Source organism: Helianthus annuus, chromosome 5, assembly GCF_002127325.2.
Source record: "Helianthus annuus cultivar XRQ/B chromosome 5, HanXRQr2.0-SUNRISE, whole genome shotgun sequence".
NCBI lineage: Eukaryota > Viridiplantae > Streptophyta > Magnoliopsida > Asterales > Asteraceae > Helianthus > Helianthus annuus.
In genome coordinates this window covers 168,188,064-168,260,152 of record NC_035437.2, presented here as the reverse complement: position 1 = coordinate 168,260,152, position 72,089 = coordinate 168,188,064, and the positions used below count along the sequence as shown (strand labels likewise).

General features: G+C 40.9%; 1 protein-coding gene across 3 annotated transcripts; it reads right to left on the bottom strand.

Moving 5' to 3' along the window:
- Window positions 1-43,496: 43,496 nt before the first annotated feature.
- On the bottom strand, window positions 43,497-48,752 carry LOC110928953. Of its 3 annotated transcripts, none has more exons than XM_022172027.2 (6): window positions 48,167-48,750; window positions 46,687-46,787; window positions 45,569-45,666; window positions 45,270-45,481; window positions 44,718-44,774; window positions 43,497-43,843 (listed from the first exon to the last, which is right to left on the bottom strand). In XM_022172027.2, exons 1-5 carry the CDS (start codon window positions 48,615-48,617, stop codon window positions 44,722-44,724), a joined length of 915 nt encoding a protein of 304 aa, XP_022027719.1. In that variant the 5' UTR covers window positions 48,618-48,750; the 3' UTR covers window positions 43,497-43,843; window positions 44,718-44,721. The 3 variants fall into 3 exon arrangements, with proteins under 3 accessions (XP_022027719.1, XP_022027718.1, XP_022027720.1); XM_022172026.2 differs by having other exon boundaries at window positions 43,497-43,809; XM_022172028.2 differs by lacking the exons at window positions 43,497-43,843; window positions 44,718-44,774; window positions 45,270-45,481 and having other exon boundaries at window positions 45,565-45,666; window positions 48,167-48,752.
- Between the last annotated feature and the right edge of the window lie 23,337 nt (window positions 48,753-72,089).

The following is a 72,089-nucleotide window of genomic DNA, read 5'->3' as shown; positions in this document are numbered from 1 at the left end:
GTCTTGGGAACGTTAAAGGGTCACTCAGAGGTATAATTAAACATGTTGACACAGTTAACCCCTGTTGTTCGTAATCTCTCACTTTCTTCCGCGTTTCGCTTCCGTACGATTTATGATTTATTCGTTTGAAGGTACAAGCATTTATTTAGGGTTACTATACAGTATATTTACCCTTGTTGACATCTATAACCCTCGAATATATATACTTTCAAGGTTTGTCAAAATTAGTCCTTTATTTAATATCAATGCCACGTGTAAACAAATGACACGTGTTAACACATTATTGGACACAAAAATTCGAGGTGTTACATCCTCACCCCCTTAAAATAAATCTCGACCCGAGATTTACTCAAATAAATAGGGGTACTTTTCTTTCATTGTAGCTTCGACTTCCCACGTATATTCAGGACCTCTACGAGCATCCCATTTGACTTTTACAATCGGTACGTGCTTTCTGCGAAGCTTCTTCACCTGTCGATCTTCAATCGACAAAGGTTTTTCTATAAATTTTAAGCTCTCATCTATATGCACATCTGTGTGTGGAATCACCAATGATTCATCGGCGAAGCACTTTTTGAGATTGCAGATGTGGAACACATTGTGAATTCCATTGAGCTCTTCAGGCAAGTTCAACTTATAGGCAACTGATCCGACCCGTTCAATGACCTCAAAAGGTCCTATGTATCTCGGACTCAGTTTGCCTTTCTTGCCGAAACGCATCACCCCCTTCCAGGGTGATACCTTAAGTAATACTTTTTCACCCACTTCGAAGTGAAAGTCCTTACGCTTTGGATCAGCGTAGCTCTTCTGCCTATCGCGGGCAGCCTTGAGACGTTCCCGGATCTGGACAATCTTGTCCGTTGTCTGGAAAACAATCTCTGGTCCTGATAATTGGACCTCTCCTACTTCCGCCCAACAAACAGGCGATCTGCATTTCCTACCATATAATGCCTCGAAAGGCGCAGCCTTTATGCTGGTGTGGTAGCTATTATTGTAGGAGAATTCGATCAGGGGTAGGTTCTTATCCCAGTTACCACCTAAATTGATCGCACATGCACGAAGCATGTCTTCTAGCGTTTGGATAGTACGCTCACTTTGACCGTCCGTCTGTGGATGGTAAGCCGTACTAAAGTTTAAACGCGTGCCCAAAGATTGCTGGAAACTCTTCCAGAAGTGAGATGTGTATCTAGTATCCCTGTCGGAGATAATAGACACAGGTATGCCGTGTAAGGCTACAATCTTATCAACATAAAGTTGGGCTAACATATCGGAGCTATACGTCTCCTTGATGGGTAGAAAGTGAGCTGATTTAGTCAGCCTATTGACTATGACCCATATTGTATCGTTTCCTTTCCTGGTTTTGGGTAACTTGGTTATGAAGTCCATAGTTACGCATTCCCACTTCCACTCGGGAAGCTCAGGCTGTTGTAGCAAGCCAGACGGCTTTTGGTGCTCGGCTTTGACTTGAGCACAAGTCAAGCACTTTGCTACATGGGCGGCTACAGACTTTTTCAAGCCTATCCACCAATAATTTGCCTTTAAGTCTTGGTACATTTTATCAGCACCAGGATGAACTGAGTATTTGGAACTATGGGCTTCCTGGAGAACAACATCTCGTAGTCCTCCATAAATAGGAACCCATATACGTCCGTTCAGCCTCAAGATTCCATCCTTGCTAAGAGTCAACTGCTCCTCAGTTACTCCCAGCTTTTCATTAGGATAATTAGCTTCTAACACAGCCTCTCGTTGTGCAGCTAATATCCTTTCAATTAGATTGTTCTTGACTTCAATGCTCTTGGCATTGATTCGAATGGGTTTTACCCTTTCCTTTCTGCTCAAGGCATCGGCGACAACATTCGCCTTGCCGGGATGGTACCTGATCTCGCAGTCATAATCATTCAGAGTTTCCATCCAACGGCGCTGCCTCATGTTCAACTCTTTCTGGTTGAACAGGTGCTGGAGGCTTTTGTGATCAGAATAAATCACAAATTTAATACCATAAAGGTAATGCCTCCACAACTTCAGTGCAAATACAACGGCACCCAGCTCCAAATCGTGGGTGGTGTAATTCTTTTCGTGCACCTTTAATTGCCTTGAAGCATAGGCAATCACCTTGCCCTTCTGCATAAGCACACATCCCATGCCTGTGTGTGATGCATCGCAGTAAACTACGAATTCATCTGTACCTTCCGGTAATGTCAACACAGGTGCGTTGCTTAGCTTTTGCTTCAGTATTTCGAAGGACTCTTGCTGCTTTGGGCCCCAAATGTACTTTTCTCTCTTCTTGGTCAAGGAAGTCAAGGGCGCAGCAATCCTCGAGAAATTTTCAATAAATCTCCGGTAGTATCCTGCTAACCCCAGGAAACTACGGATTTCGGTAGGCGTCTTTGGCTCTTGCCAGTTCATGACTGCCTCTACCTTAGCGGGATCTACTTGGATACCACGCTCACTTACAACGTGCCCTAAAAACTGGACCTCTCGTAGCCAGAATTCACATTTCGAGAATTTGGCGTAGAGTTTCTCACGCTGTAATAATTCGAGAATGCAACGGAGGTGCTTCTCGTGGTCAGCTTGATTCTTGGAATATATAAGGATATCATCGATGAAGACTATGACAAATTTGTCCAAATACGGCTTGCAGACGCGATTCATGAGATCCATGAACGCAGCCGGTGCATTTGTGAGCCCAAAAGGCATCACTAGGAACTCGTAATGACCATAGCGAGTCCTAAATGCAGTTTTGTGTACATCTTCATCTCTGACCCTTAGCTGATGATAACCCGACCTCAAGTCGATCTTGGAGAAGTAGCTTGCTCCTTGCAGCTGGTCAAACAGATCATCGATCCTTGGTAAAGGATATCTATTCTTTATGGTAACTTTATTTAGCTCACGGTAATCAATGCACAATCGCATTGATCCGTCCTTCTTCTTTACAAAAAGGACGGGAGCTCCCCAGGGAGATGAACTAGGTCTGATAAAACCTTTCGCCAGCAGTTCATCCAACTGGGTCCTCAGTTCTTTCATTTCCGTCGGAGCTAATCGGTAAGGTGCTCTTGCTATCGGAGCTGCTCCAGGAATGATGTCAATTCTGAACTCCACTTGTCTATCTGGTGGCAACCCAGGTAGTTCTTCGGGAAAAACCTCGGGGTATTTAGAAATGACGGGAAGATCCTCGATCTTCGGCTTTGGTTCTTCTATTAACACCTGAGCCATGTAAATTACACAGCCTCTGTTTAAACACCTTGAAGCTTTCAGCATAGATACGTCTTCGGGCAATCCGTACTGCGTATCCCCTCGAATGGTAAGAGATTCACCACTCGGAGTCTTTAAGACTATCTGCCTTTTGCCGCAAATGATTTGGGCCTCGTTATGGGATAACCAGTCCATGCCTAGCACAATGTCAAAACCCGCTAATTTGAAGGGAAGTAGAGATAAAGGAAAAGAATGGTTCTTAATGGACATTTCACATCCTTCTAGAACAGTAGAGACGGTTTCTATCGTGCCGTCTGCTAACTCTACTTCGTATTTCATATCAAGGGTTTTGATAGCCATATTAAGTAGTTGGCAAAATTTCTGGTCTACAAAGGATTTATCGGCGCCAGAATCGAATAGTACTCTTGCAAATATATTATTTACGAGAAAAGTACCTGTAAGCACATTGTCGTCCTTAACCGCTTCCTTTGCATCCATGCGAAAAACTCTCGCATTTGACTTCTTTGTCTCTTCCGCCTTCTTGGCATACTTAGGGCAGTTACTCTTGATATGCCCCTTTTCATTGCAACCATAGCAGGTTGCATCCTTGATCTTCTTGCACTCCACAGTCTTATGATCCTTGGACTTGCATAGTCCACAGGATGGAGTCTTTTGTTGCGACTGTGAACCAGACGCAAACCTACACTTCCCGGAGTGAGGTTTCTTGCAGACCTTGCAGTGAGGTCTTCCATCAGCTTGTCCCTCCTTCTTTGCCTCCGACCCTCTCTTGCCCTCACCGTTTCCACGGTGCTTTTTCCCAGACTTTCGTGAGGTATCATCCTCACGTTTTCGCTTTTCAGCCTCCTTGCTCCTTTGTGCCCTCAGACGGACAGCATCAAGTGTAAGAGACAAGGAGAGGTCAGTCACTGACCTGAAGGTCGTCGGCCTAGAGGCCTTCACACTGGCCTTGATCGCCGGCTCTAAGCCCCCAATGAAGCGGGCAATCCTTCGAGGTTCTGGTGTCACAAGATATGGCACCAAGCGTGACATGGTGTTAAAGCTTGTCAGATATGCTTGACAATCCAGGTTTGTCATCACTAGTGAGACAAAATCCGCCTCAATCTTCTCAACCTCATGTTGAGGGCAGTAGTTTTCTTTTATGAGGGCAATAAACTCCCCCCATGACATTTTGTATAAGGCAGACTTACCTGAAGCCTGCACCAGAGCTCTCCACCACGCCAGGGCCTCGCCCTTGAATGACTGGGACACAAACTTTACCACGTCCCTCTCAGCGCACCCGCTGATGTCCACAATCGTGTCCATCTCGTCTAGCCAGGTGATACAGTCAACCGCACCTTTCTCCCCTGTAAATTCACGGGGCTTACATGATACAAAGTATTTGTAGGTGCAACCCTTAGCACTAGATGCATCAGTATATTCTCTATCGCGATGAACGCTGTGCTCAGTGGACGAGTGTTTGTCGTCCTCTTTCTTGGGTTCAGAGGGTGGTTTGGAGTGTGTCTTTGGTTTAGAGGGTGGTTTTGACACTGTTCTGCCTTGGGACTCAGTATATTGACGATCAATAGCTGCCTGAACAGCATTGTCAATCAGAGCCTTCAGTTGTGCGCCTGTCAGATGCACTGGCGTATTGTCATAGTCATCTTCATTTGTGTGGCTGTTCTCTCCATTGGGATCCGCCATTGTAACTTGAATCTGTTACAGAAGATAACAAAATTTTTATTCAGGAGATTATTATATAATTGTCTTTTATGACAATTTGTCAACCATGGTACAGAGACCATATTTGGTTAACTTATTATTTCATTACATATCAGGATTTGAATATATCCTATTTCAGCTATATAAATAGTATTGGCGGCATAAAGCCTAATCATGATGATGTTTTATAATATTAGCCGAGATTTCAGAGAATCAAAGGCATAGAGAGTTGAACCGTAGTTCTTTTATCTCTTTCTGACAGGGAGTCATAGACCACCACTGCCCTTTGTCATTATAAGACAATTATTACAGCCCATAGGCACTACACCTCTAATGGATGTTTTAATATGGTTGGTCCGTAGGCACTACATCACTAAATGGATGTTTTATGATACTGGCCCGTAGGCACTACATCACTAATGGATGTTTTAATAATATTGGCCCGTAGGCACTACATCACTAATGGATGTTTTTATAACATTGGCCCGTAGGCACTACATCACTAATGGATGTTTTTATAATACTGGCCCGTAGGCACTACATCACTAATGGATGTTTTTATAACATTGGCCCGTAGGCACTACATCACTAATGGATTTTTTAATAATATTGATCACCTTTATTGGTGATTTACCCCACGATTTATAAATCATTTAGTTGGGTTTCGAAATCCTCAAAGGATTATTGTATAAGAATGACGTGCGTGATTTTAACGAATCACATCTGCCATGATTGTTAACATGCGTACAGAGGTTAACAGGGGATCAGAATCTTTTCAATTAGGTCGTACCATCTTGACTGGATCTTTTAAAAGACACCAAGCTAGGTTTCACCTTTTAAGATTCTTTATTTAGGCAGATCAATATAAAAGGAATGGTTTTGATTTATTTTATACATATTAAAACAAAACTCATAGCATACATTCCAAAATCTCAAATACAATTACATATTGCCCTAAACGGGTCTTTTAAATAGTACATACCTCCATAGAGGGTTTTTTTTTTTTTATAAGTGACAAGTCCACGCAGGGACTAATACAAGATAGATGTCCATGCAAGGACTAAAGATAAGTCCACGTAGGGACTGAAATACGATAAGTTGTCCACACAGGGACTTATTTCAAAGTAGAAATTACATTAGTACAACTATTAAGGGCTAGTGGTCACGTTTCTTCTTTTTGCCCTTTAGTAGGTTTGCCAAGCCCTTGAGAAATCCTCGGTGGCTCTTTTTCTCTTCTTCGAACTCTCTCTCCACACGATCTAGTCGATGGAGTATTTCTTCCTGTTCAGGAGGAGAGAAACGTGGTTGCGGCGCTTGATGCGGAACTGGAGGTCTGGGAGGTATTGGATACCCATGAGCTGAGTAGTCCGGTGGTCCCATGTTTCCATGTGCTCCGTCAGGGTAGCGCGCATTATATCTAGCCGACACCACATATGGGTCGCGCTCATAGCCGTAGTTGTATTGTGCTTGTGACGGTTCGAACGGGTTGTAAGCCGTCGGACCCGTGTAAGCTGGTATGGGTTGGTCATACCCAAATGGTGGCGAATTTTGTGCAGCTAGTGCGGAGTTCGCCTCCTGTATAGGACTTGAAGGTCCTTCTTCTTGTAGTGGCGGATAGTGGCTACTACTAGAATGTCGAGGAGTGCTGAAGTGGATACCCCCTCCTCCTCGTGTAGACATACGAGCGTTTGTCCTCCTACGCCTTGGCGGATCAGGTATTACTGGTTGCGCTGGTGGCGGAGGTGGTGGCGTAACTGCCTCAAAGCGTGAATCCTCAGAGGGATCCTGTGGATGTCGCGGTTGTTGTGATGTCTGTTGAGGTGGCGTGTAGTACCACTCATGTCGGTCAAACAACGCTTGGAAACTGTCAGGTCCTTGATAGGGCGTGCCATGGAAGGATGACCCATCAGAAACTTCTATCGGATGCGTGGGCGTACCACGCGCAGGTTCAGTTGGATCAGTATCTTCATCCATATGGTCCTCGGAGAAATGATCTTGTGGCCCTAGTGGAACAAAACCTGAAGGTTCCTGTATGTAGTCAGCTGGATTAAACTGACCTATATAGTAGGGAGTAGGGTCGTCATAATTCCGGGTCGATACTGAACGTTGTAGAGGTATGAAGGAAGGTTGTAGGTTGTTGGGGTCATTTTCTGAGTTTGGTCCAAAGGAGTGCCGGTAGGATGGCGTCGAGCTGTGCGAAGTGGAATGCCTCGCGGGTTCGTAAAGATCTCTTCGTCGTTGTGGCTCTTCGCTCCTTGTCATCGAAGGATGTCTTGTACCAGATGGTCCAGCCTCGTTATCGTGATGTGTCACGATTTCTCCTCTGCCTCTTCTTCCCCTTCCTCTTCCTCGGAATATAACAGGTGGCATTTTCCTGCTCCAAAACTTATTAAAAATTGAATTGAAAATAAAGACAAAAAGGAGTATTAATTCGAATTTGTCCTATGTTATTGTCTAGACTCAAGTATGTGCAATTGTGTCATTGAGATTAAACACAATAGGGTAGTGTTTAATTCACTCAATGTTGGCTCTGATACCAACCTGTCACACCCCGATTTCCACGTGTCTCACCGGTGGGCCCGGTGGGGGATTACCGTGACGATGTTGGCAACAATATAGTCAAACCACACAATTATATAATGCACAGCGGAAGCTTAAAGATAAATATATAAACTTCAACCTCTGGTTGTAATATCAAATGTATTACAGAAGTTGAATATATCCACAACGGATCGTAAATAAACATAAAGTATTGTTCCATCAGATACTGCAATCAAGCTTGCGAGACTTATCACGACGCTAGGGAGCTAATACCAGCCAATTTACGTTTAGGTACCTGCACTTAATCTTTTTGGGGAAAATACGTCAGTTTACACTGGTAAATACATTCAACTGACACATTTGAAAATGTTTATTAAAAATTGATTTGAATGCACAAGGCACAAACTCTTTTATAACTTGGGAAAATTATAATAAAATCTTGTGAACGTTTTACATGTTCTTTTATGCGTTCAGTAGCCCGGATCGTGCCGGGTTAAAGATTTGTAGACACACCACGTTTGCGTAAAACCGTAGTATAAAAACCAACGGCTACGTCTTTTAATTTAATGTCGACACTTTATACCGGGTGTACGCCTACACCGGGATGTCGATGGTCGTGGCCATTTCGTAAAATGATGCCAAGGATATCCGGGACAACGGTCATTAAACCCCCCCAAAGGCTTATAAGCAACAAAACTGTTTAAATGAGCCGATCATATTTAATCAATTAACCACCTAAGCGATGGAATTATATAATGCTCAATCAAGCGGTATTAATATACCGTAACCCAAGCCCATATAGGGGAAATAAGTTAAAGTATTTACCTTTGCAAGTATATTTCCTTATTTTGGATTAAATCACCGATAGCTTTTACTGGGGCTCCTAATCTGGAACGAAGGTTTTAATTAACCTCTTAGAATCCTAACGGGTCGTTATAATGGCCGTAGCCTAGACCGGTTGGTTCCGACATGTATAGATATGGTTTAATCGCGTGAAAGGCGAAAACCGAGAATGGAGTGTGATTCTGACCCAACAAGTTCAGAGACTTGTTTTAGATGGGTTAATGGTTCACACTCTGGATTTTGGGGTTCAAATAATATAATTTGACCCGTATCGGCTAAATTATGAAAACTAGTTTCATAAGCCGAACCGTGCGCACAATAGGCGAAACAGTTAACCATGAGAGTCGTACGCTTATTTCCTAAGTCAATATGCCATAAATGGGTTGTGGTATCAGTAGGATACCTTCCGTGATGCCCGTAACGAGTTTAAGTTAGTATTATGCCCCGTAGGGGCTTTTTGGTCATTTTAAAGACTTTAAAAAGGCTTTTCGAGTTCTACAGGAAATCTGAGTTTTCCGAACAGCTTATAAAGCTTAAAATACTTTATTTATTATTTAAAACCAGTAGCAACTGGAATCGGGTCAAAAGACCTTGTAGAACTCATGTTTTGGCCAAAAAGGGCATATTTGGTATTTACCGAACCGTAGCCGTAACCGCAGGTTATGAGCAAGGTAAAAATTATTAAAAATCTTTAAAATTCCCAAAATATTAATTTATAACAGTGGGTAAAAGATTTGGTGACGAAATCTTGGTTTAGATAGGCGTTATGCTATTTGCGCCGTTAATTACTAAAGTTTATTTAAATTGCGCTAATTAGCATAACTCTCATTCTAGACCTCGGATTGACGTGAAACTTTAAGGACATGCTTATAATTTAATAAGCAAGGTTTTGGGTCAGAACTGAAGTCAAAGCAAAAGTCAAACTTTTGCGACATTCGGCTCCGAACCGGGTCAATATAGCAAATGGTCGATTCAAACGAGCGCAAACAAGTTTATATACTTATTATCATATTTTATAAGTGTCAAAACAGGTTTCATAACATATACATTACAGATTATGCATAAATCGCTAAAATAGCTTTCTGTTGACTTTTTAACCGCACGTTTGACTCGATATTTGACATAGTTAGAGTGGTGATCAGGGGGAACCTTTTTAGAGGTTTATTACCCACATAAATACCATCTCATAACCACTTTTGATTCGTCATAAGACTGAACCATTTGCAAGTTATTGCAATGACAACCGTTAGTTACGACGGTTGTGTTTTTAGGCTATAACTATGGAAATGTGAAACCACAAAGGGTTAGATCACTTACAGAAGTTGTGTTCTTGCTTATAGAGCAGAGAAAAGGACTTGAGAGCTCTTGCAATGATCAGAGATGTGTGTTTTTTGATGTTGTGAATGTTATGTGCATAAGGTGGCTATTTATAGCCAATGCCAAGCAACTATGATCATTGCAAACACTCACAATAGTCCAGAGATGATGGGTAGGTGTCCCCTAAGTGTTATGGGTCGAGCATAGAGTGCCCATGCCCCATTAATTGGTTGTTGGTCGTTCAAAGGGTCCAAAGGTCAAGTAGTTACAATGTTTCTGCATCTGGGCGTCTAATGCGGCCCGCATGGAAGTTCCATGCGTTTATAATGCGGGCCGCCTAAGATTCATATATCAGACGCGTAAAACAGGAGGCTCGCGGCCCGCCTCAACTTAACCAACATGCAATGCGGGTCGCGTGAAGCCTGTTTTTCAGATTTTTAAAATCTTTTGAAATGATTACGAAATCCTGGTAATTAATAACGAAATCTTTCGTAATGATTTACCTGACCTTTCGGGTTTGAAGGGGTAACTTTGCGGTTTGGCCCTCGGTTATTTACCGATAGGGGCCTCGTGTTATTTACCCGCGTTGTTAAGTCCCTGATTAGTTTATTAATTATTCAGAGAGTCTTAACTTTCATTATTGACGCTTTTAACCCTTCTCATAAGAATTCGAGTATAACTCTTTCGTTTTAAAACGGAACTTCGCGGAATTTATACTGTATATTCTAGTGAGCGTATAATACTGTTACGAAGTCTTGGGAACGTTAAAGGGTCACTCAGAGGTATAATTAAACATGTTGACACAGTTAACCCCTGTAGTTCGTAATCTCTCACTTTCTTCCGCGTTTCGCTTCCGTACGATTTATGATTTATTCGTTTGAAGGTACAAGCATTTATTTAGGGTTACTATACAGTATATTTACCCTTGTTGACATCTATAACCCTCGAATATATATACTTTCAAGGTTTGTCAAAATTAGTCCTTTATTTAATATCAATGCCACGTGTAAACAAATGACACGTGTTAACACATTATTGGACACAAAAATTCGAGGTGTTACAGGAAATGCACAAGAGACTGCCTTTCAAACCCTCAAGCATATGCTGTGCAACGCTCCAATTCTTACGCTGCCCGACGGAAGCGACAACTTCATTGTCTACTGTGATGCTTCTAACCTTGGTCTCGGCTGTGTTCTCATGCAGCGAGACAAGGTTATAGCCTACGCATCTCGTCAGCTCAAGATCCACGAGAAGAACTATACAACCCATGACCTCGAGCTAGGCGCGGTTGTCTTTGCATTGAAGATTTGGCGACACTACCTGTATGGCACTAGGTGTACAATCTACACTGATCACAGGAGTTTACAACACATCTTTAATCAGAGAGAGCTTAATATGCGTCAACGCCGATGGGTAGAACTTCTCAACGATTACGACTGTGAGATTCGTTATCACCCAGGCAAGGCGAATGTGGTTGCTGACGCGCTCAGCAGAAAGAGTTACGTGCTCAGTACCCGAAACATCCAAGCCCAACACAAAGCAGGAACCCCAGCAGCAACAACCACAACAGCAGCCTCAGCAACAGCAGCAAGCAGCCCATGCCCGAACCTTCAACATCAATGCCCGTCAGGCTCAGGCGGATAACAACGTGGTTAATGGTACGTTCCTTGTGAATGGTATTTATGCATCATGTTTGTTTGATACTGGAGCCGATAACTGCTTTGTGTCGTTTGAATTCGAGAAGCTCCTTAGATGTAAGCGCTCTTATCTGTCCTCGTCATTCGAAGTCGAAGTCGCTACTGGAAGAACCGTCGCAGTTAACTCTGTTCTTCGTGATTGCACTCTAGAACTCAACAATCACATTTTTCCAATCGACCTTATTCCAATGCAACTCGGAAGCTTCGACGTCATAATAGGCATGGACTTTCTTCGTGAAAACCATGCCGAAGTTGTGTGCTTCGAAAAGATGATTCGATTCTCGCTCGCGAATGGTGATCTATTGTGTGTGTACGGTGAAACGGCATCGAAAGGTCTCGAGCTCATGTCATGTATTCAAGCCAGCAAGTATCTCCGCAAGGAATACCGAGCCTTCTTGGCCAACATTGTAGTAGCGGAGAAGGAAAAGAAAAAGAAAGTTGAAGTCAAAGACGTTCCAGTGGTTCGTGAATTTACTCAGGTGTTCCCGGACGATCTTCCCGGACTACCACCAAGTCGTGATATCGACTTCCGCATCGACCTCATTCCTGGAGCTAACCCCGTTGCCAAAGCCCCTTACCGACTCGCACCATCCGAAATGAGGGAACTCTCGAACCAACTCCAGGAATTACTCGAAAAAGGCTTTATTCGCCCGAGCACCTCTCCTTGGGGCGCGCCAGTCCTTTTCGTCAAAAAGAAGGATGGATCGTTCCGGATGTGCATCGACTATCGGGAATTGAATAAGTTAACCATCAAGAACCGATACCCCTTGCCCCGAATCGACAATTTGTTTGATCAACTACAAGGTGCCTCATGTTTCTCTAAAATCGATTTGCGTTCAGGATATCATCAGCTACGGATTCAAGAAAAAGGCATTCCTAAAACCGCTTTTCGAACCCGTTATGGCCATTACGAATTTGTTGTTATGCCCTTTGGTCTAACCAACGCACCCGCGGTTTTTATGGATCTGATGAATCGCGTGTGTAAGCCTTATCTTGACCGTTTCGTCATCGTGTTCATCGACGATGTCTTGATTTATTCCAAAGCGAAAGCCGAACACGCGCAACATCTACGTTTGGTTCTCGAGTTACTCCAGGGGAACCAACTCTATGCCAAGTTCTCTAAGTGCGAATTCTGGTTGGAGGAGGTTCAGTTTCTGGGTCACATCGTGAATAGTCAGGGTATCCATGTCGATCCTGCGAAGATTGAAGCTGTCAAAAGCTGGATTACGCCTAAGAACCCGTCAGAAGTTCGTTCTTTTCTCGGACTAGCGGGCTATTATCGACGATTCATTGAAGGATTCTCCAAGATCGCTGTGCCGCTTACCGCTCTTACTCATAAGGACAAGCCTTTTGTGTGGGGAAATGCACAAGAGACTGCCTTTCAAACCCTCAAGCATATGCTGTGCAACGCTCCAATTCTTACGCTGCCCGACGGAAGCGACAACTTCATTGTCTACTGTGATGCTTCTAACCTTGGTCTCGGCTGTGTTCTCATGCAGCGAGACAAGGTTATAGCCTACGCATCTCGTCAGCTCAAGATCCACGAGAAGAACTATACAACCCATGACCTCGAGCTAGGCGCGGTTGTCTTTGCATTGAAGATTTGGCGACACTACCTGTATGGCACTAGGTGTACAATCTACACTGATCACAGGAGTTTACAACACATCTTTAATCAGAGAGAGCTTAATATGCGTCAACGCCGATGGGTAGAACTTCTCAACGATTACGACTGTGAGATTCGTTATCACCCAGGCAAGGCGAATGTGGTTGCTGACGCGCTCAGCAGAAAGAGTTACGTGCTCAGTACCCGAAACATCCAAGCCCAGCACAAAGCAGGAACCCCAGCAGCAACAACCACAACAGCAGCCTCAGCAACAGCAGCAAGCAGCCCATGCCCGAACCTTCAACATCAATGCCCGTCAGGCTCAGGCGGATAACAACGTGGTTAATGGTACGTTCCTTGTGAATGGTATTTATGCATCATGTTTGTTTGATACTGGAGCCGATAACTGCTTTGTGTCGTTTGAATTCGAGAAGCTCCTTAGTCGTAAGCGCTCTTATCTGTCCTCGTCATTCGAAGTCGAAGTCGCTACTGGAAGAACCGTCGCAGTTAACTCTGTTCTTCGTGATTGCACTCTAGAACTCAACAATCACATTTTTCCAATCGACCTTATTCCAATGCAACTCGGAAGCTTCGACGTCATAATAGGCATGGACTTTCTTCGTGAAAACCATGCCGAAGTTGTGTGCTTCGAAAAGATGATTCGATTCTCGCTCGCGAATGGTGATCTATTGTGTGTGTACGGTGAAACGGCATCGAAAGGTCTCGAGCTCATGTCATGTATTCAAGCCAGCAAGTATCTCCGCAAGGAATACCGAGCCTTCTTGGCCAACATTGTAGTAGCGGAGAAGGAAAAGAAAAAGAAAGTTGAAGTCAAAGACGTTCCAGTGGTTCGTGAATTTACTCAGGTGTTCCCTGACGATCTTCCCGGACTACCACCAAGTCGTGATATCGACTTCCGCATCGACCTCATTCCTGGAGCTAACCCCGTTGCCAAAGCCCCTTACTGTCACACCCCGATTTCCACGTGTCTCACCGGTGGGCCCGGTGGGGGATTACCGTGACGATGTTGGCAACAATATAGTCAAACCACACAATTATATAATGCACAGCGGAAGCTTAAAGATAAATATATAAACTTCAACCTCTGGTTGTAATATCAAATGTATTACAGAAGTTGAATATATCCACAACGGATCGTAAATAAACATAAAGTATTGTTACATCAGATACTGCAATCAAGCTTGCGAGACTTATCACGACGCTAGGGAGCTAATACCAGCCAATTTACGTTTAGGTGCCTGCACTTAATCTTTTTGGGGAAAATACGTCAGTTTACACTGGTAAATACATTCAACTGACACATTTGAAAATGTTTATTAAAAATTGATTTGAATGCACAAGGCACAAACTCTTTTATAACTTGGGAAAATTATAATAAAATCTTGTGAACGTTTTACATGTTCTTTTATGCGTTCAGTAGCCCGGATCGTGCCGGGTTAAAGATTTGTAGACACACCACGTTTGCGTAAAACCGTAGTATAAAAACCAACGGCTACGTCTTTTAATTTAATGTCGACACTTTATACCGGGTGTACGCCTACACCGGGATGTCGATGGTCGTGGCCATTTCGTAAAATGATGCCAAGGATATCCGGGACAACGGTCATTAAACCCCCCCAAAGGCTTATAAGCAACAAAACTGTTTAAATGAGCCGATCATATTTAATCAATTAACCACCTAAGCGATGGAATTATATAATGCTCAATCAAGCGGTATTAATATACCGTAACCCAAGCCCATATAGGGGAAATAAGTTAAAGTATTTACCTTTGCAAGTATATTTCCTTATTTTGGATTAAATCACCGATAGCTTTTACTGGGGCTCCTAATCTGGAACGAAGGTTTTAATTAACCTCTTAGAATCCTAACGGGTCGTTATAATGGTCGTAGCCTAGACCGGTTGGTTCCGACATGTATAGATATGGTTTAATCGCGTGAAAGGCGAAAACCGAGAATGGAGTGTGATTCTGACCCAACAAGTTCAGAGACTTGTTTTAGATGGGTTAATGGTTCACACTCTGGATTTTGGGGTTCAAATAATATAATTTGACCCGTATCGGCTAAATTATGAAAACTAGTTTCATAAGCCGAACCGTGCGCACAATAGGCGAAACGGTTAACCATGAGAGTCGTACGCTTATTTCCTAAGTCAATATGCCATAAATGGGTTGTGGTATCAGTAGGATACCTTCCGTGATGCCCGTAACGAGTTTAAGTTAGTATTATGCCCCGTAGGGGCTTTTTGGTCATTTTAAAGACTTTAAAAAGGCTTTTCGAGTTCTACAGGAAATCTGAGTTTTCCGAACAGCTTATAAAGCTTAAAATACTTTATTTATTATTTAAAACCAGTAGCAACTGGAATCGGGTCAAAAGACCTTGTAGAACTCATGTTTTGGCCAAAAAGGGCATATTTGGTATTTACCGAACCGTAGCCGTAACCGCAGGTTATGAGCAAGGTAAAAATTATTAAAAATCTTTAAAATTCCCAAAATATTAATTTATAACAGTGGGTAAAAGATTTGGTGACGAAATCTTGGTTTAGATAGGCGTTATGCTATTTGCGCCGTTAATTACTAAAGTTTATTTAAATTGCGCTAATTAGCATAACTCTCATTCTAGACCTCGGATTGACGTGAAACTTTAAGGACATGCTTATAATTTAATAAGCAAGGTTTTGGTCCGTTCACGTTTCCGAAATACTCGTTTTAATTTTAAAAGGCCGTTACGGTCAACTTTTAGGCGAATGACGGAAATGCGCAAAAGACTCGGATAACTCATGAACCGATCACAGAGGTTTATACCGACATGTGACCTGGTCCTAAGAGAGTCCTAAGGTATATTTATACCTCACTAAAACGGGTCAGAACTGAAGTCAAAGCAAAAGTCAAACTTTTGCGACATTCGGCTCCGAACCGGGTCAATATAGCAAATGGTCGATTCAAACGAGCGCAAACAAGTTTATATACTTATTATCATATTTTATAAGTGTCAAAACAGGTTTCATAACATATACATTACAGATTATGCATAAATCGCTAAAATAGCTTTCTGTTGACTTTTTAACCGCACGTTTGACTCGATATTTGACATAGTTAGAGTGGTGATCAGGGGGAACCTTTTTAGAGGTTTATTACCCACATAAATACCATCTCATAACCACTTTTGATTCGTCATAAGACTGAACCATTTGCAAGTTATTGCAATGACAACCGTTAGTTACGACGGTTGTGTTTTTAGGCTATAACTATGGAAATGTGAAACCACAAAGGGTTAGATCACTTACAGAAGTTGTGTTCTTGCTTATAGAGCAGAGAAAAGGACTTGAGAGCTCTTGCAATGATCAGAGATGTGTGTTTTTTGATGTTGTGAATGTTATGTGCATAAGGTGGCTATTTATAGCCAATGCCAAGCAACTATGATCATTGCAAACACTCACAATAGTCCAGAGATGATGGGTAGGTGTCCCCTAAGTGTTATGGGTCGAGCATAGAGTGCCCATGCCCCATTAATTGGTTGTTGGTCGTTCAAAGGGTCCAAAGGTCAAGTAGTTACAATGTTTCTGCATCTGGGCGTCTAATGCGGCCCGCATGGAAGTTCCATGCGTTTATAATGCGGGCCGCCTAAGATTCATATATCAGACGCGTAAAACAGGAGGCTCGCGGCCCGCCTCAACTTAACCAACATGCAATGCGGGTCGCGTGAAGCCTGTTTTTCAGATTTTTAAAATCTTTTGAAATGATTACGAAATCCTGGTAATTAATAACGAAATCTTTCGTAATGATTTACCTGACCTTTCGGGTTTGAAGGGGTAACTTTGCGGTTTGGCCCTCGGTTATTTACCGATAGGGGCCTCGTGTTATTTACCCGCGTTGTTAAGTCCCTGATTAGTTTATTAATTATTCAGAGAGTCTTAACTTTCATTATTGACGCTTTTAACCCTTCTCATACGAATTCGAGTATAACTCTTTCGTTTTAAAACGGAACTTCGCGGAATTTATACTGTATATTCTAGTGAGCGTATAATACTGTTACGAAGTCTTGGGAACGTTAAAGGGTCACTCAGAGGTATAATTAAACATGTTGACACAGTTAACCCCTGTAGTTCGTAATCTCTCACTTTCTTCCGCGTTTCGCTTCCGTACGATTTATGATTTATTCGTTTGAAGGTACAAGCATTTATTTAGGGTTACTATACAGTATATTTACCCTTGTTGACATCTATAACCCTCGAATATATATACTTTCAAGGTTTGTCAAAATTAGTCCTTTATTTAATATCAATGCCACGTGTAAACAAATGACACGTGTTAACACATTATTGGACACAAAAATTCGAGGTGTTACATCCTCACCCCCTTAAAATAAATCTCGACCCGAGATTTACTCAAATAAATAGGGGTACTTTTCTTTCATTGTAGCTTCGACTTCCCACGTATATTCAGGACCTCTACGAGCATCCCATTTGACTTTTACAATCGGTACGTGCTTTCTGCGAAGCTTCTTCACCTGTCGATCTTCAATCGACAAAGGTTTTTCTATAAATTTTAAGCTCTCATCTATATGCACATCTGTGTGTGGAATCACCAATGATTCATCGGCGAAGCACTTTTTGAGATTGCAGATGTGGAACACATTGTGAATTCCATTGAGCTCTTCAGGCAAGTTCAACTTATAGGCAACTGATCCGACCCGTTCAATGACCTCAAAAGGTCCTATGTATCTCGGACTCAGTTTGCCTTTCTTGCCGAAACGCATCACCCCCTTCCAGGGTGATACCTTAAGTAATACTTTTTCACCCACTTCGAAGTGAAAGTCCTTACGCTTTGGATCAGCGTAGCTCTTCTGCCTATCGCGGGCAGCCTTGAGACGTTCCCGGATCTGGACAATCTTGTCCGTTGTCTGGAAAACAATCTCTGGTCCTGATAATTGGACCTCTCCTACTTCCGCCCAACAAACAGGCGATCTGCATTTCCTACCATATAATGCCTCGAAAGGCGCAGCCTTTATGCTGGTGTGGTAGCTATTATTGTAGGAGAATTCGATCAGGGGTAGGTTCTTATCCCAGTTACCACCTAAATCGATCGCACATGCACGAAGCATGTCTTCTAGCGTTTGGATAGTACGCTCACTTTGACCGTCCGTCTGTGGATGGTAAGCCGTACTAAAGTTTAAACGCGTGCCCAAAGATTGCTGGAAACTCTTCCAGAAGTGAGATGTGTATCTAGTATCCCTGTCGGAGATAATAGACACAGGTATGCCGTGTAAGGCTACAATCTTATCAACATAAAGTTGGGCTAACATATCGGAGCTATACGTCTCCTTGATGGGTAGAAAGTGAGCTGATTTAGTCAGCCTATTGACTATGACCCATATTGTATCGTTTCCTTTCCTGGTTTTGGGTAACTTGGTTATGAAGTCCATAGTTACGCATTCCCACTTCCACTCGGGAAGCTCAGGCTGTTGTAGCAAGCCAGACGGCTTTTGGTGCTCGGCTTTGACTTGAGCACAAGTCAAGCACTTTGCTACATGGGCGGCTACAGACTTTTTCAAGCCTATCCACCAATAATTTGCCTTTAAGTCTTGGTACATTTTATCAGCACCAGGATGAACTGAGTATTTGGAACTATGGGCTTCCTGGAGAACAACATCTCGTAGTCCTCCATAAATAGGAACCCATATACGTCCGTTCAGCCTCAAGATTCCATCCTTGCTAAGAGTCAACTGCTCCTCAGTTACTCCCAGCTTTTCATTAGGATAATTAGCTTCTAACACAGCCTCTCGTTGTGCAGCTAATATCCTTTCAATTAGATTGTTCTTGACTTCAATGCTCTTGGCATTGATTCGAATGGGTTTTACCCTTTCCTTTCTGCTCAAGAACCGATACCCCTTGCCCCGAATCGACGATTTGTTTGATCAGCTACAAGGTGCCTCATGTTTCTCTAAAATCGATTTGCGTTCAGGATATCATCAGCTACGGATTTAAGAAGAAGACATTCCTAAAACCGCTTTTCGAACCCGTTATGGCCATTACGAATTTGTTGTTATGCCCTTTGGTCTAACCAACGCACCCGCGGTTTTTATGGATCTGATGAATCGCGTGTGTAAGCCTTATCTTGACCGTTTCGTCATCGTGTTCATCGACGATGTCTTGATTTATTCCAAAACGAAAGCCGAACACGCGCAACATCTACGTTTGGTTCTCGAGTTACTCCAGGGGAACTAACTCTATGCCAAGTTCTCTAATGCGAATTCTGGTTGGAGGAGGTTCAGTTTCTGGGTCACATCGTGAATAGTCAGGGTATCCATGTCGATCCTGCGAAGATTGAAGCTGTCACAAGCTCGATTACGCCTAAGAACCCGTCAGAAGTTCGTTCTTTTCTCGGACTAGCGGGCTATTATCGACGATTCATTGAAGGATTCTCCAAGATCGCTGTGCCGCTTACCGCTCTTACTCATAAGGACAAGCCTTTTGTGTGGGGAAATGCACAAGAGACTGCCTTTCAAACCCTCAAGCATATGCTGTGCAACGCTCCAATTCTTACGCTGCCCGACGGAAGCGACAACTTCATTGTCTACTGTGATGCTTCTAACCTTGGTCTCGGCTGTGTTCTCATGCAGCGAGACAAGGTTATAGCCTACGCATCTCGTCAGCTCAAGATCCACGAGAAGAACTATACAACCCATGACCTCGAGCTAGGCGCGGTTGTCTTTGCATTGAAGATTTGGCGACACTACCTGTATGGCACTAGGTGTACAATCTACACTGATCACAGGAGTTTACAACACATCTTTAATCAGAGAGAGCTTAATATGCGTCAACGCCGATGGGTAGAACTTCTCAACGATTACGACTGTGAGATTCGTTATCACCCAGGCAAGGCGAATGTGGTTGCTGACGCGCTCAGCAGAAAGAGTTACGTGCTCAGTACCCGAAACATCCAAGCCCAGCACAACCTCGAAACCCTTATTCGTGAAGCTTAACATGCTTGCTTTAACGAGTGTACATTGAAGAAAGAGAGAATCTATCACGATGGAGCTCAGTTGGTAAGCAAATCCGATGGGATATTCTACTATCTGGATCGAATATGGATCCCTAAACGGACCGATTTGCGAAAGATTATCATGAACGAAGCCCACAAATCCCGATACTCCATTCACCCCAGCGCTGACAAGATGTACCAGGATCTTCGCTATAAGTACTGGTGGCCGGGCATGAAGCGAGATATCGCCCTATACGTTGGAAGTTGTTTAACTTGCGCAAGAGTCAAGGCTGAACATCAAAGACCTTCTGGCTTACTCGAACAACCGCCGATACCTATATGGAAGTGGGAGAGTATAGCTATGGATTTCATAACAAAACTCCCGCCCACGCCATCAGGTCACGACAGTATTTGGGTCATAGTCGATCGTCTAACGAAATCAGCCCACTTTTTGCCAATACGGGAAAACTACAAGGTGGAGCGACTAGCCCAAATCTACACCGACGAGATAATTCGTAATCATGGTACGCCTCGTGACATCATTTCAGATCGTGACGCTCGGTTCACTTCGCGATTGTGGGAAACGTTTCAAGCGGCCCTTGGTACGTCGCTTAATCTGAGTACTGCATTCCATCCTCAAACCGACAGACAGACTGAAAGAACGATCCGTACTCTTGAAGACATGCTCCGAGCGTGTGTTATAGATTTTGGTGGTAGTTGGAACAAACACCTGCCATTGGTGGAATTCTCGTACAACAACAGCTATCATCCCAGCATTCAAATGGCACCTTTCGAGGCGTTGTATGGTAGGAGATATCGATCGCCTATTGTATGGCACGAGATCGGTCACTCGCAACTAACCGGTCCCGAGATTCTACAAGAAACGACTGACAAAATCCACCAGATTCGAGACAATTTGGTAAAAGCTCGGAACAGACAGAAAAGTTACGCCGATAAAAGACGCAAGCCCCTTGAATTTGAAGTTGGTGACTACGTACTCCTAAAGGTATCACCTTGGAAGGGTGTAGTCCGATTCGGCAAGAAAGGGAAACTCGCGCCTCGATATGTTGGACCTTTTAGGATTCTGGAAAGAATCAGAAAATTCGCCTACAGACTCGAACTACCGGAGGAACTCAGTAACGTCCACCCGACTTTCCACGTCTCTAACCTCCGAAAATGCCTTGCTGATCATGATCTAATCGTACCGCTCGACGATCTTCAGGTCAACGAAACGTTACACTTCGTGGAAAAGCCTGTCGAAATCATGGACCGCCAAACCAAGCAACTCAGGCGCTCTCGCATCCCGATCGTAAAGGTCCGATGGGAAGGCAAACGAGGCGCAGAGTTCACTTGGGAACTTGAAAGCGACATGAAGGCCAAGTACCCGCAGTTGTTTAAATAAATAGATCTGAAGCATCAAATTGGTAAATCGCGGCGTTGTGTAGCCTTCGAGCCTAATTTCTGGACGAAATTCCCTAAACAAGGGGAGGCTGTAACACCCCGTGTTTTCGAATGTTAAAGTCAAAGTCAAAGTCCAAGTTAACTTTGACTTCTTTGACTGTTAATGTTCTTTTTATTTTTGTATTATGTGGAGTAAGTGTTGTATAAATGAAATGATCGAATGTTTAATCAATGCGACCGATTTACGACTGTGAATAGTAGGAAGTAACAATGCGATAAAGTTAATCAATCAATAATCAAACTAATCGATTCATCAATCAAACTCGAGACTTGAACTATGGGAACCCTGGTATTGTATTACGCGTGTGTGTGCCTTACGTGTTGCTTGTGCGTGTTTATTTATATGTTTGGTGTGGTATTCAAGTGAATTAATCAAAAATCAAATCGAAACTCGAAAAGCAATCGAACTCAATCGAAACCGACATCGAAACGTGACTTGTAGAAGATTGTATGTTAGATATAGTGGTTGAGACTGAAAGTAATTTGACTAGGAACTCTATCGTATTCGTATCATCGTCCATCGAAATCGAAACATCGAAAATCGTCGCGAAATACTCAAGGTGGGTCGCGGATCGAACAGGAGACATCCTGATCAAACAGGCCAACCGATCGGCTAGCATCTTCCTAGCCGATCGAGCAGTCCATTCGATCGGAGCTCCTGGCCGATCGGCTGCCACTTTCCCCTTTTGGAAGCCTATAAATAGGGTTGTGCTTGTCTTCATTTCCACTTTTGGAAAGTTCTGACCGGCCAGCTCCTATTCTTCACCTTTTCTCAGATTTCTCTCAACTCCGGTAAGTTTCCACTCCAATTCTTGTACGTTTTTTATCATTGCATGATTCTACACCTTTCTATCTTTCAAATCTTGGATTCTAACCGTGGAATCACCGAGATCTAGGTGTTCTTGGGTGATGTCATCATGGTGTTCTTCAAGAACATCATGTTTTGGCATCATTCAACCATGAATGGCTTAGGTCTAACCGATTTCCACATAAACAAACTAGGATTCGCTGAAATCTTAACATATCTCACGGTGGAAAGAATTGAGAGAAGGACTTTCCCGACTTTCTTTCAACTCTTTTACACTCAATGCCTTAAAATCGATAGAAACGAAGCTTGACCCAACTGACTAGTCATTCTAACAGTCAAGAGGTTCAAGATTCGGATTCTACCTACGAGGTTCATCGATTTCGGGTTAAACGTTAAACCGACGTTCCGAACAGTTCACCGGCCGGACTTGGGTGATTCCTGTCCGAACCAGTGAAACTAGTAAGAACCCGTGTTCTATGGTTCAACTCGTTATCAGCATACCTCAAAATCATATCAAATCAAGCAGCCAAGTGTTAGACGAAAGGCCGACCAGGTCAGAGATGCTGGCCGAACGGCTAGGCTGTTCAAACAAACAGCCCAGCCGATCGAACATACCAGCCGATCGGCCGGGCCAGCCGATCGGCTAGCACATGGCCCCACACTTTTCAAGTTTCATGAAGTATGTTATTGACGAAGTGATGTTCGATCGAATACGCTACTCGATTCGTAAACATTACTCTTCGGATCATGAGATACTATGCTTCAACACTTAATCGTTTTTGCAACTCGTTCGTAGTATGGTGTGCCAGCCGATCGAACAGGTCGTTCGATCGAGTGACATCCCACAGAGAACTACTTCTGAAGTCCTAACCGATCGGCTAAGCCGGCCGATCGAACAGACCGTTCGATCGACCGACTTGAAAGGTAGGAACACTTCAGTGTTCTCAAATGCTGCAACAAAAACATCAAAAGTTCAAATCCTCAAACACAAACACACCAGAGGAAGAAACAATCCACTCTAATGGCCCAGCCGATCGAGCCTAACGGCCGATCGAACAGGACTGTCCAAACCGGACATACCAGCCGACCGAACAGCCCGTTCGATCGAACCTGCCGTTCGATCGACCAGTCCATTCGATCCATCCACGCTTGTCTTATTTTCCACGTTACTCATTGTTGTGCTATCGAACTATTCAGGCTAACCCTACTCCCAGCGCTCCCTTCAATCCATAACCAATCACTGTGAGTATACTCGATCCCTTTTTGCTTTTAGCACTTTTGGATGTTACATACGCTGCTTATATCAAAACACAAACGATCACACTACTCAAACTATTTGAACGCTAACCAATATGCATGTATTACGTGACTTAATGAATGCTTGTTGATTGTGTTTACACGTGGAATGCTGTCTACCTGCCTTAACGACGTAGTACTATAGTTTGGACTCAGCACCCGTTCACACGGGGGTTGTTAAGGACAATTACTTGCATGGATTACGGTGGTAATCATGTATTGCGAACCGTCTCGGACGGTTAACCCGCAGTCATTGGTATCGATAGGTCCATGTCGATAATTAACATGCTTCGTTTTCCTCTGTGTGTGTGCTGGTTATGCGTAAACTATTCGAACTCTATATGCTATTATCAAACTTGTATGCTCACCTTTACATTTTATATATTGACTTTATTTTAACGTATGTGACAGGTAATTAGGATGCTTACTTGCTAGGAAAGCGAGGCCTGAATAAGTTTCTAGAAGCCCCCAACAAATAGTTGTCTGCCAAGAACAAGCGTCTAAGGCATAGTTGTCTGTAGATCTTGTCCTCTGGCATTACAGCCAGAAAGTCAACAGAATAGGGGTCTAGAAGCAGATAAACAATTGCTGTAATAATATTTGAATCTGAGTTGTCGGAACAGAATTACTTGTTTAGTTGTTATCTGTAATAATATGTTTGTTTATTCGGGATACGGTATGGGACGTATCTTAAACTGGATTATATAAATAGTTGTTATGGAAACTTCTGAACAATCTGTTTCGCTCAGTGCCGCGCCCCGATGATTCCGCCATCGGTTGGGGTGTGACAAAGGACGTCCCTGAGGTCATGAAAATCAGCAGTGTTATCAATGGACTGAAGCATGCACAACTGTGTGAGAAGTTAGGAGAGGAGTTCCCACACACATTCGATAACCTCATGGACAGGGTCAGGGCCTTTGTCAGAGTAAAAGACACAGTCAGCAAGGCTAAAGAGATGGACGTCCCGGCCCGAAGAAGCAATCCCGCTCCAAAACCTCCAGAAAAAGGTACATCATACTCCTGAAAACCAACTTTTGACAAAATATTGCATGACAGGGTAAGACCCACGTACTCCCCATACAGACCCCGGGGTAAGGGGTCACTCCCTTACTCCGATAGCTTCACCCCTCTCACCAAAACCCCGAATGAGATACTGGCTGCTGAGAGGGTGAAGAATTCTTTTCCAAGGCCACCACCCATAAAGCCAGGACCGAAGGCACAACCAAATGAGTACTGTGACTTCCACAGGGGCAACGGACATAAACCGATAATTGTATGTATCTGAATAGGGAAATAGAAGCCGTAGTGAAAACGGGTAAATTGGCCCACTTGGTTAAAGAAATTAAAGAATGAGGAGGGGATCGCAAAGGAAAAGATGTGAGGGAGCCTGGAAGGGCAGACGTAGACATGATCAGGCGAATGGATGAGTTTGACACAACTAGGAGTGTAAAAGCTAGAGTCCTGGGCTCCCCAGACCGCATGAGAGTTCCATACTGATGCCCCACCTGGAGGAAAACGAGGTGCAAAGACTTCCCCTCAACATTTCGGCCATAATGGCTGGACACAAGATAGCCAGGATACATGTAGACGAGGGAAGTGGAGTAGAGGTAATATATGAGCACTGCTTCCTAAGGTTTGACAGGGATGTGAGGGACAGGCTTGAGGAAGACTCAATCCCCCTCATCGGTTTCAACAATAGTGTATCTCACCCCCTGGGAAAAATTAGGCTCCCATTTACTGTTGGGGTGGGGGACCGTGTCCGGACCATAACCCTTACCTTCACAGTGGTCCGGGCACCCTCAAAATATAATGCAATCCTAGGAAGGCCGGGGATTGGTGATTTGCAAGCATAGGCCTCAACCCCACATGGAGCTTTGGTATTCCAAACGGCAAAAGGCTTAGCTTGGGTAAAATCTTCATACGAAGTAGTGTCTTCTGTTTCTGAGGGGGAAGTGCCCGAGAAGCCTCAAAAGGAAGGAATAGAAGAATGGGTCCTTTGCGACAGATTCCCGGAGCAGACGGTTAAGGTGGGAAGCCACCTCAGTGACAAATGCAAAAGTGCTCTCAAGGAATTGCTTCTATTCAACATAGACGTATTTGCATTCCAACACGGAGATATGACGGGGATACCAAGAAGCCTGACCGAACACCGGCTTAGTACATACAACTGGGTGAAACCGGTAAAGCAAAATAAACGGAGCATGGGTCCCAGCAAAAGAAGGGCCGCATGTGAGGAAACCAGGAAATTACTCAGTGCAGGAATAGTGAGGGAAGTGAACTATCCTTCCTGGGTCGCCAACCCAGTCATGGTCAAGAAAAAATATGAAGATTGAGGATATGCATAGACTTCCAGGACCTGAATAAAGCATGCCCCAAGGACTGCTATCCCCTCCCGGAGATAGACGTCCAGGTGGACTCCCTATCTCAGTACCCCCTGAAGTGTTTCCTGGATGCCTATAAAGGGTATCACCAAATACAAATGTCAATGGAAGATGAGTAGAAAATTGCGTTCATCACAGACGAGGGAACTTTTGCTACACCAAAATGCCCTTCGGGCTGAAAAATGTTGGGGCCACTTACTAAAGGTTCATAAACACCCTCTTCAGGGAACAACAGGGGCGGAACTTGGAAGTCTACGTCGACGACATTGTCATAAAAAGCCTCATGGAGATGGCCATGATAGAAGATATAATGGAAACCATACGAACCATGCAAGACGTCAATATGAAGCTAAACCCGGGGAAGTGTTGCTTCGGGGTAGAAGAAGGAAAATTTCTGGGAGTAGTGGTCACCAAGGGGGGGGATCAAGGCTAATCCGGAGAAAACCCAAGCTGTGGCTGAAATGCGATCACCCTATCCCTAAAAGACATTCACAACTGAATGGGAGGCTAATCGCCCTGAACCGTTTCCTGTCAAAGGTAGCTGACAGAACTCTCCCCTTCATGAAAGTGCTGAAGGACTGTCTCCAGACAGATAAGTTCAGATGGACTCCAGAAGCTGAGGCAGCTTTCCGAGAAATGAAAGATTACATCTGTAAGCTCCCAACCTTAGCCACCCCGGTTCCCGGGGAGGACCTGCTCTTTTACTTGTCTGCCTCGAAAACAACCATAAGTGCAGTAATGATGGTGGAAAGGGAGGAAAAACAGATCCCCATATACTTCATTAGCAGAACCCTCAAGGGCCCTGAGGAACGCTACATGCCTCTGGAGAAGCTAGCCCTGGCTCTTGTCTTTGCATCCCGAAGACTTAGAAGACATTTCCAAGCACATAAGGTGACGCTAATGACGGGTCAGCTACTTTAAAAGGTACTCAGGAGAATAGGACTATCAGGCCGATTGGTTAAGTGGACAATTGAGTTGGGAGAACACTCCTTGGAATATAAAGCCAGAACAGCCATGAAGGGACAAATATTAGCTGACTTCTTGGCTGAGGTTCCGGAGGATGAAGAGAAAGAGCTCCTAAAGTGGGAGGCCCTATAGAAAGAAGAAAATGAAAAAGAGGATGAAGCAATATGGAAACTACTCACAGATGGGGTCTCAAGCGAAGAAGGAAGTGGAGCGGGCATCACGCTGATCAACCCTGAAAGAGTTAAGCTAACCTATGCCATCAGACTTGACTTCGAGAACACCAACAACATAGCAGAATACGAAGCCCTTTTAGCAGGGTTGAGGCTGGCTAAAAAGATGAAAGCAAGACATGTGGAAGCCAGTACTGACTCATAGCTAGTGGTCAAGCAGTACCATACGGAGTACGAGGCTAAGGACAGCACAATGGCTTAATATGTGGCCAAGGTAAAAGAAACAGCCAAGGCCTTCAAGACCTTCAAACTGGAATATATCCCCCAGGGGAGAAACAGGAAATCCGATGCTCTTAGCAAGCTGGCTTCCGTGGCTTTCGACCACCTAGCAAGAGAAGTCAAGGTGGAGGTCCTAACCTCCCCCTCCCTCGATACAGAAGAAGTAACTACAATCGAAAATGCCCAGGAGACGTGGATGGCACCAATTGTAAGATTCCTCAAAGATGGAATACTACCTGAGGGTGACTGGGCAGCCCGGAAGACAAGAGTCAAAGCTTTACAATACGAGTTAATCGAAGGGGAACTTTACCGAACGTCATACCTGGGCCCATCATTGAAATTTGTCGATAGTGAAGAAGCTAAATATGTGATTAGAGAAATACACGAAGGTATTTGCGGCATGCATTCTGGGCCAAGGACAGTGGTGGCAAAAGCAATGAATGCGGGATTTTATTGGCCTAGGATGTATGAGACAGTGTCAGAAGAGATTAAGAAATGTGACAACTGCCAAGTCCATGCTCCCATGACACACCGCCACAAGCACCCGATGATACCGGTGTCGACATCCTGGTCGTTCCAGAAATGGGCCATCGACATCATTGGGCCATTCCCGGAAGGCCCAGGAGGGGTTAAGTACGTGGTGGTTGCTATAGATTACTTCACCAAATGCGTCGAAGCAAGGCCCCTGGCAAAGATTACGGGAGAACACATGAGGCGATTTGTGCTGGACATCATCATATGCAGATATGGAGTGCCAAAGGAGCTGGTCAGTGACAACGGAGTCCAATTAGCAGGAAAGCCCTTTAAACCATGGTGTGAACAGATGCACATACACCAGGTGTTCACCTCCGTCACTCATGCTCAGAGCAATGGGCTAGCGGAGATGGCAAACCAAAGTGTGATCAAGGGGATGAAAGGGAGGCTAGGAAGAAAGCAAAAAGGATGGCTGGAAGAGTTGCCTTTCGTTTTGTGGGCGTATAGGACCACCCCCAAAGACTGCAATGGGGAAACCCCTTTTAGTTTGACCTTCAGGACAGAAGCTGTCATCCCAGCTGAAATAGGGTCCCCAACCGCAAGGATAAAGCTCAGAGAGGCCGAGAACGAGTAAGACCTCCGGATGAATTTGAACTTGCTCGAGGAAAGAAGAGAAATAGCAGCAGTAAAGGAGGCCAAGTATAAAAAGCAGCCCGAAAGCTATTACAATGCGAAAATGAAGAAACTCAACCTTGTACCTGGAGACTTGGTTCTAAGGTCAAATGAGGCCAGTTTGCAAGAAAGCACCGGAAAGCTAGGGCCTAACTGGGAAGGACCCTATCGGGTCACTTGGGCGAATGGCAAAGGAAGCTGCAAACTGGAAACACTTCAAGGCAAAGAAGTCCCAAGGACCTGGAACCTTATGCAGCTCCGGAAGTATCATATGTGAAAAATGAAAACACCTTCAATGAAAACGGCTTAGAAGCCACTTTTGTAAAGGTCCACTACTAGCTAAGGAGTTACCCCAAGAAAAACATTTTGTAATATCTTGTACCGGAGGACAGAGTCCCCAAAAAACGTATGGTAATGAACAACCCACTTGTTCCTTTTGATAAATCACATGTATTGTATTAGGGCAAACGTGCCTAAAAACTACAAACCTAATGACAAACAACACACGTGTAAAGAGGTGTATCCAACACACCAAACGCCCGACTGTGGGGCAAAGCAGGGCCTAGCTAGCCCAAAGAAAACGGACAAACAAGTTGGAAAACATAATCTGCCATTATAAACTTGTCCAAGGACTGTCCTCGAACAGACAATCCTGGTTTACAAAACAAACTACAAAAAGAACTTTTGTAAAGCAAACTACAAAAAAGAGCCAACACATACATACTAAAAAGGAAACTTTTTGTGTATAAACTGCAAAGCAAATGTACATTAATACAACAGGGAATCTTGCTAACCCTAAAAGAAAAGCAAATATACAAACAACAAACTAGGAAACCTAGTAAACAGACTAACAAAATTTTTGTAATCATGCTACAAATAACCAAAAGTCTCCAGGTAAATGCTGGGCTGTTTCCCGGTAATAACACCTGCAAAAAGCAACACACCAAAAATAACAAAAACAAATCGACGATATATAGTCAAAAGATAGCTAGATCATATGCTAGGATACTTGGAGGACCCCAACACAAAGGCCCTCCCCCATACAACAAAAGTTAACAGTGTTTTAGGGTGCATAATTGTTTAGTTACAACCATATCGAAATAGTTAATGTTTTGAAACTACTGAGAATCATTCCCAGATAAAGACTTTGGAGAAGAAGGACCAGCGGTAGTCAGCAAGGCTTTCAGCTCATCAATGGACATCAGAGGACGCTTGAGGATCTTTTCAAGAAGGGCAGGGGTCTTACCTCCGAACTCTTTGTCCAGTTTAGACAGCCGCTTCTTGGCCTTGGAATTGTAAAGAGCGGTTTCCTTCCTGCCCAAACCTTGAGCGGAGTAAGCATATCCGTCCTTCAAGCCCGCCTAATATCCCACATCCTGGTAAGCCCTGTAAATCTGTTCAAGACTGCCTTTAAACTTCTCAGACTGGGAAACAGCAGTAAGGAAGGCCCCGAAGCCTTCAGTGATCAACCAGTACTTCTCCTTGGCTAACTTCTGGTTATCATCCGATGTCATCCCATACTCAACATACATAGCATCTAAATCCTTTTGAGACACAGAGTCAAGCTCCCTCTGATGCTTTAGCTCGGCGGCCAACTCCTCCTTTTCTTCAACCAAAACTTTCATCTCCCTCGCACAGGCACGTTCCTTCTGCTCCAGCATGACACCAGCTCCCTGAGAAAAAATGTTGCAAAAGGCTGAATAAAAAAGGGGGAGGAGGGAGGAGGATTATGTACCTTCTCCTCCTGCAATTTACGCTCAGCATCAACCACCTGACAAGCTCAGCAGCAACGGTTTGAGAAGTCTTAAGGTCACTCTTGAGCCCCTCATTCTCCCTCCTCAGTTCATCCACTCGTTGTAACATACCAACACCCCTGAAAAGCCCTTCGCAAAGGGACATGCTATATTGATCATCAAAGAGGTCGTCCCTCGGAGCAAAATTCATAAATCTATGGGAGGGAGGAACAGCATGAGCCAAGAAATCCCGGGCAGTCTTAGGGGTCCCCACTACTGAAGACTGAGTGAACTTCCATCTGGGAATGTATGGGACTGGAAGGGCGTCAGCAAACAAAGGAGACAGGGGGATCGGGAGACAAAACTGTCAAAGTGAGAGGGTTTGCTGGTTCCAGTAGCATGGTAAGGAGAGATCTCAAAAGCTGAGGGGTAACACGAGCAGCACTAACTTCAGGAGTTTTGTCCCGGATCCGAGAGGAGGAAGGGGTAGTAGGAATCTCAATCGGAGCATGGGAACTCCCTTGGTACAAATACACAAAAACAAAATCACCAAAAGCCCACCAAAACAGGACCAGCCAAAGTCAGCCAGAATTCAAGAAGCTGTCACTTAAAGCAAGACAAAATGTAAGAAGGAAACTTACCAACAAAGGCTCACTCACAAGACTGGACGATCGCAAGTGTTTGGTCAAGGAGCCTTTGACCCTAGTGGGAGGAAGCTCAGAGGCAGCCCTCGTGGAAGAAAAAGCTTTTTGGCCACTAGCACTTCGGAGTCTCAGCCGGATATCCCGAGGGACAGGAACTTGCTTAGGGCTGCTGGGTGGAGCTGCTTTCCGTTTACGAACCAATCGACTCTCCAGGTCTTCATCATTATCATCATCGCTTGAACTTCTCACTTGAAGGGAACCAAGGGGACCCTTTTTCTCGCCGGAAGAAGCTTCCTCGCCCCTCTCCTCGGCAGCAGACTCCCCTTCCTGAACAGATCCCTTGGTAATCTTCTTCTCAGCGCCTCGGTTCAGACCCGGCTCAACTTTGTCACCAACCACAAATTGGACATCTTTGCAATCTCCCTGAAGTAGACCCTACAAAGTCATCTCTGCACCAAAAAGGAGGCTAAAGATGACTACATGAAACTCTTAGAAAATTCTCAGAAAAAGGGCATAAAACAAGGAGATACCTTTCTTGCCTACAAAAGCCTTGGGCCTGACTGGATAAGAAGGACTTGACCCTCCCATAGCCAAAATCCCTTCGGGAAAAGTAAAAGCCCTCGTAGGATTCTCGCATGCGTTTCCACTGAACAATTTCATCGGCAGACAAAACAGGAATGCTGTCTTCAATGGCTGCCTTAGCATCCCTCAACGGTGGCGATTCCGACATCATGGCGGCAGAGACAAAAATAAACCGACTCTTCCACTCCTTGGGGTAGGTTGAGGTTGGCATGAAAGAATAGCAGGGCTGAGATATGTTGTCCTTCCGTTTGGTGAAGGTAAACCAGTCCCCGTCAGAAACCAACTTGTAAAACATGCAAAACAGAGGAATCGATGGCTCGCCGGAGACCGCCAGACATGACAACTCGAAATGTACAACCCTCATGAACCCTAAGGGATGTAACTGAGAGAAATGAACCTTAAAGTGCCGTAATAGATCTACCTTGAAAGATGAGAGTGGGTAACAGACACCACAAGAAGAAAACAACAGGGTATACAGAACAATCCGGTCAGGGGTATACTCCGCTGAGTCATCGGGACCAGGCAGAGTTGGGGAGAAACGCTCCAGGATCTTGAAGGTTTCAACAAAAGACTCCAGGTCCCTCGCCGTCAGAACAGAGTGAATAGTAGAACGGCCGGTACGGCTCATGATGATATAAAATGGTGATCGGAGAATGGTTATGAAAGAGAGAAAAGAGGAAGAAATGGAGAAAAATGAAGGGTAAAAGAAATCTAAGGGACGATAGAGGTTTTTAAAGAGGGTAACTGACGTGAAAGGGAAAAAACTGTCACATCATTATCTTTTCAAATTTAAAACCACCCTGCACGTGTATTAAGGGGATTAAACCCCCGCCGTTGATATCCGGCGATTAATGATTCTCGAAAAAAGAAGGGGTGCGTGATGATTAGCTAAGGGTAGGCCCACATTCTTAGCCCAAGAAAACTACTCCCATGAACAGTTATGACTCAGCCCTGAGTCATGAGATTTGAATTCAGAATCAGGGACTAAAGATGACTTGACGACGGGCCAATGGTTTACCCAGCTTGACCCGTCTTGGGCTCTTTTCATGTAGGCCCAATCGGTAAGGCCCAAAACATTGATGCTTGCCCATTAAGGGACTCTCCTATATGAAACGGGCGGGAAAGAGATATTTACAAAGGGAAGAAAGCATTAAATGAATGACAAGAAGAGGATCTCCGGCTGGCACTGTACTGCCAAGCCGGCTTCATTAAATGAAGGCAGCCATCTCTCCGTTAGGGCTCAGACACGTGTTTGAGTCCCCCAAAGATAGAAAGGAACCATTAGATGGTCTCGGTATCACTCCATTAGAGAGATAAGGACTCTTGGCTATATAAGGAAGGTAAAGAACGACCATTCACACAAGTCTAAGGTATCTCACTAAATGCTCTCACATTTATTCCGACCATAATTCCCTTACATTAAACACACACATACATTTACACCCGATTCACACCATAGAGATTGTTCCGGTGATCACACTCATCGGAATAAGTTGCTCTCGTACTCTCCGACAAGTTTACTTATTCTCACGCCGGAGCTTGGTCACGGATCGCCACCCCCTCCCCCCCGGGGACCTCCGTGACGAGGTTAACGGTTTTCTTTTTTGTAGCAAGCAAGAGCTGGAACATTACGACGTCAGCGAAGACCATTTAAACGTCATCCAGGGATTTAGGGATTCGACAATATTATTGTTTTACTCTCCATTCCTTCACAAGTCATGCTTACACACATATGATAGTTTGATTGGTTCTAAAACAAAAGACACTTTAAGACTGGGTGGTGTGGGGTGACGCCTCCAGCCACCTTAGTTGGATGACACCGTCAACATCGGCGCCCTCCGTCATCTTAGGGCGCTAAACAAGCCACCTCCAAGCCTTTGGCGGGCTTTAGAGCATTGAAAATGGTGAGCCATCCCCCATTTTTACCGTTTACCAATAGTAATAAAAAAAATATTTTCAAATTTTCAAAGCTCCACATCCTCGTCGCCATCCAAATTAATATTTAAATCGATGTTTCGAGCATCGGAAGTGGGTGTCTACAGATCAACCGAGGATGATGTTCTGGACCGTTTCGCTTTACCTCTACCACTAGACGTCATGCTCGGTACGTTAGACCATTTAGGACTTCCACGTAGAAGCTCCCAACAATTCATGTATGTGAAAACGCCTCTCGTTAGGTTGTACTCCTCCAACGCTCTTGTTAATATACTCGCGTCGTTTTGTCCGCTACCCCAGTTATCCCTCGTGCATTGGAAAACTTATTGGAACTGATGACATTTCTGGTTTATATCGGTCCATTTGCTTGATATCGAATCTTTGTCCTGATACTCACCTTTACCCCTCGCTTTAAAAAAGTTTCACAAATTTTATTTCAAAAAATGGGTGAAGTTTGATAGTTTGCTACAAAAAATAAAAAAATATATAATGTTATATTCTCAAAAAAAAAAGATTACCAAACTATTTAAATAAAATTAAACAAATATATTTTTATAACGCTTACCAACTTCGGGGTCCTCCGATATGTCGAGCCACGCTCGTGCTAACGCGTACTCCTCATCTTTTGTCCAAGCTAGGTAAGTTCGATTCTGACGTTGAGCGTTTGGGTCCTTTTTATGAGATCGTTTACCACGTTGAGACACCTCGGCAACGGGCTCGGTTGTGTCTCCGGTACCGTTTCAACGTCGGGCTCGGTTTCTTCTTGAGACGGTTGCGAACCGCCCATGGATGCAAAGCCGTGTTGACCGTGAAAGAACGGTTGCGAACCGCCCATGCTTAATATTTGTGTGTACGCCAACATACTCGAGTCTATCTCTTGGAAATTGAAGGACGGTTGCGGTTAGGTGGTGTTCAGGTGATAAGAAGTTTGGTTACTGGGTCTAGATGGAACACCAAAAGGGGGTCGGAAGGGATTCATGATGTAATTTTTTTATAAAATATGAAGTAGTATTGAAGAGAGGAGGGTAAAATTCATAAAAAAAAATGAGTGGAAAGTGGGGTTTTTATAGGTAAAAAGTTGATTTAAATTAATTAAAAAAAATTACCGTTGAAAGCAACGGTCAAATGTTGAATCTCGTGCGATTTTGGCGTTTTAAACAAAACACTCAGACACCTTTTTTTGAAAAAAACGCCCCGGTGGGCGGTCAATGCAGCACGGGAGGGCATTTTTAGGGGAAAAACGCCAAAAATCCGCCCACTACGGGTGGTCTTAGAAGATGCTAAATTGAACTAATATAGCAAGCTAAAAGTTGTGCACACAAGGTGTTTGATGAAACGCCTAAATGAGTTATCAATGGTGAATAATGAACGAAAAATGATAAACCTATGATTGAATTTTTGGCAAGTTTACATGCCAAGGATGTGGACAATGAAGTTCTAATGATAATTGGGTTGCACTCTTTAAGCAACTCGAGTGGAGCTTTGGACGGTTAAACGGGGGCAGATGCACGATTGAAGGGAAAACTTTAAGGTACATGGCTGCATGCCCCGTTAATTTTCTTTATTAAGTTATTGCAAAAATGTTATGCAGTGGTTTGGAATGTGATATATTTAAGTTTGGATGTTCATAAGTGATGGTACTCACACGAACGAACCAAACGGGTCAAAATAAAGTATAACGCAAACCGGTTAACGGAGCGTGGGTAATGACTTTGACACAAACCCGTATAATGGGTTAAGTTGCTATGTAGTGGTTTGGAATGTGATATATTTAAGTTTGGATGTTCGTAAGTGATCGTATTCACGTGAACAAACCAAACGGGTCAAAATAAAGTATAACGGAAACCGGGTAACGGGAGCGTGGGTAATGACTTTCTCACAAACCCGGATAATGGGTTAAGTGGCGAACACGAGCGTAAACCGGATAACGCGAACTATGAGCCAATGAACTCGGGTAATGGGTCGTAATCAGAAGAATGTGAATTCTTGAAATGAATTCGAACTAATTGAGTTCGATCACTAGAAGATTGAACGATCGAATAAGTGTAAACGCTAACCGGGTAACGGGAGTGTGTGACACAAGGTTAATAACCCGGGTAATGGGGTAAAGTCGTAAGAAGTTATTTCTTGTGAACAGATTTGATTAACATGAGTTTCAATGTTTAACATAGAAACAGGTTGAACAATTGAATGCACAAACTGTGAATGTGTAGCGCAAAACATAAAAGTTATACATCAGGGTTATGGATTACAAGTTAAACATGTAGATAAATGAATTACAAGTGTTTAGAAACAAGTTTGGGGTCTATCATAGGCGTTTTGGCCGAGTTATGCTAAAAATAGTGAAACATGGTTGAGCTGGGTAAATGTAGCTCAGACCTGGAAACTTTCTGTGAAAAACAAAGTCTCGTGTCGAGCGACGATCCAAGCATTACTCCTCGCGTGACGCGAAGAAGGGTCGCGTCGCGCGACAATGTTACTTTCCATTACCGTGCGGCTCGACGAGAGCTAAAGCTGGCGAAAATTTATATTTTTATTGTTTTTGAGTTTCCGGATTCATTTAGCGTAGTTATATCTCGTATATACTAACGTAATGTGTGATTTACGTGTTTAGGTTCTTCTAGTTAACACACCCGGACAATGATCAAGACATGTAACGAACCGAACACAATTCCAAGATCAATGTTTTCCTCGTTTTGTTTATCTTCATATATGAACAAACGAAACTGAATAGTTGTGAAATCTCTTTTATACAAATAGCATTTCAAATTAGTTCAATGAAGTAAGGTTATATATATATTCATACACATATACACATATGAATGTAAGAAACATAAAATTAAAAAAAAATGTACTTTAAGGGTAGGGATATAGTAAAAAGTGTTTAAAATGTGAGAAGGTAAGAAGTGTTTTAAACCATTGGATATTTGATCTAATGGTTGAGATCAATAGGGTATAAAAATGTAAATTGTGTTTTAATTAGAAGGACCTTATGTAAAATTGAAGGGCAATAGTGTCTTTTCGGATGTTTCAAATATGGTAACCGTATCCTACACAACCAAAACCCCCATCATTCTCCTAAAAACTAGCGACTTCCATTCAAAAGTTGATTATCCGATTTCCTTGACTATTGTAAGACACTGTACAGTTTAATTAACAATAATCATAAAACCTTGCGAACCAGAAAATTAAGATGTCTGTACAGAATATAAACTATTGATTGGGGATAAAACACTATGAAAGGAAATTAAGATGTCTGTACATAATATAACACTATTGATTGGGGTTAAAACACTATACATATAAATATAAAAAAATAACACTGTTAATGATAAAGCACTAAAACAAAAACTTACCCTAAACAATTCAATGTATAAAACACTATTGATTGGGGATAAAACACTATGAAAGGAAATTAAGATGTCTGTACAGAATATAACACTATTGATTGGGGATAAAACACTATGAAAGGAAATTAAGATGTCTGTACAGTATATAACACTATTGATTGGGGATAAAACACTATACATATAAATATAAAAAAAATAACACTGTTAATGTATAAAACACTATGAAAGGAAATTAATATGTCTGTACATAATATAACACTATTGATCATCCATATGACACTATACATCTAAATATAAAAAAATATATATAACTCTGCTCATGATAAAACACTAAAACAATTATAATTGATGAAAAATGATGCGTACATGAAATTCTTATTGGCTCTTGCAAAAAAATTACAAAATTCGAAAGAATCCCTAAAATATCTCATCGCCAGTTTTTTTGGCAGTTATCTTGGAATCAATTAATTGATAAGAATGGAAAATTACTAATACACCCTTTTGAATTATTTAAGATAAAGGACACTTGTCATTCCCAAATTATTTCTCACACTTCTCACAAAAGTGGAACTTTGTACATGATCCTCTACCTGTACTTTAAATCCCAAAATTTAGTATTTTTGAGTTGTTATTTTTGTTCTCGCAATAGTCAGTGTTCTGTAATGATCCCCATCCAATTTCTATAAAAGGAATCATATAGTAAGAATGGGTGTTACAAATACACTCTCATAACCCAAATTTGACGTCTTCAAGAACTCTTATCTCCTATCATGTATGTCCTTGAAAAGGTGCAAGTCTAGCAAATCATTTTAATTCTCCTATCCCATGTTGGTTTGGGGTTGTCTATGCTCTTGATCCCCTCCATTTTGAGGGTTTCTATTGTTCTAACTGGATTCATCATTTGTGTCCATGCATCAACCTAAGCATCCTCAACTCTACTAGTTACAGCTCCCGCGCTTGTGATGTTTTAATAGCCCAAAAATCGGTTTCATATACCATCTAATCTTCGTATACAAATACATGATATATAAGTTATGTATAGACTTACTAGTTGAGGCCATGCCCGCGTTGCGGGGCGATGGCCGAATAATTCTCAATCAATTAAAAAAAACACTACTATAATTTTGCTATGAAAAAAACTAAAACGATGATAAGACCGTATTTTCGGCTCAGGGCAAAACTGTAATTTTTCAGGACTAATGAGCGAGTGTTAGGCAACTCCTTGACACAGAAAAAAATTAAATCGAGTCAACCAATTAAAAAAAACTTTTATACTTTTGCAAAAAAAAAAAAAACCTAAACGATGGGAAAAAACGTAATTTTGAATTGAGGGCGAAATCATAATTTTTTTAGGGATAAAATCGTAAATTAAAGGGACCAATGGGGGAGTGCCAGGCAGCTGCCGGCATGACTGTAATTTTACACTGGGGGCAAAATTGTAATTTAACCAGGAAAACAACTTGGCAAAAATGTAAATTTAATTTGAGGGCAAAATCGTAACTTGGCTGTGAGAAAAAAAAACTAATGGCAAAACTGTAAATTTAAACAGGGAAAAATCATAATTTTGAACCTAGGGCAAAATTGAAATTTTTAGCTGAGAGCAAAAGCGTAAATTTATTTTTAAGTCGGGGTAAAAACATAACTTTGAACTGATGGCAAAATCTTAATTATAATGGGAAAAAAACTAATGGCAAAATTGTAAATTTAAAAGGATCAAAGTCATAATTTTGAACCCAAGGCAAAAGTGAAGTTTTTAGCTGAGAGCAAAAGCGTAAATATATTTTTAAGTAGGGGCGAAAAAATAATTTTGAACTAATGGCAAAATCGTAGTTTTAAAACGGCATAAAATCGTAAATTTGTTGGGTCAATAGGAGAGTGTCAGGGTGCCTGACACTATTCTCCCCACCGCTTATTTCACCCAATAGGTGAAAGGCACTATTGCCGCCCATAGAATTTGTATATGTTAGAATAGAATAGAATAGAATTTGTATATGTTAGAATAGAAAATATTATTCAAAGATGTCATTTCCATAATATTTTCTAATCCATCGAATTGATTTTGATATAAACCCTCTACGTTGAGAAGATTAGAAAATTATTTGTATAATGTCTTATTCTTTTGTGATTTTCAATCTTCATCATTCTAATTAAAAACACATACACATCAATATAGGATAAAATGCTTAAATACTTAATTGTCATCGTATATAATCAACTTACAAACTTACCTTCTAATACAATATTGGGTCGCCAATATCACTCACTTCGTAGGAGATTGGGTGTTTTTTTACGATGGATTTGACTGCTTTCCTAATATCATAATATGTTACTAGTAAAATGAAAAATCAAAATATGTTACTAGTAAAATGAAAAGGAGAAAGAATTTAGAAAGAAAAGGTGAAATGGGTTGAATTGGGCTTTTTCCCAATATGCTTCCCTCTCTGTCATTCTTAAACAGATAAAAACCTACTTTAAACATTTCTTATTAATTTCCCTTTCATTTCAATCCCCCATTTGTGGCCTAGTGGTTAGAGACTTGGGTTTTCCAAATGGAGACCCAAGTTCAATTCCTACTTGTGTCATATTAGGGTAGATATTGAGCAATGATGGTGACAAACCCACCGAGGGGGGTTCAATCCTGAGCCGCATCCCGGTTTTCATCCGGCTCTTACTTCAGCGAGGCATCTCGTATGGAGGCAGTATGGTTTCCGGGGGAACGCCGTAACCAAGTCTGAGCAACCCAGCACAGGCCCGGTTAAGACAACGTAGTCTGGGCAGATCTTAACTAAGACCGTCATTTAGACGGTGTGACATTGGGTCATTAAAAAAGAAATTCACGTTCAAAAAAAAGTTTCCTTTTCATTTCATTTCTTTTTCATTGTATGCATTGTTATATTTATATTCTCTTCCCACCTTAAATGAGCTTAACTTGTCATAATTAAGTAGATGAAGAAAAATCTATATTCTATCCCCACCATAAATGAGCTCAACTTGTCATAATTAAGTAGATGAAGAAAAGAAATTTGTCATTCGAAAAAAAAGTAGATGAAGAAAAACCTGATTAACAATAAGGCCTATCAAATAGCTAATAGCTCGAATCATGCTTGATATTAGCTTGAAAATAGCTTGAAAAAAACTTTTAAAAAATTCGCTCGAAATTAGCTCATTTGCAAGCCGAGCCAGCTCTGGTCGGCAATAATTATGTTATTTTAATTTATTCTATATACATATAATGGTTTGTGGGTGATAGGTTGTTTTTGGTCAGTGTATTAGTTACTTAGTAAAAGCTATAATTATATATATTTTAATGTATGTCCTAATTTTTTAACAATACCCAATACTAATTGCTTCTCACTTGAGATGTTCAAATAGCTAGTAGCTCGAAGTTCGCTAAGAAAAAACTCGTTGAAAACCGAGTAAGCTCAGTTCAGACCAGATAAACCAACTTGTTTACAAACCAATCCGATTAACTATGGCTTGGTTCAGTTCGGATCGTGAACAACCAATAATAGTTACTTAGGACTACCAAACAAGTTGTTTATACATATTTTGATTTAGTAAACTAATCTTAGGGAGTTAGGGGTGGTAGGAGACTAGGAGGTGGTAATTGTGGAGATGGGAGGTTCAGCTTGGTGTTGTGGTGAGAAGATGGGGTGGGCCGGTGGCTATTAAGTATTAATCATTCATGGATAAATTATCGGTGTATTCGAAAATAGAGATTATATTGAAATGTTAACAATAATATATAAAATGACAGAAAATAAAAAAATATTTTATGCAATAAGCGTTTAAAAAGGTCGGAATTAAGTAAAAAGATTCATTGAATGGTAGAGTATTATAGTTATCATATTTAAATATAAGTTTGAAATTTGGTTACATCTAATGACAATTTATGTAAATTCATTACATTTTCAATAGGAATAATATTGATAATAATTATAAGGAGCTTTTGTCAACAATCGTTTAAAAAAGTTCGAAGTAAAATGATCCATTAAATGGTAGCGTATATTAAAATATAAGTTTGAAATTTGGTTACATCTAATCTAATGGCGAAGAGGAATCGGTTGAACATCTACTAATGAAATGCTTAATGGCTTGTGCTACATGGTGGAATATTATGGTCTAGTTAAACCTGCCAAAGCAAGATGACGTCAATTCGTGCGAAGAACTCTTTCAGCGAGTAGATGCATTCAGAGGTTCAAAGGAGTGGAAGAGATTAATCATGGCAATCGTCGACAACTGAAGTGTAACAAGTCTAAAACTCCCGAAAAGTGCAACAAGACTATATATGCATTGTGTTTTAAATTTTAGGCATAGTGTTTTAGATTCTTTTGGCATGGTATTATATATAAAAACACAAAACATGGCAATTTAAAACACAATGAAATGTATTCTAGGCATGAAAAACACAATGGCAAGAAAGTTAGTTAGTGTGCTTTATATTTCATGCCTAGAATACATTGATTGTGTTTTAAATTGTCACATTTTGTGTTTTTCTTTGTAATACAATGTGAGAAGAATTTAAAACATCATCCCTAAAATTTAAAACACAAAATCCAAAACTCCTAAAAAGTGTGAGAAGTCTATATAAAAATGTGTTTTAAATTATATATATATTAGTTATTGGCATATACTATTTTAATCATCTATGGATTTGAGTATTTTGTATATATACATTTTGGTATGTTATTTATATACATTGTAGTTATTTGATATATTTTTATATTGAGTAGTAACCCGGTAGATACCCGACAGGTTTTGGGTCTAGAATACCCAACGGGTATTTTTTTTAAATTAACGGATTTACCCGAAACCCACAAGTATACCCGATAATCAACAAGTAATTACTCGGATTTATGACAAGCTTATTTAATCAAGTTTAGGGTTAGGATTACGTTACACATGACAAGCACTAACTTGAAAGGCTAGTTGGAGAAAAAAGATAAGTTAACCTTAAAATGACAATGTCCTACTAGAAAACCATAAAAAGATTAGCAACTATCGAATCAAATAAGCACTCCTGATATATACTTTTTGTTTGTCAAAAATGATATCATTTCTAAGCCTCCATATGAATCACCAAGTGGAAAAAAATCACTGATTCCACCAACTCTTTCTTTGTCTTGAAAATCTTGAGATCAACTAACCAAACACACAAATCCGCAGGGGCTTTGGAAGTCGGCCAATCCGAGACGATAACACAAGGTGAATATAGTTGATGGAAAATTTGTATGCCAGATTTCATGAGTTCAAACTTTATGTATCAAAAAAATTACATATATATATTTTTTGTAATAGTGTAGAGTAATATGAATAGCAAGCAAGCTTCTCTAAGGATTAGTCAGACGCGACTAAATACGAATTAAAACGAAAATCTTTATATAAAAGTAGTACACTATTTGATATTAAAGCTTAGCTTTTCTTTATATTATGTTCTTGAATATGAAAATGTTAACAAGATTACACGTTTAGGACTTGATAACACATGATGGATATGTAAATGTCATGATAACATGAATTCATAAGATTTTAAGCCAAAATCATAAAACTCAGTAATCATTTGTTCGTTGAGAGGTTCTTCTTATTCATGTCAAATACATTAATCCTAACTCACGCATGTTTAAAACCGTGTAACCAAAACACGACATAACCCATTCATCTAAACATATTGTTGGAAGTTAATGGGTGTGAATGAAAGTCTCTAAGTGGTAAGACACTTTATCCCACATTGGTGTCGGAAAAAAGTGAATGGTTGGTTATAAGGTGAAACCTTTACCTTGTCTTATGACATGTTTTACCACAAGTCCTACCCGCGCGCACAGGGGGTGCAAAATTTGATTAAACTCATGCGTTTTCGCACGTCCTGCCCAGAATTCAGTTATGTTTTAGACTATAACCAGATCAAGCTGATCAGTTTAGACACACCAACAAACAGCTTGGCTGCTACCAACAAACAGCTTGGCTGCTTCGAACCGACGTACCCTGGGAACAGACCGCGAATCTTTGATTGATTTCATTCCCCAATTCATTATGAATTATGCAAAGGATTTAGAGCTCAATTTAAATGAATTATGAAAAGGATTTATAGCTTAGCAGCACTATCAAGGTGTGATACAAAGATGTTACTCTCCATAAGATTAAGAGTTCAAGTCTCACATTGGACAAATGTGTAGATTTAGAACCAGGATTAGTGAGTGTGTGTTTGTGTTAGCCGGTGAAAAAAAATTACAAACCAAACAGATAAAAGTAAAAATTCATTTTTAAAATCGTAAAACTGATATCATTATATTACTTGTTTGTCTCCAATTAAAGGAATGAAGGTGCGAAGAAGCCACCGTGGTCTACCACCATTTAATGGTGATTCGAGGGGACATGTGAGCATCTCAAAAGATACCGGATTGTGTCGGATGATTAATAGTTCATAGGCCAAAGGACCAGTCAAAACAAGTTAACAAGTTTTAGATTTTCTGAATCTGATTTTGTTTTCTTTCAAAACTCCTTACTTTAATAACAATCCTTTATTTCTAAACAGCAAGTTATTTAATCGACTCATTACTACTTTTTTTTTATAATCACTACCAAATAGTTGAATACATAGGCACTTAAACAAACCACATATTCATGAACTGGTCGACTCCTAGCTCAACCCCATGGAAAACAAGTATCGGTATTATATAACCGTATAACACAACAAATTTACTAGTCACAAGACACGGGTGCTTACTACTCGGGTCAGCCCTTATGTAATGAAACAATCAACAAGAAACAAAATTACCTAAAATATTTTTTGCTTAAAACATCAATATCATTCCACACGAAAAAAGGCAATTACAAAGCAATGGCAGGTAGTCGGGCAACAAGTTGCGCCGCCACCCTAAAATATGATTTTTAATATAAACGCGTATCATCTGTTTAGGTGTTTCAGGTTACCAAACCTAAACTTAATGACATAATGTGGGTTGTCAAATTGAGCCCAATCCAATCCATCACAAAAAAACCAATAAAAATAGAAAAAGAAAAGGTATGAGAAAGTGTATATATCCTAAACAAATGAAACAATCAACAAGAAACAAAATTACCTAAAACGATTGATGTTTAACATCTGTTCACCAACTGTAACTTGCCTTCATGCATTCATCTTCTGCAAGCCATAATACACTTTTTGATTTATTTCTCAAGGGTCAAGTTATTCTACAAAGGCTTCTAATTGTAAGAAGTGTAAGAAAGGATTTATAGAGTGACAAGTGTTCAATAACCTAAAACTAAACCCACTACATCACCACCAAAAACCTAAACACCCACCCCCACCCAAAAACCTAACCCCCCCCCCCCCCCCCCCGCAAAAAAAAACAAAAAAAAAACTATACCTCACCAAAAAACCCCCAAAAAACCTAAACCCCCCCCCCCCCACCCCCCAAAAACCTAACCCCCACCCCCCAAAAACCAAAAAAAATCTAAAAAAAAACTAAATATTCCAAAATTTAAATAAAACAAATTACCACGTTATAAAGAGTGTCTCATTTTTAGCTCAATTTTATATTAAACACGTTAGACCTGTCATCAATCAAATACAACCTCAACTGATGTGTTTCCATACAAACGGGTTGAAATTGACACATCCAGGGGTACCCTAATACCATATTTTAATTGGTCTGGTATATCTCTATGGTCATGTTATAGTGATTCACACTTGTAGCCATAAGATACGCAAATTATTAGTCACGTACTCGCGTATCTACTTTTATTCGTGTATCCCTAGAAAAGATCTTTTCGTAGCCGTAAGATACGCAAACTTATGGTTTCTCCACTATAATTAGATTTAAAAGCTGATACGCAAGTACATGTTCATGTGCAACTATGAATTGAGTACTTCATGGCTATACGTGTGTAATCATTCTGACATGGTTATATGTGAGAAACACACAATAAAAAAGTCTACTTTGTGATTTTCTTGTGATTAATTTAGCAAAAATAAGCTAGATGCCTAGATCTATGTTGATTCTCAATAAGAACAATAAAAAGTGGGACTTAAGAGATTGTCATCCTTACCGAATTATAGTTTGTCAAAATCATCATCATCATCCAAGCCATCATCATTTCCGTCATCTGAAAAGCCAAAATAAATCGTAGGCATGTTGAATCCCAAACTAGATACGAATTATATGCAAAAAAACAAGGAATTCAAGTGACAAATTATGTCTAATTCTCGTGCATGCGAGAAAGAAGACACCTGACTAGAAAAGAGTTTGCTAAAGGTCAATTCGATTATCTTAAAGCTCTTACATGTCAAACGGGTATAATAACTTAAAACAAATAAGCTGAAAGGGAAATAGGTCGAAGGTCAGTTAAAGTGTACTTTATGCACAAAACCTCCTGACTCAATCTAGTTAAAAGTTAAGATCATCATTATTATTAAAATAATCTATGTTTTCATATTTGACACACCAACTGATTGTAAAAAATAGAAAATTTGAACAAGAAGTAATGGTGGTTGACCCAGCCCATAAGAAAAGTACCTGGTTTGACCGCTAACCCAACCTGTCAATTTGTCCATCACAAAAACTAACAATCAAAACGCAACAAAACGCCTCAACAACATACCTGGTCCTTCGTCACTGTCACCAAGATCTCCCAATAGAAAAACATCCAAATCCTGGTCGGTTGTCTTTGTATTTGTGCTTTTAGTTTTCTGATTTGCTTCACTTGCTTCTGTTTTAGAAACACTTTCAGCTGCGGACCCCACTGTAGCGTCCTCGTTCACCTTTTCAACCACTTTTTTATTTTCCTCTTCTTCCTTGTAACGCTTTTCATAACTGTAGTTATCATATCGAAAATTGAGTACTTACGGGAAGTTTTAAGATTGTGATTTGAATAATCAAAGGAACAAATAAGTTACTTACGGAGTCACGTGGTTATTTACTAACAAAAAATAAATCCTCCAAAATTTCCTTTCTCTCATGACACGTGGGCATAACTCGTACCTCAACTTTGAGATTTCCTGCAATTATTAATAGTAAGATGAAGGAAAGATAGACTCTTAAATGGTCAAAGGTAAGGTTAAGTGAAGAGAATAAGACATATACAGTGGAGCTATTGATTACAAGCTAATTGTTTCAACACAATAGAAGAGTGAAATATTTAGAATGAAAATAAACACGCTCTGGCTAAGGCCTTTAAAAACTCAGAAACCATGTAAACACCTATTTTTAAGTGTGTTATACCTCTATGAAAATGTCTGAACAATATCACGCATATAGCCATGAGATACGCGAATAAGAAACGTGTATCTACTTTTGTTTTTTCCGATCAAAGATTCACATATCAGACTTTATTCGCGTATGTATTTAATTATTTCCCACATAGATCACCTATGTAGTGAATATATTTGTGTGTGGGAGTTAAAGATGGAATCAAAATGCTGTCATTGGGAGTTGCAGATGAAACTTGAAATACTGACATTATTAATATGAAAAAAAAAAAAACATAAGTGTCGGCACCTATTTGCCTCTTCCACCTTCACATTTAACCTCTCATACGCAAACCGTAAAACATGGGTTTTCATAGAAAAAAAGTTTAATCAAAAGGTCACCATGCAATATTTCTGATATATCTGGTCAAAATGAAAATCAAAAAAGAGTTTTTCTTTCAGACCCTGTTCACTTAATAGCATATTGAAAGAATAAGATGAGAAATACGGTCCTGTTTTGGATAATGAAGCAAGCCTATCTTCATCTAGTCAAGAATGAAGTCTATAAACGAATCTTGAAAGAAAAAGTCTTATACATGTATCTCATGGCTATATGCATGAAATTGTTCTCACATGACCATAGAGATATAACATGGTATAATCTCCATATAACTCTTTTCATCTTCACCAAGATTGGCATCATAGAAACAGACAAAGCTATCAGGTGGCGGCTGGTAAGAATATTTCAGTACATAAAAGTAAAGATGAGCAAAGTCACTAGTTCACTCATATCATATCCTCTGGATGATGTTTTTTCTCTCAAGAAGTTACCTTTACAGTTGAAAGAACAAGTTTAGCATGTGTTTCTTGCCACTTCGTAAGATCCTGCCGCACATTTGAGATTGTAGGAATATCAGACATTTCTGAGTCATCTGCACATTACAAATATATCTCCAATTATAACCATCAAACAAATTGTTTGTACCGAATCATGTTCTAAGGAAAACAGAAGAACAAGATAGGGAATGGAGCAATTTTCGGATATTAATCATTTATATATAACCAAACAAATGCGCCTTACCTATATATAACCTTACAAAAGAAAAACTTTAGTGCTGAAAGTAAACTACACCACTACTAATCCTCATCTACTACTAACATGACTTAAGCAATCTAACAAACTTATAGAATCCATAAAACATCCAGCACTGCAGCCCATTCCTTACCTCAGCACTGCAGCCATTCCTTACCTTTGCTTCCCCATGTACACTGATGGAGAAGTTGTGCACACATAACAAATTGATCGGAAGAGACAAGATCTACAACTTCCAGAAACTACACTCTTGTTTTTTGTCAGTAGTGACATATTTATGTAGTACCTTAGACGAACTTAAGAGATACCACTCTGATTTCTATGTATTTCGCTGCAGATTCACCGCAAGAAAATTGTGGAAACCCAGCCTCTTCCAGATGGAACAACCAAATCACACAATACAAGTGAAACTCCGATGCACTTTTGCAGCTAATAAATTCTGTGATTCCTAACAATGTAGTAAAACTTATAGGCTTGGCAACATGACTAACAACAAGAAAATCCACTATGATTACTTAATTCTTCATTGTAAATACATTGGGACTATTAGGCGGGATCGTGAACCGTCTCAAAGGTGTATCATCAATAATTTTGCATTCACAAGCACATCCACATCATCGTTTCACCTTTCTCATGCTGATGTTAATTTTCCCCCAAATATTAAACATCTCTAATCATAGCAGCACCATTACATCTCTAGTCTCTACAACATTTAAAAACAATCAAAAACCCTAGAGGATATACAGTGCCATCAACTAACAATCTAATACTCAATATTTCTTAATTCTTACATGAAACAACTAAATCTCATAAGTCATAACACATATGAAACTCTAATGCACTTCTTCACCTGATAAATTCTATGATTCTGAACAATTTAGAAATACTTATAAGCTTAGCAACATGATTAATAGTCAAGAGATTTGCTGTAATTCCTATTTCCTAATTCTTCATTGCAAATGCATTGGAACTGTTAGGCAGGATTCCTATTACACCTCACTATAGATAATTATTAATTCTGTTACATCTCTAAAACATTTTAGAACAGTCAAAAACCCTAGATAATAGTCATAATACACAATGCAATCAGGTAACAATTTAAAACTCAAACTATTCACTAAGCATTCTTCAAAACCTCCACAAATCCTATAACTAACTTCAATTTCACATGCATTATAACAAACACATGCTCTCAACTACAATTTAAACATAACTTACCTTCTAACGGAAAATCTCGAAACGTATTAATCGTAATCTCCTTGACAAACTCTCTTAACTCATCCGTAATCCCAAACTTCTCCAGATCCTCAGCCGAATCACCAACACCAGACACTGTCGCAGAAGAAGAAGAAGACGATGAATCCACAACGAGTTGCGAGATCGCAACCGAAGTAGACGGAATCTGAGCCTTAATCTGATCCGCACGTTTCAACGCCTCAACCTTAATCAAATCGGCCTTCTTCGACGCCTCAGCAGCGATCTCCTTCGAGCGTTTCGAGGCCTCAGAAACAATATCCGATAGCTTCGAAGATCCGATCGTGAAGTCCTGTGATCGCTTCGCGGCTTCTTTTGTGAACTCCTGTGATCGTTTCGCGGCTTCTTTTGTTAGTTCTTGTGATTTTTTGGCGGCATCTTCGGCGAATGAGCGAGCTTTTTGCCAGAAATCCATGGCGGTTGTGTGAATTGTTCAGGTTCGGTTGAATGTGGTGGAGATGCAGGTGGAAGAGGGGGGATTGAGTGTGGAGGGATGCACGTTATGAATGATGGGGGTGTGTGGTTTGTGATACACGTTTTGGAAAGTCAAGAGTTTGACCGTGTTGGGAACGTTGATGGATTGTTTATACGTTTCTATGTAAGCTGTAACACATGTTGATGGATTGTTTATACGTTTCTGTTTAAGCTGTAAGGCTATAGGGTGTGGTCATGACCACCATGACCCTCCACATAGGTACCACATCATCTATCTTTAATCCATTATTCAAAACCACTACCCTAAGGGTGTGGTTATGACCCAAACCACTATCCCCTTTATTTTTGTTAATTTGTTTTTGTCTTAAAATTATCAAATGAGAGGGTCGTGGTAATCGTGGTTTAATCCATGGGAACCACCATCAATCAAGGAGGGGGATGGTATACCATTTAATTAATGATCCTATGTGGAAATAATGTTCCAATCCATGACCCCCACACCCCATAGCCTAAGGGTGTAAGGGGGGACGGGGCACCCCGTTGTCGGCCAACCATCACGTGTTGATTGGCGTGGAACACCACCGCTGGTGGATGTTATTGTAGGAACCGTTCGCATAAATAAATAAAATAAACAATATTTTTATTACTGATTACAATACAAGGAAAGCTAAAAATAAAATACTAGAACAATACAACTGAAATAAACCAAAATACAAGAAAGGAGTAGAAGCAGAGTGGCTGAGGCACGTGAACACACGCTTCCCTTAAAACAAATTCCGAGTCTCCCAGGAGTACTCGTTTTGTTTCCCAGGGTACAACAGCCGGAGCAGTGGTACTGCCGGAATTCGCCTACAACCCGAAGGTTACCTTGAAGCTTGTAAGAAAAAGATGAACAGAAGAGTGTAGAAGATTGTTTGCATATAGCTGTTGTTGCTGGTGTCCTGCTGAAGTGGGTATGGAGCTGTATTTATACAGCTCCTAGGTTGAAACAGTCAAAACGAATTAAATGAGAGGTTTAAATTGCATTAAACGTCTTCAATGCAATTTAATACGTCATTTAATTCTCAGTTAAAGCCTATTAACTCGTCAGTTACGAAGCTGGACTGAAACTGCCCAGTCATTCAATGCTGGAAGCTTCTGCGCGTGCCCGCGTGCCCATGCGCGGTGCGGCATCTTGGCTCACTGCCATGCGGCGTGCGCCGCACTGGCCCATGTCCCCGCGCGCCCATGCGCGGTGCGGCATCTTTGCTCACGGCCATGCGCGCGTGCGCCACACTGGCCCATGTCCATGCGCGTTCATGCGCGGTGCGGCCTCTTGGCTCAAGTCCGTGCATGCGCGCGTGCGCCACGTCACCTGTGAGCCCATACGTGCGCGCCGCATCACCTACCACGCGCGCGCGGTCAAAAATATAAAGGCGGCTCTCGGCGATGCGAGCGTGCGAAGTGCAAAGTGCGCCATCAAAGCGCCTCATCGCCCACGCCACGCGCGCGTGTGCGAGTGCGAGTGCGAGTTAGGGTGCGGTTCGCGAGGACACTAGTGTGTGCTTCCATGAAACAATAAGGATGGAGAGTTCCACCTTAAATACCCATTTAAGTTCCATCTCTCCTCCTATGTGGGACAAGGTGCTACTTTCCCTTTAGTTTCAACATTGAATGTTCCAAACACCCAACTTTGAGCATCGATATCTCATTCATCTTAGCTCGGTTTTGGACGTGGTTTAGTTCGTTGCGAAGCTCTTCCAACATAGAACACAAACCCACAAATAAATACATAAAACCCGCTCATTTTATTATATTTATTTCTAGTCCAAAATAGGAAAAAATCATTTTCCTATATTTGTGAAAAATGCTATTTTCACCTTTTTTTCCAACAGTTATCACGCGTGGTGAAAGATAAGCGTGATGATGAGCACGCGTTGTTTGTGTTTGTGTGGTGAGTTGTTTTTCAATGGAGATAAGTGTGTGGCGAGTGATGGACATTTCCACTAATAAAGCTCGATGACATGGTAGAAATTGAATGAATGTTGTGAGTGATGAGTGTGTGGTGAATGATGGGCGCCCCTACCCCCTAACACATAGTACAGTTTTTATTTTCAAAATAAAATAGATAATATGGTTTTTTAACTACAAAAGTTTTAAATACATTAAGATGTGAAATGTGAAATCTGATGCCTCCATTTAGACACAGTCCGTTAGACTTTGTATCTGATTATTAATTTATTATTATTTTCAGTTGTGCTTTTGAATAAATAATAGTGGTGGCTAATTTAGATTATTGCTACTGGTATGATATTTATATTGTGCATGCTACGCTGCTACATCTACTACAACTACTTGTTGTTAGTACCACTACACCACCGCCACCGTCACCGCCTATTGGCGCCGCCACCACAACAAGTTGCATAGCTTAATAAAAATTTCCAATTCGTAACTCTACTCGAGTAGCTTTAACTCTATATGATATAAATTGGAGTTATTTTATTTTATATCATAAATTAACTTGACTTTATTACGAATTTGGTAGTAATTAGGTATGCCAATCCTCTAGGATGTTGGTTAGCAGCTCACGGGTTTGGAAATTGTTGAAGCCATATACTACCCATATATACATATATATGTGTAATATTTCAACCTTAATTCTGACATGTATAAAATCATGTAAGCTAAACATGATCAGTGTAACTTTTAATTTGACAAGTCAAAACACGATTTACGAGTTATAATTAAGTTGTAAAATGTTAAATTGAAGATCGGGTATAGCTTATAAAAACACATGTATCTTTCAAATCTAGTGGCTTAATTTATATGTATATATATGTAGTCATGTATATAATCCACTATATTGACCATACCCATGGGCCAAAAAAGTACAGTATGCGACCAATAACGAATTAGGCTCCTGTGGTCCATCATCATCATTTCCTCTCTTCCAAATTGGGCTTTTCGTTTTATGTTATCCAATTGAAATCCATTTGTAGCCCAATGATTGAAGGATATATTTTCTACATGTAAAATACCACACTTGCTAATTGTAGTATAGATAACTATAGTAGAGTTGTACAAACTCGGTTTATTTTACAAACCGCTTCGGTTTTTTTATGCTTGGCTAAAATTGGTTTGGCCCAAACTAGTTCAGGTTAGAAATCAATTGTACCTACCCAAATCGGTTTGGGTCGGGTTCTAAATCAGTCCGGGCCCAAATCTATTCCCAAACCGTTTTTTAATTAATTTAAATTTCGATAAAAAAATACAAAAATAACTTAAAATCACCTTTTTGTTTAATATTTAAAAAGTTGGTAAAACATAAACTGAAATACATAGTAGAGAAAAAAAAAATACAAGTGGTACTATTTTTTTCTTGACGTTTTAGTTATTATGAACTGGAGCTACTACGTAGTTACTTATCAAATTAGGCTTCATCGTCGGTCATTGGGGACGTTATTTTACCTTCTACCTCGTTCTTGTATAACTCACCTTCATATTCCACTTCGCCTTCGAGTGAGGATACATATTGTATTTGTTCCGTCACGTCCAGCTAATATTACAAACAAATGGGCATCTCTATTGATGAAGGAGTGGGTCTTGTTGCTCGTATTGATATAACCCTATCACTAATAGAAAAAGTAGATTCCAAAGCTACCATAGAAGTTTGAACGGTTATTTGACCTTCGTTACCTTACCACCAAGCCACCACATCAAATTTTAGAAAATCGTAACACTTGCACCAACTAAAAAGCTCGTCCCACCATACCTCCAGGGTTCGCTACTTGGAGTGTTACCTATTGTCCTTTAGTATTTTTTATTTGCTAAAGTATTATACAAGTTAAACATTAGATCAAGATTAATACTTGAACTTTTTGAATATGTCACATTTCTCATTGATTCATAAATGTTTGATGCTGAACCATAATTTTGTAGATAAGCATCATACATATTGATAATTTTTTGTTAAATTTAGTATTTAATGTATTAATATAAATAAGTCTTCATTTTGTAAATCCAAATCATAAGTTATTTACCCCTAATATAAATAAGCAAGGGTTTAAGACGCTCATTGTCAAAGTGTAGCAAGACTTGCATGTTGATAACATGGTTAGAGAGTTTGTTGACTAAGAAGGGTCAAATGATCATTGCTGAAATGTTCGGATAAGAAGTTTTCTTTAATCACGAATTGCGTTATTCCCTCCATACCACAACAACACTATTATCCCACGAATACCCTTCATTTTGTTGGAAAAATAGGTGAAAATAGCATTTTTCACAAATATAGGAAAATGATGTTTTCCTATTTTGGACTAGAAATAAATATAATAAAATGAGCGGGTTTTATGTATTTATTTGTGGGTTTGTGTTCTATGTTGGAAGAGCTTCGCAACGAACTAAACCACGTCCAAAACCGAGCTAAGATGAATGAGATATCGATGCTCAAAGTTGGGTGTTTGGAACATTCAATGTTGAAACTAAAGGGAAAGTAGCACCTTGTCCCACATAGGAGGAGAGATGGAACCTAAATGGGTATTTAAGGTGGAACTCTCCATCCTTATTGTTTCATGGAAGCACACACTAGTGTCCTCGCGAAGGGTGCGGAGCACCCTAACTCGCACACGCTCGCGCGCGCGCGTGGCGTGGGCGATGTGGCGCTTTGATGGCGCACTTCGCACGCTCGCATCGCCGCGAGCCGCTTGAGAGCCGCCTTTGTATTTTTGACCGCGCGCGCGTGGTGAAGCACAAGGGTTGCAAGGACCAAGTGGTAGGTGATGCGGTGCATGACGTGGCAGTCATGCGCATGCGCGCGCGGGTACACGAGGCGCGCGGTTCGGAGCATGGTGCATGGGTCCTACTGTGCCGTGTGCGGCGCACCAGAGTGAGCCAATACGGCGCGACTGTGTGGCGCGCACGTATAGACTCACAAGGTGACGTGGCGCACGCCGCACCGCCGCATGGACAGACTTGAGCTGCACCGCCGCACGCCGCATGGACGGACTTGAGCCGCACCGCCGCACCGCGCACGGCAGTGAGCCAAGAGGCCGCACGCCGCACGGCAGTGAGCCAAGAGGCCGCATGGCGCACCGCGCATGGGCGCGCGCGCGCGCAGAAGCTTCCAGCATTGAATGACAGGGCAGTTTCAGTCCAGCTTCGTAACTGACGAGTTAATAGGCTTTGACTGAGAATTAAATGACGTATTAAATTGCATTGAAGACGTTTAATGCAATTTAAACCTCTCATTTAATTCATTTTGACTGTTTCAACCTAGGAGCTGTATAAATACAGCTCCATACCCACTTCAGAAGGACACCAGCAACACAACAGCAATCCAAACTTTCTCTCTAGAATTTTTCCTGCAGCTTTTAAGGTAACCTTCGGGTTGTAGGCAAACTCCGGCAGTACTACTGCTCCGGCTGTTGTACCCTGGGAAACAAAACGAGTACTCTTGGGAGACTCGGAATTTGTTTTAAGGGAAGCGTGTTGAACACGTGCCTCAGTCAATTCTGTTTCTACCCCTTCTTGTATTGTCGTTTATTTCAGTTGTAATTGAATTGTATTTTTGCTTTCTTCATTTTGTATTGTAATCAGTTATAATAAAATTTGTTTTATTTTATTCAATTACGCGAACGGTTCCTACAATCTTAAAACAAATTTTTAAAACCGTTCGTGTAATCAAAACCATTCTGTTTGTGATTCAAACCAGTTTTGATTTCACTCAGTTTGTGTTTTAAAAACAGTTTTTTTTAGTTTTCATCTTCAAAGGAGCGACTTTGGTTGAAAACTAATTTTGGTTACATCATTATTTGTCATAAAAATTTTGCTAAACTTTCTGATTTGGTCTTCAAAGTTGGACTTAGAAGCCGATTAGTAAGTTTTAAATATTATAAATTTTCTGTCTTTGGTCTTCAAAGTTGGACTTAGAAGCCAAAACAGTTAATTGTGGTAAAATTAAAATTTAGTAGTTTCTTTCTGGTTTGTGCGTAAATCAGAATTTTTTGACTAAAAATTTTAATTTTAATTTTTTTTTTTCAGAATGTCGACCTCAAACAACAACAATACGAATGTTGTAGTTGGAACCCCTGCCAACACTGTGGGAGCGTCCACAGTGGCAAATCATGCTGAAAGACCTGAGAAGTTCTCGGGTCTACACTTCAAGCGGTGGCAACAGAAGATGTTCTTCTACTTGACCACCATGAACCTTGCGAGGTTCTTGACGGAAACCGCTCCCCAACCTGCGGAAGGGGAGACCGACGCTCAGGCTCTGAGCGCGGTAGATGCGTGGAAGCATTCGGATTTCATATGTCGAGGCTATGTACTCAACGGTCTCTCGGATGCTTTGTATAATGTGTACTATAATATCAAGACTTCCAAAGAATTATGGGAGTCCTTGGAGAAAAAGTACAAAACGGAGGATGCGGGAACAAAGAAATTTGTTGTCGCCCGTTTCTTGGACTTCAAAATGGTTGATAACAAGCCGGTTATGAATCAAGTCCAGGAGTTGCAAATTATACTAAATGACATCCATGCCGAGGGAATGATACTTAGCGAGACATTTCAAGTGGCAGCCATGATTGAGAAATTACCTCCTGCTTGGTTGGATTTTAAGAATTATCTTAAACACAAGCGGAAGGAAATGTCGGTGGAGGACCTTGTTCTTCGTCTTCGTATAGAAGAGGAGAATAGGATCGCCCTAAAAAACAGCCTTGTGCAGCCTAGTGCTAGTGCAAACGTGGTTGAGCATGGGCAATCCTCTAAAGGCACAAAGGGCAAGGGGAAAAAGGACAAAGGGAAAGGGAAAGCAAAGGCTAGCAACCTTGGACCGAAGAAAGGGGTTGTGAAAAAGAAACCTCAAACGTTCCAAGGGACTTGTTACAACTGTGACGAGCCGGGGCATCGGGCTAACCAATGCAAGAAACCAAAGCGTGAGCGTGCGCACATGGTGGATGAAGACGGAATGCCTTTGGTGGCAATGATTTCCGACAAAAGCGCAATGATGGATGAGGTCAATACTGTGACCAACACTCCAAAAGGTTGGTGGGTTGATACGGGCGCGACCCGTCACGTTTGTGCAGACAAAAGTCTCTTTACCACCTTCAAGGCGCTTTCTGGAGAAGAGAAGCTGTATATGGGAAATGCAGCCACCGCTGACATCATGGGTGAAGGAACGGTGATCTTGAAGTGGACTTCAGGGAAGGAGCTCACTCTAAGCAACGTGTTGTATGTCCCAGACTTGCGAAAGAATCTAGTCTCGGGATGGTTGCTTAACAAGTTTGGATTTCGTTTAGTTTTTGAGAGCGATCAATTTGTACTAACTAAACGAGGAACGTATGTAGGCAAGGGTTATGCCCAAAATGGAATGTTCAAATTGAATGTAATGGCTGTCAAGAACATGAATAAAATTGCTACTACTTCTACTTATATGCTTGAGTTTTCTGAATCGAATAAATGGCATGGTAGATTAGGTCACGTAAATTTTAATTCAATACGCCGTTTAATCAATTTAAATTGTATACCAACATTCCATATTGATTCACACTATAAATGTGAAACATGCGTTGAATCCAAACTTACAAGAACATCATCAAAATCGGTTGAACGAATAACCGAACCCCTTGATTTAATTCACACTGATATTTGTGATTTAAAAGCGGTACCCACAACAGGTGGAAATAAGTACTTCATCACGTTTATTGACGATAGTACTAAATATTGCTATGTATATTTACTAAAAAGTAAAGATGAAGCAATAAGTAAATTTATCTTGTATAAAAATGAAGTTGAGAATCAACTTCAAAAGAAGATAAAAGCTTTGCGAAGCGATCGAGGAGGCGAATATGTTGCACCTTTTGCCGAGTTATGCGCAAAAAGTGGCATTGTACATGAGTGTACACCTCCTTACTCTCCACAATCAAATGGCGTGGCGGAACGAAAGAACCGCACATTGAAAGAAATGATGAACGCCATGTTGATAAGTTCTGGGGTGAGCCACGAACTGTGGGGGGAAGCCATTCTCTCGGCTAATTATCTTTTGAACAGGATACCACTCAAAAAGAGAGACGAAACTCCATATGAGTTATGGAAAAGGAAGAAACCTTCATACAAATACTTGAAAGTGTGGGGGTGCCTAGCAAAGGTGACTGTACCACCTCCTAAGGCTCTTAGGATAGGACCCAAAACTGTTGATTGCATATTTATTGGGTATGCACATCAAAGTAGTGCACATCGCTTTCTTGTACATGAGTCCAAGAATCCTGATGTACACGTAAACACTATTATGGAGGTGAATTCTAACGTTGTGTCTTACTTTGAAAATGTGTTTCCTTTGAGAAGACAAACACATGCAACGTCATCAACAACCAATTTTGAAGTAGGTGAAAGTTCATCTACACCAGTTGATGAGGTGGTTCATGATAAGACACATGAACAACCTGAGGTTGAAGAAACCGATCGTAGGCGAAGTAAAAGGCCAAGGGTTGAAAAATCCTTCGGTCCAGACTTCGTTAGCTATATGGTTGAGGGCGAGCCCAATACATATCGCGAAGCGGTTTCCTCTTCAGAAGGACCTCAATGGAAAGAAGCAATAAGAAATGAAATAGATTCTATATTGCAAAATCATACTTGGGAGTTAGTAGATCTTCCACCTGGTTGCAAACCACTTGGATATCGTTGGATATTCAAAAGGAAGATGAAAACTGATGGAAGTATTGATAAGTACAAGGCTAGGTTGGTGATTAAAGGATTTAGACAAAAGGAAGGTCTAGATTACTTTGATACCTACTCGCCTGTGACGCGCATAACCTCGATTAGATTGGTTCTTGCTATAGCGGCTTTAAGAAATTTGGAAGTTCACCAAATGGACGTTAAAACCGCATTTCTAAATGGCGATTTAGAAGAAGAAATTTACATGGAGCAACCTGAAGGTTTCTCCGCCCCAGGTCAAGAGGGTAAAGTATGTAAACTCGTCAAGTCTTTGTATGGCTTGAAGCAAGCACCAAAACAATGGCACCAAAAGTTTGATCATGTCATGATTGACAATGGTTTCAAAATAAATGAGTGCGACAAATGTGTTTATTTCAAAGACACAAATGAAGGTTATGTCATCTTATGCCTTTATGTAGACGATATGCTTATCATTGGGAGTAATGATAAAATTATCAAAGCTACTAAAAGCATGTTAAAAGCGAGATTTGACATGAAAGACATGGGTTTAGCGGATGTGATTCTTGGAGTAAAGATCATAAGAACCCAAGAAGGTCTTGTGTTAAGTCAATCTCACTATGTGGATAAAATTCTTGAAAAATTCAACTCGGGAGATACGAGTGTCGCTCGAACTCCAGTTGATACCTCCCAACATCTCAAGAAGAATAAAGGAGTTGGAGTTGCTCAGTTAGAGTATTCAAGAATTATAGGCAGTCTAATGTATCTAATGACATGTACTAGACCCGACTTGGCTTACGCGGTGAGTAGGCTAAGTAGATACACCAGCAATCCGTGCGCGGATCATTGGAAGGCTATCACGAGGGTGCTTAGATACATACGATACACAAGAGACTATGGACTGCATTATACCCGACAACCAGCAGTGATCGAAGGATACACTGATGCAAACTGGATATCGGATAATAAAGATTCCAAATCAACAAGTGGTTACGTGTTTACACTTGGAGGAGCTGCTATTGCTTGGAAGTCTTCTAAGCAAACGGTCATAGCAAGATCCACAATGGAATCTGAATTTATCGCCTTGGATAAGTCAGGCGAGGAGGCGGAATGGCTACGTCAATTCGTGGAAGATATTCCAAGATGGCCAAAGCCTTTGCCAGCCATATGTGTACATTGTGATAGCCAATCAGCGATTGGTAGAGCTCAAAGCTTGATGTACAATGGCAGATCAAGGCATATGCGACGTAGACATAACACGATACGACAACTACTCTCAACGGGTGTTATCACAATTGATTATGTGAGATCAGCGGATAACATTGCGGACCCGTTTACAAAAGGCTTAAGCAGAGAGTTAGTAGAAACGTCGTCAAGAGGAATGGGACTAAAGCCCGTGGTTAATGGGAATATGAGGGAAACCTAACTTAGTTGACTGGAGATCCCAAGATCTAAGTTCAATAGGACAACTTAATCATATTACCAAAACGGAGTCACTGTGGGGGAGTACCCCAAACTAAATAAAAGGGAGTTACATATACTTCCTAGTCCATTCCAATCAGTGACATGAAGTGAGGTTAAGCATATTAAGGTTAATGATTTCGGGAAATCAAATAACCATGATGCTTTTAATGATTCAAGGGAATCACCTATGTTAGAGAGAAGTGGGGTCGCTTCAAATGGATTTGTGGGGTGCGCAAATCCTAGAGCTCTCGCAGAACCAGGCTAGTGTTCCAGGACCATAATAGGACACGACAATGAGGAGTTGGCCAAACCAGGGAGAGTATTGTGTGAAGTGTATTGTCGTTTACACAAATGGGGGTATGTTCAAGGACATCGCGTCTACATATCGCTAGTAAGCTAAGTGCGCTTCACAAAAGAAGGTTCAAAGGCTTCAACCTACCTATCTTGCAATACTCAACTGTCGAAGTTTATCTTTGAAAAGTGTAAGGAAAAGATCCATTTCCATACATGTGGGGGATTGTTGGAAATTTGATGAAAATAGCATTTTTCATGTGGGGGATTGTTGGAAAAATAGGTGAAAATAGCATTTTTCACAAATATAGGAAAATGATGTTTTCCTATTTTGGACTAGAAATAAATATAATAAAATGAGCGGGTTTTATGTATTTATTTGTGGGTTTGTGTTCTATGTTGGAAGAGCTTCGCAACGAACTAAACCACGTCCAAAACCGAGCTAAGATGAATGAGATATCGATGCTCAAAGTTGGGTGTTTGGAACATTCAATGTTGAAACTAAAGGGAAAGTAGCACCTTGTCCCACATAGGAGGAGAGATGGAACCTAAATGGGTATTTAAGGTGGAACTCTCCATCCTTATTGTTTCATGGAAGCACACACTAGTGTCCTCGCGAAGGGTGCGGAGCACCCTAACTCGCACTCGCACTCGCACACGCTCGCGCGCGCGCGCGTGGCGTGGGCGATGAGGCGCAATGTGGCGCTTTGATGGCGCACTTTGCACTTCGCACGCTCGCATCGCCGCGAGCCGCTTGAGAGCCGCCTTTGTATTTTTGACCGCGCGCGCGTGGTGAAGCACAAGGGTTGCAAGGACCAAGTGGTAGGTGATGCGGTGCATGACGTGGCAGTCATGCGCATGCGCGCGCGGGTACACGAGGCGCGCGGTTCGGAGCATGGTGCATGGGTCCTACTGTGCCGTGTGCGGCGCACCAGAGTGAGCCAATACGGCGCGACTGTGTGGCGCGCACGTATAGACTCACAAGGTGACGTGGCGCACGCCGCACCGCCGCATGGACAGACTTGAGCTGCACCGCCGCACGCCGCATGGACGGACTTGAGCCGCACCGCCGCACCGCGCACGGCAGTGAGCCAAGAGGCCGCACGCCGCACGGCAGTGAGCCAAGAGGCCGCATGGCGCACCGCGCATGGGCGCGCGCGCGCGCAGAAGCTTCCAGCATTGAATGACAGGGCAGTTTCAGTCCAGCTTCGTAACTGACGAGTTAATAGGCTTTGACTGAGAATTAAATGACGTATTAAATTGCATTGAAGACGTTTAATGCAATTTAAACCTCTCATTTAATTCATTTTGACTGTTTCAACCTAGGAGCTGTATAAATACAGCTCCATACCCACTTCAGAAGGACACCAGCAACACAACAGCAATCCAAACTTTCTCTCTAGAATTTTTCCTGCAGCTTTTAAGGTAACCTTCGGGTTGTAGGCAAACTCCGGCAGTACTACTGCTCCGGCTGTTGTACCCTGGGAAACAAAACGAGTACTCTTGGGAGACTCGGAATTTGTTTTAAGGGAAGCGTGTTGAACACGTGCCTCAGTCAATTCTGTTTCTACCCCTTCTTGTATTGTCGTTTATTTCAGTTGTAATTGAATTGTATTTTTGCTTTCTTCATTTTGTATTGTAATCAGTTATAATAAAATTTGTTTTATTTTATTCAATTACGCGAACGGTTCCTACACATTTGTCATTGAAGTTTGACCTTGACCCGGTTCTTCTTTCAACGTCTTGCAATATTCCAAGGCGATATGGATTTTCAAAGTTAAGTTTGCATCTTTTAAAAAAGATTACCACGAAGCTTGCAACGAGCCTTGTTTAGACTGCTCTACATTTCACATAAATAAAAGTTGCACCAAATTTCTAGGATCTCTTTCATAGGTACAGCTTGAACCACCATAGCATTTGAAGACGAACCACAACCAACGGAAGATTGCACACTTGATGAAGACATTTGAGAGATTATTTGGAAAGTAAACGTGAACAGTAAGCGTTTTAAGCATTTAAGATAGTATTACGCGTTTATTATTGTTGTGATTCAACCAAACATCCCATACATATGTATACTAACACACTATGGGATAAAAATGAAAAAAAAATGAAAAAAACCGGTTAGTTTTAAGGTCGAACGCTAAAAAACTGTCATATGTAATAACTAGTTTTTTTTTGCAACGGTACAAGTTGTGTTTATTTACAAGCTTACAAACTAGTATTTTATAGGTTTTCAAACCGTTTTTATAGGGGTTGGGACCGATTTGGGGGGGGGGGGGGGATTAGGCTGGTCTGGGTCCAATTCGGTATGGGCCAAACCCGTTTTTATCATGGTAAAGGTTCGAATTATAAACCGGTTTGTATCAAAACCTTCTGTTTCGGTATTTTAATATCTTATTACTATGATACATATTCAGGGGTGGACCCGTGCTATAACCATGAGGTCAATCATCTTCCACGAAACAAAATATTTAACGTTATTTATAGTTATACTCTAAAATCTCCATCGTCCTTAATAAAATTTTGATTAAGCTCCTCGATCGTTCCAACGTAAAAATAGTGGGTCTATTACTATGCATGTTAGTACATACATACAAGCATGTAAGAAACCAGATCGTTTACAAAATTTCTACAGTATTTAATACCCTTCTAATTTATTGTCACAAGTGATTGAAATAAATGTAAAAATATTTTCTATTGTGAGTTCTAGCTACTAAATAAAAACTTGTATAACATAAATATGTACACGTCCATATGCATACATACACCATGTGTGTGAGAGAAAAAATGCAGTGGAGTCCACCAAGGCTTGCAATAGCAACATTGCAACATATCTTGATGATGTATTGTTCAATTATGGACCCTATATGTTTAGGATTGCGACTGAAAATTAACCCCCCCCCCCCCTCTTGACTAGAGGGATGTATGTAACTCCTCCTCCTCCCCACCCTACCCTAAAACTAGACTAGACTCCAAACCAAGAGGGGTCTCTTCACAAATTGGCTTTGGATGGTGACTTCGATTTAACATATATATAAACATCACTTACTTCCAAACATTTAACAATCTACACCATATCTTTTCTGTATCTCATCATTTTTATTGGTTTGGTAAATGCTAAAATTATGTTATAATCGTTTCATCATGATATTTTGTTCAAGTAACGAAAAAACTAACAAAGTTTGTTTCAGAATGACGTCAAAAATCCTTATGAGACAAGCTACATGCTACAAACGGCCATTAGACATGTAGATTGTACAACCAAGAAAATGTTTGTGACATGGGCATTACTAGAGGGTCCAAGGTGGGGGTCTTTTTACACAAGGCGGAACCAGAGAGGGGTAGCCGGTAAAAAAAAAGTCTTATGTTAACCCCCTAACAAAGAAGTTCTGATTCCGTCACTGTTTTTACACACTATCCGGTCAAATTTTCTATTATTAGAGGTGTAAAAAAGTATACGTTAGATGTGTTAGTTACAAGTTTTTGGTTCATCAATGGTTATCGATTTTCTCCTACCTTTGTAAATAGTAGACTAACAATACTAAAGATTTAAGCCAAAAATAGATTATATGGTTATGTCACGTAAGTTGATTTTTTATAGTACTTATGATTTTGACAATTAATTCTAGGGTTTTCAAAATCTGTTCTATGTTTGGTCACTTGCTTTGGTTCGAGATGATTTAATGTTTATTTTAGTGACTTATTAGCTTATAAGCTTTTTGAAAAGTTAAAAAGTGTTTGGGTGAAACTATTTTGTGAGGGGAAAAGTCAATAAGTCACTCCATTGTGACTTATTAACTTTTCCAAAAAGTTATAAGTTGTTTTAAAAAGTTAAGCCAAACATGGCCTCAGTTTAGAGTTAAATACGGAACAAAATGGATTCTAACCCATGGGTGGGGTTCGGCTACAAAGTCTATTTTTCCTACGAAGTGTACAAAGTCATAAAACACCACAATTTCAGCCATAAAACACACTCAAAACCTACAAATAACAGAGTGAAGATCACTAAAACACAATATCCAAACCCTAACATTCCATAAAAACTTCAAACACCCCATCGTAGAACTATGTATATAAAATACAACACGATAATCAACATAAAACACACTAATGTTAGTCATCCGATAATTAAAGCCTTATCATCCAAAACACAACACAAAATCCACAAATATGACGTTTTAATAATCTTCATTTTGTTATTTGTGGGTTTTTAGTGTGTTTTATGGTTGACATTACAGTGTTTTATCAGTTTTTACACTTTCTAGACAAAATGGACTTTGTAGCCAACTCCTACCCTATAACCCATAATTAACAATAGTGCATGTGTTTAAGACTCGATATTCTGGTTTTGTCTGGTTCCATCGGGATCTCGATCTTAATCATGTTTCGACCTTAATAAATAACCAATCCAAACTAACAATAGTATGATTTCAATAAAATGGCATGGTACAACCGATGCATAAGATATACATTCAAGATTTATAGATGGAGATGTGGACAAGTACCGGAAGGCCTAATTTGGAGCCCCCACAAACCCCATGTGCATGTGAACATGTTCCCATCATGCACCTACACACTCAAGCAATCTACATCAAATTCAATGGTTTCTTGTCCTTGCAATTTTGGGCTACCTTACATTTTGGACCTACAATTACACATCATTCAAAGATTTTTTTTTTCAATTTGATATTCAACTAGTTATATAAAAATATTTTTCCACACTCCCCGAAATTTGTAAGTAGAAAAATTAAGGATAAATCATGGATTAGCCAAATTAGGAAATTTGATTAAACTTAATGAAGAGAAGGGGACATGTTAGTTGGGTTTTAGTATTTATATCATATTTTTGCCATAAAACTTATTAATCAATACATGATATGTGATTTAAAGCTCGAATAGACGTTTTGAAGACGGGGGAGAAAAGGTCAAAACAAGCATTCGATAGTATTAACTATACTAGTTTCATACATCTATTTTTATAATAATAATAATAATAATAATAATAATAATAATAATAATAATAATAATAATAATAATGGTGATGATAATGATATATTAAACATAAAAAATAATTAACTATTAAAAAGTCTTTATGCAACATTGGTTCAAATGAGAAACACTTGAAAACCCGAGACACTTTTTAGCAGTTGGATTTGCTTGATAGTAAAGTGAAAACACGTCACGTGTGAATTTGGATCACTAGTGAATCCACTACACTATCTAGTAGTAATGCATTCACTGATGATTACTTGTATTCACTAGGGAATGCAATATATATAGTGAATACAACATGTTTTTATGTTAATTATGAAAATGCAACCCCGTTTATATTGCGTATTTACTAGTGAACACATGTATTCACCAACAAATGCACACGTATTTACATGTATTCACAGTGAATACGATATATTTTGCATTAGTTACAAAAATGTCATCAAGTAAAATATCTACATCAAGTAGATTTGACGATTGGAAGGTGACACTTAAATTTTTTAATGGTTTTTTAAACCACAATTATAAGAAAATATTTGATACTTTGTTTTCTAACCTCAACAAAGGATAAGTTAAATGCATCTCAGGATAGAATATGAAAGACCAAGGGACTCGAAACTAATGCCACAACAAAGGTGGTATGTGAAACACCTATTGATTAGGTGTTTGAGATATGAGAAGTTAAGAAGGATCAAAGATGAAGGTGAAGCTAATGGATTAATGAATACAACAAGTGTTGTATTGAATCCAAATAATAAGATATAACAATAAACCACCTTGGATATCAGATTTGAGCACAAGATCAACACAAGAATGTAACAACACCAATATTCATTGAAGAGCCAAAAGCTTGGGTTTGTTACAAGGCATGAGCTATATATAGTGTTCCTGATTAGCCAGCAAATTTATAAATTTGCTGGAATCTTATCTACACTAGGTCAGGAACTATACTATTAGAGAATTACAAAATAAGCCCTTGCACATTCAAATTAGCTACAAACTATGACTAAACTAATCCAGCACAAGTATCAACGATCTCAAAAGTTCTAACAATATCCCCCCTAGATCGTTGCATACTTGTCTTTTCATTCTTCAGTTGTGGCGGCTGGATTCTCTGTAGCTTGCTTCTCAGGCTCTGTTGGATTTTCTTCGTTAGTTGTTGTTTCTGGTGGTGCCTCGGTCTCAGTTGGTGCTTCCAGAGTTTCTTGAATGATTATAGCTTCACAAATAGGTCGATCCTCCACAGTGGCCTCATATGTGGATGAGGCCGGAGGTGGTGATGTGGTGGTGGGTTCAGTTGTAGAAGCAGAAGTTCCTTCTTTCTTTCGTTCGTGTTTCTTCTTCTTTCTTGCTTCCTTTTTCTTATCTTCCTTTTCTTTCCTCTTCTCAATTTTATCAACCAGATCCAGCATTTTCCTTTTCAAATTCCAGGCTCGCTCCACCGCTCTCTGAAATAACGCTGCCTCCTCCATGTTTGCGTTACCCGCTCCCATGTTTATACGACTAGCGTTTAATATTGTCAGATCTGAGAGCCCAAACATAAAAACATCCATCGGATCCAGAATACGAATATCTACATTTTCGTTGGATCTTATTACAGCTTCACCGGTCCTGCTGTCATAAAACCATTTCTTAAAATTGTTGAGGGCGACAGGAACTTCTTCTGGGAGCTTGATCCTCGTGACAACTTTGGCTGGGTTGATCACCCACGTCACTTTTCCCTTTCCGGTTACTGGATCGATGGTTGTTTTTGAGACTCTGCGTCTTGGATGCTGCGGAGCATGATTCGGGAAACCCCTGTTACTTTCTTTGGCAATTATTCGCTCGAAATCCCTCCCGATTCCTCTTTCTTCAGGGTTTAATATGTCTAGACGACCAAGTTCCCGTAGATCCCACCTGGGAAGTGAGAAAAGATCAAATCCGGTCTGGAAATACTGGATTACTCCACCACGTCTTTTCACTACAAACCTTCCTCGAACATTGTCGTACATCCAGCTGATGATCTTATCAGTAGCTTCAGTCTTTTCCACTGTTATAACTTGATAGAAATCCGGAAGTCGTTCTCTCTCCTTCTTGAACCATTCAGGGTGCTCAGGAGCGAATGTTTTTCCATTCTCTTGTTCATAGAGAACTTCGTCTTCAAGACCCCATTCGAGAAATTTTGCCGGCATATCATCTCGATCCACAGCTTCTTCATCACTTTCGTTTCCCTCAGATACTTTGTCGACCGATTCCAAACGCTTTTTCTTAGCTTCAGCCTCCTTTTCCTTTCGAGTATTATCTTCTTCCACGAACCCCTCAAAATCGAAGATTTCTTCAAAGGAAAACATGGGTTTTACTTTCATTTGCTCACACATGTTCCTCATCATTCGATACATTTTCTCCAACCCCACTTGCTGGAATCTGATGAACTTGGACTGTTTAGCCATGTATGCAGTCATTTCTTTGTTTTTCTTCCTCTGATCCTTGATCTTTTCCCTCAGAAGGTTCGTGTCGTTTACTTGATTCTTCAGTAGACAGATTTCTTTGGCAACTGAAGGCCCGGTATCTTTGATCAGCTTGTCGTAGAGTTCTTGAAAGGGACGAACCCTTTGTGGAGGTACTGGAGGCTTTGAAATCCTTGTTGGCTTCACAGGAGACACTTTAGAAGGGCCCTTGCTCGTAGATGCTTCCTCGGGGTCTACAATCATTGCATCTACGAAATCATTCAACGATTGAACTTCCTCAGTCACTGTTCTTGGTCTTTCTGAGGCTGATATCTCTTTTCGCTTTAACTTCTTTTCTCTGTTCTCCTTTTCTTGCAAGGCGTGAATCACTTTCAAATCTTTAATGTGCTGGCGTTGTTCTTCTGACTCGGCCGCCCTTATGCCTGCCTCCATAAATCGTTCAGTGCTTTCCGACGCCCTTTTCTTTTTGGGTGGTTCGTCTTCAGCCGCCTGTTTTTCTTTCCTTTTTCCTTTAGCCCGTTCTTCTTTTGCGGCTGCTTCGGCTTGAGCTTGAGCAGCTCGCTGTTGTTTTTCTCGAACAGCTTCCTTGTACTTTTTATATGCTTCTTTTACCAGAGGTAATCTCTCAGCTCGATACATCCAATCATGCAGCAATACCCATTCATTGGTTTTGATCTCGGTGTACTGACGGCTAGTGGGGACGTGAAATTTGTAAAGGTTTCCATCGTTTGGAAGATCCTTGTATTGATCATTGATCAGCATCTGAATGAATCTTGGATACATCGCCCACGTAGCTCCACTTGCATTTTCAAGCATATAGTTGAATATTAAGCCAGAGAGATTAAACTTTTGATTAAGACATAGATTCAGCATGGTTGTCGACCATTCCAAGTTCAAACCATCAAAACCACCCTTTTGGTGAGCCAGACTCATAGAAATAACATGAACAATGAACCTCCAGTCTCTGGTGAGTCCTCCTCTCTTGATCTCTTTCTTTTGACGGAAATCTCCAACATAACCCATCCCTCGAAAACCATCCAGGATATCATCTTGACTCAGGCTTAACGGATCTTGATCATTGTCTAGTAGCTTCAGAACCTGGCGTATCCGCTCTTCAGTCACCTCTACTCTTTTGTTGCGAACCGTCGACACTATCCCTCTTTTGTTGTTGATAGTTTCTGCTTTTGCGTTTTCCCAGAATTCTTGTATGTGAATGTTGTAAACCTTGACTGCTGTCTCCACAGCATAACCGATTCTGCTGGAACGTACCCATCTAGTCACATCTTCAAAATCTAGAGGCACTTCATCCAGGTTGATGCTTTGATTATGTTTCAACGTTTTATCCCACTCGATGATCTTCACCATACTGCACATGGCACGTAAAACGAGGCAAGTTAGAATGGATAATTACACAAGAAACTATGCACAGAACAGTTTTTCACAAAAATTAAACAAGATTATATAAAATGTTAGATTAAATGAATTTAAAGGAACATTTTAAAATTAAAAAAATTTGACTTAACATCGCTGCCAGGTCATATGATGTCTTTGCTGGTGCCGGTTATCGAGATCCGGACACTAGATCGGTAACACAGATTGGTCATCGCTGACTAGGCTAATTTCGCTAGCGAACATAGCGATGACAAAGTCTCTTTTCCGGAAACGACCTGCCAGCGAAGACGATAGACTAGATCGCTACACGAGCGAATTAGACTATGTGGCTGGATGCTCGAACTCACGTTCGAGACTTTTGATCATCGCTGTCATCGCTGAGGTCGCTTGCCGACCATGCTCGAGTCATCGCTGAGGTCGCTAGTGCCTGCTTTAATTTCGCTAGCGAACTTAGCGATGTCATGGTTTCTTTTCCCAAACCGATTCACCAGCGAACACAATAGACTAAATCGCTACACGAGCGAATTAGACTATCTTGCTGGGTGCTCGAACTCGCGTTCGAGACTTTTGATCTTCCGCGACCAGGGTTAAATCCGCTGTCTTCGCTGCATTCATCATTAATTTCGCTGGCATCAAACTTTTCTTATTAAACCCTCCTTAAACCCATACCAGATTTACCCGCTTAGTCACTGATTTCACACATACGATTCAAGCAGTTTCATGTCATTCCGTAGTGTAACGAAACCGGTTACATACAAGCAACATATCTCAAGCATACCATTTACGGAATTCAAGCATGTCAAGAACAATGTAGCAATAATCGAAACCCAAACCCACACATTGATAGAAACATGAACCATTGAACAGATGAAGACGTGAAATCGATGACAAAGTGAAAGATAACTACAAGATACCTGATGATCTTGATTGGAACTGAATCTTGTGTTGTTCTTATTAGATTATCCGGAAGTAAGCGAGAGAGAAAGTGAAAACCGTTTTGTGAATTTGAAAACTTTGAATGGTAAAAGACGGTTAAATATATATATATATATATATATATATGTGTGTGTGTGTGTGTGTGTGTGTGGATTTAGATAACCAGCGAAAATATAATTTCGCTGGTATCTTAATTTCGCTGCAAAAGGTATACTTTCAAGCATTTTTAATTTCGCTCGTTGATTTCAAACTTTCTCGTAAAACGTGCCCATTTTTGTTTAAAATATTGTTTATTTCGAAATATTTACAATATTGCTAAAAATTGGGCCATTTTGACTCCGAACTTCAAATTTCTTGCTTTGGGAGGTTCCATTTAATGCAAATTTCCTTGAAATATCCTACGCTCATCGAACTTACCTGCAGAAGATCATATTGCCAACACTCACCAAATTCTTTATATATTATTATTATTATTTACTAACCGGGGCACAAGAAAAACTGCCAGTATGTTTGTCCGCTTAAATCCATGCATCCTTCTTTCAACATGCCTTCGGAGAGCGCTATTATCATGTTTTGGTAATATTGACAAGTCTTCAATGGCCCCCACACAAGCTATTGAGAATAGAGTCATTACGCCCTCGTGAGTCCCACATCAGGACATACCCCCGCGATCAAGGTATGCACAAAGATTCTTCATAACAGGTGAGTATATTGGTTTCATTCTCTTCAACGATAGAACGGAGATCAGGTCTGTACTTTCGTACAACAGAGATCCCAAGAGCTATCGAGGGTTAAGATAGATAGTTCGGTGAACAGGTCAGTACCACCGTACAGCAGAGTTACCAAACTAATCTATCTAAGGATTTTGGCCAAAAATGGCGCTTATTATGGATTTTGGCCAAAAATGGCACTTATTAGAAAGGGTTTGGCCTTTTTTTTAAGGCACTTATTATTAAAAGAATATCATAGCGTCTAGGTCAGCATGTATCTGGATGCAGCAGAAGAACAACTATGATATCCTCCGAATGAAATACCAATATAAAGACCCGAAATCTCAGACTTTGGCAATCTGTCAACGCAAGATTCAAGACCATTAAGCCATATGCCGAAACGTGTTACCCACTGAGATGCGTAATGCCTGAGAAAAGCCAGAATCCTTGTGTAGACATTATGTTTTGCTCCCTAACAGCAGTTTACTCGTCGGTGTTGCTGAATCTACCGACACGTCGTTGCTTGGTACCCTGATTTTCTTTTGTTTTTCTGATATGCAAGAAATGACAAAGTGTTAGCAATTTTCTATCACTTCCTCTAACAGGAGTCGGACATAAGCTTTCGTTTTTGGATTTTTTGAATATATCCCCCCTAAAATCTTTATTTTCGTGAGTCCATTTGCCCGAAAATAAAATTTTAATAAGAAAATCTTTTTGGTGGGCGACGTTTTCCGATACTTGTTTTACTTTCAACAAACGTTTCTTTTTTAAACAAATTTTGATCACAAGATTCATTTCCAGTCAAGGAAATTGACCATTTCCAACCAGGTTACCAACTGGTTGAATCGGGTTTTATCGAAGGCTTTCGTGAAGATGTCGGCCCGTTGCTGTGTTGTATCCACTCGCACCACTTGAATATATCCCTTCTCGTAAGCATCTCGAATTGCGTGAATTCGAATTTCGATGTGCTTTGTTCTTGAGTGGTGTATGGGATTCTTCACAATTCCTAGACACGCTTCATTGTCGATGAATATAGGAGTCTTCATGATGTTGATTCCATAATCCAGCAACTGATTTTGTATCCAGAGAACTTGTGAACAGCAGCTGTAGGCCGCGGTGTATTCTGCTTGAGCGGTTGAGGTGGACACCGTTGTTTGCTTCTTGCTTTGCCATGAGATCAAACGATTTCCCAAGAATTGACATCCTCCTGATACAGACCTGCGATCTACTTTACAACCTGCATGATCACTGTCAGAATATGCAATAAGATCAAAATTACTATCTTTAGGATACCAAGGACCTAGTTTCGGAGTTCCTTTGAGATAGCGGAAGATGCGCTTTACAGCAATTTCATGGGATTCCTTGGGATTTGTCTGAAATCGAGCACAAAGGCAGACTGCCCACATAATGTCCGGCCTGCTAGCCGTCAAGTACATCAGAGAACCGATCATCGAGCGATAAAAGGATTTGTTTACTGATTTTCCTTGAGGATCTAGAGTAAGCTCTGTCTGAGATGCGAACGGGGTACTTGCAACTTTACAATCGTTCATGTTGTACTTCGTGAGAATATCCCGAATGTACTTTGCCTGATGAATGAGAATCCCATCCTCCTTTTGCTTCACTTCTAGACCTAAGAAGAAATTCAGCTCTCCCATCATGCTCATTTCGAATTTTGCCTTCATGACGGTCTCGAATTCTCTGCACAACGCCTCATTAGTTGACCCGAAGATAATATCATCGACGTAGATTTGAACCAGCATTACGTCCTCCCCGATCTTTTTGGTGAAGAGAGTCATGTCTATCTTTCCTCTGGTGTATCCACACTCTAACAAGTATGTGGACAAAGTCTCGTACCAAGCGCGTGGAGCTTGGTGAAGACCATAGAGTGCTTTGTCCAGCTTGAAATAGCGACTTGGAAAATGAGGGTCTTCGAACCCTGGAGGCTGACATACATATACTTCTTCCTTTACTTTCCCATAAAGAAAAGCACTCTTGACATCCATTTGGAAAACTTTGAAATTTCTATATGATGCATACGCCAGGAATATTCTGATTGCTTCCAGTCGTGCAACTGGAGCAAATACTTCTTCGTAGTCAATTCCTTCTTCCTGACGAAAACCCTGTACCACCAATCTGGCCTTGTTCTTGATTACCACTACACGATCATCCATCTTGTTACGGAAGACCCATTTTGTGCCAAGTGGAAACTTTCCTTCAGGTAAATCTACTAGTTCCCAAACTTTAAGCTTTCTGAATTGAGATAGCTCTTCCTGCATCGCTTGAACCCAACTGGAGTCTTGAATAGCATCTTCAATGTCTCGTGGGACGGATTGCGAAAGAAAAGCTGTGAAGAGACCTTTGTTGATGCTTGACGACTGCCCGCGTGTACGTACTCCTTCTTCGACAGCCCCTATGACGTTTTTAAGAGGATGATTTTTATTTGTCTTGTATCCGGCATTTGTCAGAGATTCAATCTGCTGCGGAAGGTTGGTTAAGTGCTCATCCACGTAAATCACTGGTGGATCATCTTCTTGAGTTGGTTCATCCACATTCGCCTGTGAAGAAGAAGCACCG

Coding starts and splice junctions, on each gene's coding strand:
- LOC110928953 (XM_022172027.2), bottom strand. CDS start 48,617: ATGGATTTCTGGCAAAAAGCTCGCTCATTCGCCGAAGATGCCGCCAAA. Junction 45,482..45,568: donor GTAAATAACCACGTGACTCC/GTAAGTAACTTA, acceptor TGATAACTACAG/TTATGAAAAGCGTTACAAGG. Junction 44,775..45,269: donor TGACAGTGACGAAGGACCAG/GTATGTTGTTGA, acceptor TTGGCTTTTCAG/ATGACGGAAATGATGATGGC.